The sequence below is a fragment of the Pseudorca crassidens genome, chromosome 4, assembly GCF_039906515.1.
Source record: "Pseudorca crassidens isolate mPseCra1 chromosome 4, mPseCra1.hap1, whole genome shotgun sequence".
Lineage (NCBI taxonomy): Eukaryota > Metazoa > Chordata > Mammalia > Artiodactyla > Delphinidae > Pseudorca > Pseudorca crassidens.
Window position 1 is genome coordinate 97,627,809 of NC_090299.1, and position 72,089 is coordinate 97,699,897.

Below are 72,089 nucleotides of genomic sequence, written 5' to 3' on the forward strand. Positions count from 1 at the left end.
CATTTCCCACCAGGAAGAGGAATTAACCAAAGGCTCAGCGTGCCATGCCGGAACCACACTAGGGCCTGAAGCAATGCTGAGGTGTTGCGGCCAGCTCACAAGAAAACGAGTTGAAGAAAGGAGCTCAGGGGCACTGTCATTCACATACCTGCAGAGTTATAAATGACAGCTATCGTCCAAAAATATATTGAAGTAAGGCTGCCAAGAGGACTTGAAAGCGGGGCAGAATTGCAGGAAACCGATTTCAGGAGGTAGACTGGAATTGCATGTAAAGCATAGGAAAAGAGGCAGAACGTCCACAATGATGCACTTGGCCAAAAAGGGCGTATGCGTTTTTTCCTGAATATATTCAGGAAAAAATGCATACGCCCTTTTTGGCCAACCAAGCAAGCTTGCAAAGGAAATCTGCACTACAATGAAGTCTCACTGCTCCCCGGTCAAAAGGGCCATCTGAAAAAAGTGTAAAATCCAGAAAGGCAGGACAGGCCATGGAGAACTGGGAGCCTTGTTATGCTGATGGGCGGGATGTAAATTGCCAACAGCCACTCTGGAGAAGTGTATGGTGTTTCCTGAAACATCTAAAAAACAAAGCAAGAGAGCCTAGGGCACTTCCACTTATGGTCCTATAGCTTAGGGAAATTAAAATCAAAAAGACTCAGCCACCCCAAAGTTAGGGACATCTCTGTTTACAAGAACCTCATTTATGGTCCAAGTTCAATATCACAGAAAGCGAAAAATGGATAAAGAAGTTGTGGTACTTACGTACAATGCAATATCACTCAGCAATGAAATCTATGTCATCAGGCCCGTAGCAGCATAATGAGTGGATTCAGGTACGATGATTCTAAGTGAAATAAGTCACACAGAAAAACAAACATCATAAGATATCACTACTACAAGGAATGTAAACTTGGCTACACAGGAACTGAATTACAAAACAGAACAGGGTCTCAAATGTAGAAAACCAACTTATGCTTGCTTAAGGGGAAAGGTGAGTTGGGGTGCTGCATAAAACCAGAGATTGAAATTAGAACAGATACCGTTCCATAACCCAAATATTTAATAGACAAGAGCTACTCCTTGCTCAACGAAGTGGACTCTACACCCCATATTAAACGCGTAAGAATATACATGACTAGAAAGAATCTTAAAACCTATGGATTTATATGTCTCCGAAAGAGAATCAAGCGTGTGTACAGTGTCATAAACGCAGCAGTGATAAGATTGGTGAGGTTCGGTGAGCAAATGCAGACCCTTTGAAGTCATATTGCATGGTACCCATTCCATGGGTCTCAACTCTCCAGGTTTAAGGGATTCTTCTTTCAGCTAAAACATGCATGTGGAACCCAGAGTACGATCCACCGTGTGATTGGGAAACGTGTTTAATTGTGTCAGTTTTCATCCCCCGGGACTCGGGTGCAACATTCCAGACGCTTTACTAACACTCTCCCCACTTTGAGAGTCAGTGCCTTTAACCTCTTGTTTGGCCCAGTTTGCAATTTCTGCGGAAAATGAACAGGAATAGGGAGAACCAATGAGAGACTAGCTGGAGGTGTCTGGACGGGCAAGTTTAACTCTCATTTCCCACCAGGAAGAGGAATTAACCAAAGGCTCAGCATGTCATTCCGGAACCACACTAGGGACTGAAGCAATGCTGCGGTGTTGCGGCCAGCTCACAAGAAAGCGAGTTGAAGAAAGGAGCTCAGGGGCACTGTCATTCACAAACCTGCAGAGTTATAAATGACAGCTATCGTCCAAAAATATATTGAAGTAAGGCTGCCAAGAGGACTTGAACGCTGGGCAGAATTGCAGGAAACCGATTTCAGGAGGTAGACTGGAATTGCATGTAAAGCAAAGGAAAAGAGGCAGAACGTCCACAATGATGCACTTGGCCAAAAAGGGCGTATGCGTTTTTTCCTGAATATATTCAGGAAAAAACGCATACGCCCTTTTTGGCCAACCAAGCAAGCTTGCAAAGGAAATCTGCACTACAATGAAGTCTCACTGCCCCCCGGTCAAAAGGGCCATCTGAAAAAAGTGTAAAATCCAGAAAGGCAGGACAGACCATGGAGAACTGGGAGCCTTGTTATGCTGATGGGCGGGATGTAAATTGCCAACAGCCACTCTGGAGAAGTGTATGGTGTTTCCTGAAACATCTAATAAACAAAGCAACAGAGCCTAGGGCACTTCCACTTATGGTCCTATAGCTTAGGGAAATTAAAATCAAAAAGACACAGCCACCCCAAAGTTTGGGAAGGCTCTGTTTAAAAGAACCTCGTTTACAGTACAAGTTCAAAATCACAGAAAGTGAAAAATGGATAAAGAAGTTGTGGTACTTACGTACAATGCAATATCACTCAGCAATGAAATCTATGTCATCAGGCCCATAGCAGCATAATGAGTGGATTCAGGTACGATGATTCTAAGTGAAATAAGTCACACAGAAAAAGAAACATCATAAGATATCTCTACCACATGGAATGTAAACTTGGCTACACAGGAACTGAATTACAAAACAGAACAGGGTCTCAAATGTAGAAAACCGACTTATGCTTGCTTAAGCGGAAAGGTGAGTTGGGGTGCTGCATAAAACCAGAGATTGAAATTAGCACAGATACCGTTCCATAAGCCAAATATGTAATAGACAAGAGCTACTCCTTGCTCAACGAAGTGGACTCTACACACCATATTAAACGCCTAAGAATATACCTGACTAGTAAGAATCTTAAAACCTATGGATTTATATGTCTCAGAAAGAGAATCAAGCGTGTGTACAGTGGCATAAATGCAGCAGTGATAGGATTGGTGAGGTTCGGTGAGCAAATGCAGACCCTTTGAAGTCATATTGCATGGTACCCATTGCAGGGGTCTCAACTCTCCAGGTTTAAGGGATTCTTCCTTCAGCTAAAACATGCATGTGGAACCCAGAGTATGATCCACCATGTGATCGGGAAACGTGTTCAAATGTGTCTCAGTTTTCGTCCCCTGGTACTCGGGTGCAACATTCCAGACGCTTTACTAACACTCTCCCCACTTGGAGAGTCAGTGCCTTTAACCTCCTGTTTGGCCCAGTTTGCAATTTCTGCGGAAAATGAACAGGAATAGGGAGAACCAATGAGAGACTAGCTGGAGGTGTATGGACGGGCAAATTTAACTCTCATTTCCCACCAGGAAGAGGAATTAAACAAAGGCTCAGCGTGCCATGCCGGAACCACACTAGGGCCTGAAGCAATCCTGCGGTGTTGCGGCCAGCTCACAAGAAAGCGAGTTGAAGAAAGGAGCTCAGGGGCACTGTCATTCACATACCTGCAGAGTTATAAATGACAGCTATCGTCCAAAAATATATTGAAGTAAGGCTGCCAAGAGGACTTGAAAGCGGGGCAGAATTGCAGGAAACCGATTTCAGGAGGTAGACTGGAATTGCATGTAAAGCATAGGAAAAGAGGCAGAACGTCCACAATGATGCACTTGGCCAAAAAGGGCATATGCGATTTTTCCTCAAGAAAAAAAGCCTACGCACTTTTTGGCCAACCAAGCAAGCTTGCAAAGGAAATCTGCACTACAATGAAGTCTCACTGCCCCCCGGTCAAAAGGGCCATCTGAAAAAAGTGTAAAATCCAGAAAGGCAGGACGGGCCATGGAGCACTGGGAGCCTTGTTATGCTGATGGGCGGGATGTAAATTGCCAACAGCCACTCTGGAGAAGTGTATGGTGTTTCCTGAAACATCTAAAAAACAAAGCAACAGAGCCTAGGGCTCTTCCACTTATGGTCCTATAGCTTAGGGAAATTAAAATCAAAAAGACACAGCCACCCCAAAGTTTGGGAAGGCTCTGTTTACAAGAACCTCGTTTACAGTACAAGTTCAAAATCACAGAAAGTGAAAAATGGATAAAGAAGTTGTGGTACTTACGTACAATGCAATATCACTCAGCAATGAAATCTATGTCATCAGGCCCATAGCAGCATAATGAGTGGATTCAGGTACGATGATTCTAAGTGAAATAAGTCACACAGAAAAACAAACATCATAAGATATCACTACTACACGGAATGTAAACTTGGCTACACAGGAACTGAATTACAAAACAGAACAGGGTCTCAAATGTAGAAAACCAACTTATGCTTGCTTAAGGGGAAAGGTGAGTTGGGGTGCTGCATAAAACCAGAGATTGAAATAAGCACTGATACCGTTCCATAAGCCAAATATGTAATAGACAAGAGCTACTCCTTGTTCAATGAAGTGGACTCAACACCCCATATTAAACGCCTACGAATATACCTGACTAGTAAGAATCTTAAAACCTATGGATTTATATGTCTCCGAAAGAGAATCAAGAGTGTGTACAGCGGCATAAACGCACCAGTGATAGGATTGGTGAGGTTCGGTGAGCAAATGCAGACCCTTTGAAGTCATATTGCATGGTACCCATTCCATGGGTCTCAACTCTCCAGGTTTAAGGGATTCTTCCTTCAGCTAAAACATGCATGTGAAACCCAGAGTATGATACACCATGTGATTGGGAAACGTGTTCAAAGGTGTCTCAGTTTTCGTCCCCTGGTACTCGGATGCAACATTCCAGACGCTTTAGTAACACTCTCCCCACTTGGAGAGTCTGTGCCTTTAACCTCCTGTTTGGCCCAGTTTGCAATTTCTACGGAAAATGAACAGAAATAGGGAGAACCAAGAGAGACTAGCTGGAGGTGTCTGGACGGTCAAATTTAACTCTCATTACCCACCAGGAAGAGGAATTAACCAAAGGCTCAGCATGCCATGCCGGAACCACACTAGGGCCTGAAGCAATCCTACAGTGTTGCGGCCAGCTCACAAGAACGCGAGTTGAAGAAAGAAGCTCAGGGGCACTGTCATTCACAGACATGCACAGTTATAAATGACAGCTATCATCCAAAAATATATTGAAGTAAGGCTGCCAAGAGGACTTGAAAGCGGGGCAGAATTGCAGGAAACCGATTTCAGGAGGTAGACTGGAATTGCATGTAAAGCATAGGAAAAGAGGCAGAACGTCCACAATGATGCACTTGGCCAAAAAGGGCGTATGCGTTTTTTCCTGAATATATTCAGGAAAAAACGCATACGCCCTTTTTGGCCAACCAAGCAAGCTTGCAAAGGAAATCTGCACTACAATGAAGTCTCACTGCCCCCCGGTCAAAAGGGCCATCTGAAAAAAGTGTAAAATCCAGAAAGGCAGGACAGGCCATGGAGCACTGGGAGCCTTGTTATGCTGATGGGCGGGATGTAAATTGCCAACAGCCACTCTGGAGAAGTGTATGGTGTTTCCTGAAACATCTAAAAAACAAAGCAACAGAGCCTAGGGCACTTCCACTTATGGTCCTATAGCTTAGGGAAATTAAAATGAAAAAGACTCAGCCACCCCAAAGTTTGGGACGGCTCTGTTTACAAGAACCTCATTTACGGTACAAGTTCAATATCACAGAAAGTGAAAAATGGGTAAAGAAGTTGTGGTACTTACGTACAATGCAATATCACTCAGCAATGAAATCTATATCATCAGGCCCGTAGCAGCATAATGAGTGGATTCAGGTACGATGATTCTAAGTGAAATAAGTCACACAGAAAAAGAAACATCATAAGATATCTCTACCACATGGAATGTAAACTTGGCTACACAGGAACTGAATTACAAAACAGAACAGAGTCTCAAATGTAGAAAACCGACTTATGCTTGCTTAAGGGGAAAGGTGAGTTGGGGTGCTGCATAAAACCAGAGATTGAAATTAGCACAGATACCGTTCCATAAGCCAAATATGTAATAGACAAGAGCTACTCCTTGCTCAACGAAGTGGACTCTACACCCCATATTAAACGCCTAAGAATATACCTGACTAGGAAGAATCTTAAAACCTATGGATTTATATGTCTCAGAAAGAGAATCAAGCATGTGTACAGTGGCATAAATGCAGCAGTGATAGGATTGGTGAGGTTCGGTGAGCAAATGCAGACCCTTTGAAGTCATATTGCATGGTACCCATTGCAGGGGTCTCAACTCTCCAGGTTTAAGGGATTCTTCCTTCAGCTAAAACATGCATGTGGAACCCAGAGTATGATCCACCATGTGATCGGGCAACGTGTTCAAATGTGTCTCAGTTTTCGTCCCCTGGTACTCGGGTGCAACATTCCAGACGCTTTACTAACACTCTCCCCACTTGGAGAGTCAGTGCCTTTAACCTCCTGTTTGGCCCAGTTTGCAATTTCTGCGGAAAATGAACAGGAATAGGGAGAACCAATGAGAGACTAGCTGGAGGTGTCTGGACGGGCAAATTTAACTCTCATTTCCCACCAGGAAGAGGAATTAAACAAAGGCTCAGCATGCCATGCCGGAACCACACTAGGGCCTGAAGCAATCCTGCGGTGTTGCGGCCAGCTCACAAGAAAGCGAGTTGAAGAAAGGAGCTCAGGGGCACTGTCATTCACATACCTGCAGAGTTATAAATGATAGCTATCGTCCAAAAATATATTGAAGTAAGGCTGCCAAGAGGACTTGAACGCTGGGCAGAATTGCAGGAAACCGATTTCAGGAGGTAGACTGGAATTGCATGTAAAGCAAAGGAAAAGAGGCAGAACGTCCACAATGATGCACTTGGCCAAAAAGGGCGTATGCGTTTTTTCCTGAATATATTCAGGAAAAAACGCATACACACTTTTTGGCCAACCAAGCAAGCTTGCAAAGGAAATCTGCACTACAATGAAGTCTCACTGCCCCCCGGTCAAAAGGGCCATCTGAAAAATGTGTAAAATCCAGAAAGGCAGGACAGGCCATGGAGAACTGGGAGCCTTGTTATGCTGATGGGCGGGATGTAAATTGCCAACAGCCACTCTGGAGAAGTGTATGGTGTTTCCTGAAACATCTAAAAAACAAAGCAACAGAGCCTAGGGCACTTCCACTTATGGTCCTATAGCTTAGGGAAATTAAAATAAAAAAGACACAACCACCCAAATGTTTGGGACAGCTCTGTTTACAAGAACCTCCTTTACGGTACAAGTTCAATATCACAGAAAGCGCAAAATGGATAAAGAAGTTGTGGTACTTACGTACAATGCAATATCACTCAGCAATGAAATCTATGTCATCAGGCCCGTAGCAGCATAATGAGTGGATTCAGGTATGATGATTCTAAGTGAAATAAGTCACACAGAAAAAGAAACATCATAACATATCTCTACCACATGGAATGTAAACTTGGCTACACAGGAACTGAATTACAAAACAGAAAAGGGTCTCAAATGTAGAAAACCGACTTATGCTTGCTTAAGGGGAAAGGTGAGTTGGGGTTCTGCATAAAACCAGAGATTGAAATTAGCACAGATACCGTTCCATAAGCCAAATATGTAATAGACAAGAGCTACTCCTTGCTCAACGAAGTGGACTCTACACCCCATATTAAACGCCTAAGAATATACCTGACTAGGAAGAATCTTAAAACCTATGGATTTCTATGTCTCCGAAAGAGAATCAAGCGTGTGTACAGTGGCATAAACGCAGCAGTGATAGGATTGGTGAGGTTCGGTGAGCAAATGCAGACCCTTTGAAGTCATATTGCATGGTACCCATTCTATGGGTCTCAACTCTCCAGGTTTAAGGGATTCTTCCTTCAGCTAAAACATGCATGTGGAACCCAGAGTATGATCCACCATGTGATCGGGAAACGTGTTAAATTGTGTCAGTTTTCATCCCCTGGTACTCGGGTGCAACATTCCAGACGCTTTACTAACACTCTCCCCACTTGGAGAGTCAGTGCCTTTAACCTCCTGTTTGGCCCAGTTTGCAATTTCTGCGGAAAATGAACAGGAATAGGGAGAACCAATGAGAGACTAGCTGGAGGTGTCTGGACGGGCAAATTTAACTCTCATTTCCCACCAGGAAGAGGAATTAAACAAATGCTCAGCGTGCCATGCCGGAACCACACTAGGGCCTGAAGCAATGCTGCGGTGTTGCGGCCAGCTCACAAGAAAGCGAGTTGAAGAAAGGAGCTCAGGGGCACTGTCATTCACAAACCTGCAGAGTTATAAATGACAGCTATCGTCCAAAAATATATTGAAGTAAGGCTGCCAAGAGGACTTGAAAGCGGGGCAGAATTGCAGGAAACCGATTTCAGGAGGTAGACTGGAATTGCATGTAAAGCATAGGAAAAGAGGCAGAACGTCCACAATGATGCACTTGGCCAAAAAGGGCGTATGCGTTTTTTCCTGAATATATTCAGGAAAAAACGCATACGCCCTTTTTGGCCAACCAAGCAAGCTTGCAAAGGAAATCTGCACTACAATGAAGTCTCACTGCCCCCCGGTCAAAAGGGCCATCTGAAAAAAGTGTAAAATCCAGAAAGGCAGGACAGGCCATGGAGAACTGGGAGCCTTGTTATGCTGATGGGCGGGATGTAAATTGCCAACAGCCACTCTGGAGAAGTGTATGGTGTTTCCTGAAACATCTAAAAAACAAAGCAACAGAGCCTAGGGCACTTCCACTTATGGTCCTATAGCTTAGGGAAATTAAAATGAAAAAGACACAGCCACCCCAAAGTTTGGGACGGCTCTGTTTACAAGAACCTCATTTACGGTACAAGTTCAATATCACAGAAAGTGAAAAATGGGTAAAGAAGTTGTGGTACTTACGTACAATGCAATATCACTCAGCAATGAAATCTATATCATCAGGCCCGTAGCAGCATAATGAGTGGATTCAGGTACGATGATTCTAAGTGAAATAAGTCACACAGAAAAAGAAACATCATAAGATATCTCTACCACATGGAATGTAAACTTGGCTACACAGGAACTGAATTACAAAACAGAACAGAGTCTCAAATGTAGAAAACCGACTTATGCTTGCTTAAGGGGAAAGGTGAGTTGGGGTGCTGCATAAAACCAGAGATTGAAATTAGCACAGATACCGTTCCATAAGCCAAATATGTAATAGACAAGAGCTACTCCTTGCTCAACGAAGTGGACTCTACACCCCATATTAAACGCCTAAGAATATACCTGACTAGGAAGAATCTTAAAACCTATGGATTTATATGTCTCAGAAAGAGAATCAAGCATGTGTACAGTGGCATAAATGCAGCAGTGATAGGATTGGTGAGGTTCGGTGAGCAAATGCAGACCCTTTGAAGTCATATTGCATGGTACCCATTGCAGGGGTCTCAACTCTCCAGGTTTAAGGGATTCTTCCTTCAGCTAAAACATGCATGTGGAACCCAGAGTATGATCCACCATGTGATCGGGCAACGTGTTCAAATGTGTCTCAGTTTTCGTCCCCTGGTACTCGGGTGCAACATTCCAGACGCTTTACTAACACTCTCCCCACTTGGAGAGTCAGTGCCTTTAACCTCCTGTTTGGCCCAGTTTGCAATTTCTGCGGAAAATGAACAGGAATAGGGAGAACCAATGAGAGACTAGCTGGAGGTGTCTGGACGGGCAAATTTAACTCTCATTTCCCACCAGGAAGAGGAATTAAACAAAGGCTCAGCATGCCATGCCGGAACCACACTAGGGCCTGAAGCAATCCTGCGGTGTTGCGGCCAGCTCACAAGAAAGCGAGTTGAAGAAAGGAGCTCAGGGGCACTGTCATTCACATACCTGCAGAGTTATAAATGATAGCTATCGTCCAAAAATATATTGAAGTAAGGCTGCCAAGAGGACTTGAACGCTGGGCAGAATTGCAGGAAACCGATTTCAGGAGGTAGACTGGAATTGCATGTAAAGCAAAGGAAAAGAGGCAGAACGTCCACAATGATGCACTTGGCCAAAAAGGGCGTATGCGTTTTTTCCTGAATATATTCAGGAAAAAACGCATACACACTTTTTGGCCAACCAAGCAAGCTTGCAAAGGAAATCTGCACTACAATGAAGTCTCACTGCCCCCCGGTCAAAAGGGCCATCTGAAAAATGTGTAAAATCCAGAAAGGCAGGACAGGCCATGGAGAACTGGGAGCCTTGTTATGCTGATGGGCGGGATGTAAATTGCCAACAGCCACTCTGGAGAAGTGTATGGTGTTTCCTGAAACATCTAAAAAACAAAGCAACAGAGCCTAGGGCACTTCCACTTATGGTCCTATAGCTTAGGGAAATTAAAATAAAAAAGACACAACCACCCAAATGTTTGGGACAGCTCTGTTTACAAGAACCTCCTTTACGGTACAAGTTCAATATCACAGAAAGCGCAAAATGGATAAAGAAGTTGTGGTACTTACGTACAATGCAATATCACTCAGCAATGAAATCTATGTCATCAGGCCCGTAGCAGCATAATGAGTGGATTCAGGTATGATGATTCTAAGTGAAATAAGTCACACAGAAAAAGAAACATCATAACATATCTCTACCACATGGAATGTAAACTTGGCTACACAGGAACTGAATTACAAAACAGAAAAGGGTCTCAAATGTAGAAAACCGACTTATGCTTGCTTAAGGGGAAAGGTGAGTTGGGGTTCTGCATAAAACCAGAGATTGAAATTAGCACAGATACCGTTCCATAAGCCAAATATGTAATAGACAAGAGCTACTCCTTGCTCAACGAAGTGGACTCTACACCCCATATTAAACGCCTAAGAATATACCTGACTAGGAAGAATCTTAAAACCTATGGATTTCTATGTCTCCGAAAGAGAATCAAGCGTGTGTACAGTGGCATAAACGCAGCAGTGATAGGATTGGTGAGGTTCGGTGAGCAAATGCAGACCCTTTGAAGTCATATTGCATGGTACCCATTCTATGGGTCTCAACTCTCCAGGTTTAAGGGATTCTTCCTTCAGCTAAAACATGCATGTGGAACCCAGAGTATGATCCACCATGTGATCGGGAAACGTGTTAAATTGTGTCAGTTTTCATCCCCTGGTACTCGGGTGCAACATTCCAGACGCTTTACTAACACTCTCCCCACTTGGAGAGTCAGTGCCTTTAACCTCCTGTTTGGCCCAGTTTGCAATTTCTGCGGAAAATGAACAGGAATAGGGAGAACCAATGAGAGACTAGCTGGAGGTGTCTGGACGGGCAAATTTAACTCTCATTTCCCACCAGGAAGAGGAATTAAACAAATGCTCAGCGTGCCATGCCGGAACCACACTAGGGCCTGAAGCAATGCTGCGGTGTTGCGGCCAGCTCACAAGAAAGCGAGTTGAAGAAAGGAGCTCAGGGGCACTGTCATTCACAAACCTGCAGAGTTATAAATGACAGCTATCGTCCAAAAATATATTGAAGTAAGGCTGCCAAGAGGACTTGAAAGCGGGGCAGAATTGCAGGAAACCGATTTCAGGAGGTAGACTGGAATTGCATGTAAAGCATAGGAAAAGAGGCAGAACGTCCACAATGATGCACTTGGCCAAAAAGGGCGTATGCGTTTTTTCCTGAATATATTCAGGAAAAAACGCATACGCCCTTTTTGGCCAACCAAGCAAGCTTGCAAAGGAAATCTGCACTACAATGAAGTCTCACTGCCCCCCGGTCAAAAGGGCCATCTGAAAAAAGTGTAAAATCCACAAAGGCAGGACAGGCCATGGAGAACTGGGAGCCTTGTTATGCTGATGGGCGGGATGTAAATTGCCAACAGCCACTCTGGAGAAGTGTATGGTGTTTCCTGAAACATCTAAAAAACAAAGCAACAGAGCCTAGGGCACTTCCACTTATGGTCCTATAGCTTAGGGAAATTAAAAACAAAAAGACACAGCCACCCCAAAGTTTGGGACGGCTCTGTTTACAAGAACCTCGTTTACAGTACAAGTTCAAAATCACAGAAAGTGAAAAATGGATAAAGAAGTTGTGGTACTTACGTACAATGCAATATCACTCAGCAATGAAATCTATGTCATCAGGCCCATAGCAGCATAATGAGTGGATTCAGGTACGATGATTCTAAGTGAAATAAGTCACACAGAAAAAGAAACATCATAAGATATCACTACTACACGGAATGTAAACTTGGCTACACAGGAACTGAATTACAAAACAGAACAGGGTCTCAAATGTAGAAAACCAACTTATGCTTGCTTAAGGGGAAATGTGAGTTGGGGTGCTGCATAAAACCAGAGATTGAAATAAGCACAGATACCGTTCCATAAGCCAAATATGTAATATACAAGAGCTACTCCTTGTTCAATGAAGTGGACTCAACACCCCATATTAAACGCCTACGAATATACCTGACTAGTAAGAATCTTAAAACCTATGGATTTATATGTCTCCGAAAGAGAATCAAGAGTGTGTACAGCGGCATAAACGCACCGGTGATAGGATTGGTGAGGTTCGGTGAGCAAATGCAGACCCTTTGAAGTCATATTGCATGGTACCCATTCCATGGGTCTCAACTCTCCAGGTTTAAGGGATTCTTCCTTCAGCTAAAACATGCATGTGAAACCCAGAGTATGATACACCATGTGATTGGGAAACGTGTTCAAAGGTGTCTCAGTTTTCGTCCCCTGGTACTCGGATGCAACATTCCAGACGCTTTAGTAACACTCTCCCCACTTGGAGAGTCTGTGCCTTTAACCTCCTGTTTGGCCCAGTTTGCAATTTCTACGGAAAATGAACAGAAATAGGGAGAACCAAGAGAGACTAGCTGGAGGTGTCTGGACGGTCAAATTTAACTCTCATTACCCACCAGGAAGAGGAATTAACCAAAGGCTCAGCCTGCCATGCCGGAACCACACTAGGGCCTTAAGCAATCCTACGGTGTTGCGGCCAGCTCACAAGAACGCGAGTTGAAGAAAGAAGCTCAGGGGCACTGTCATTCACAGACATGCAGAGTTATAAATGACAGCTATCATCCAAAAATATATTGAAGTAAGGCTGCCAAGAGGACTTGAAAGCGGGGCAGAATTGCAGGAAACCGATTTCAGGAGGTAGACTGGAATTGCATGTAAAGCATAGGAAAAGAGGCAGAACGTCCACAATGATGCACTTGGCCAAAAAGGGCGTATGCGCTTTTTCCTGAATATATTCAGGAAAAAACGCATACGCCCTTTTTGGCCAACCAAGCAAGCTTGCAAAGGAAATCTGCACTACAATGAAGTCTCACTGCCCCCCGGTCAAAAGGGCCATCTGAAAAATGTGTAAAATCCAGAAAGGCAGGACAGGCCATGGAGCACTGGGAGCCTTGTTATGCTGATGGGCGGGATGTAAATTGCCAACAGCCACTCTGGAGAAGTGTATGGTGTTTCCTGAAACATCTAAAAAACAAAGCAACAGAGCCTAGGGCACTTCCACTTATGGTCCTATAGCTTAGGGAAATTAAAATGAAAAAGACACAGCCACCCCAAAGTTTGGGATGGCTCTGTTTACAAGAACCTCGTTTACGGTACAAGTTCAATATCACAGAAAGTGAAAAATGGGTAAAGAACTTGTGGTACTTACGTACAATGCAATATCACTGAGCAATGAAATCTATGTCATCAGGCCCGTAGCAGCATAATGAGTGGATTCAGGTACGATGATTCTAAGTGAAATAAGTCACACAGAAAAACAAACATCATAAGATATCACTACTACACGGAATGTAAACTTGGCTACACAGGAACTGAATTACAAAACAGAACAGGGTCTCAAATGTAGAAAACCAACTTATGCTTGCTTAAGGGGAAAGGTGAGTTGGGGTGCTGCATAAAACCAGAGATTGAAATTAGAACGGATACCGTTCCATAATCCAAATATGTAATAGACAAGAGCTACTCATTGCTCAACGAAGTGGACTCAACACCCCATATTAAACGCATAAGAATATACCTGACTAGTAAGAATCTTAAAACCTATGGATTTATATGTCTCCGAAAGAGAATCAAGCGTGTGTATAGCGGCATAAACGCAGCAGTGTTAGGATTGTTGAGGTTCGGTGAGCAAATGCAGACCCTTTGAAGTCATATTGCATGGTACCCATTCCATGGGTCTCAACTCTCCAGGTTTAAGGGATTCTTCCTTCAGCTAAAACATGCATGTGGAACCCAGAGTATGATACACCATGTGATCGGGAAACGTGTTCAAATGTGACTCAGTTTTCGTCCCCCGGTACTCAGGTGCAACATTCCAGACGATTTACTAACACTCTCCCCACTTGGAGAGTCAGTGCCTTTAACCTCCTGTTTGGCCCAGTTTGCAATTTTTGCGGAAAATGAACAGGAATAGGGAGAACCAATGAGAGACTAGCTGGAGGTGTCTGGACGGGCAAATTTAACTCTCATTACCCACCAGGAAGAGGAATTAACCAAAGGCTCAGCGTGCCATTCTGGAACCACACTAGGGCCTGAAGCAATGCTGCGGTGTTGCGGCCAGCTCACAAGAAAACGAGTTGAAGAAAGGAGCTCAGGGGCACTGTCATTCACAAACCTGCAGAGTTATAAATGACAGCTATCGTCCAAAAATATATTGAAGTAAGGCTGCCAAGAGGACTTGAAAGCGGGGCAGAATTGCAGGAAACCGATTTCAGGAGGTAGACTGGAATTGCATGTAAAGCATAGGAAAAGAGGCAGAACGTCCACAATGATGCACTTGGCCAAAAAGGGCGTATGCGTTTTTTCCTGAATATATTCAGGAAAAAACGCATACGCCCTTTTTGGCCAACCAAGCAAGCTTGCAAAGGAAATCTGCACTACAATGAAGTCTCACTGCCCCCCGGTCAAAAGGGCCATCTGAAAAATGTGTAAAATCCAGAAAGGCAGGACAGGCCATGGAGCACTGGGAGCCTTGTTATGCTGATGGGCTGGATGTAAATTGCCAACAGCCACTCTGGAGAAGTGTATGGTGTTTCCTGAAACATCTAAAAAACAAAGCAACAGAGCCTAGGGCACTTCCACTTATGGTCCTATAGCTTAGGGAAATTAAAATCAAAAAGACACAGCCACCCCAAAGTTTGGGACGGTTCTGTTTACAGGAACCTCGTTTACGGTACAAGTTCAATATCACAGAAAATGAAAAATGGATAAGGAAGTTGTGGTACTTACCTACAATGCAATATCACTCAGCAATGAAATCTATGTCATCAGGCCCATAGCAGCATAATGAGTGGATTCAGGTATGATGATTCTAAGTGAAATAAGTCGCACAGAAAAAGAAACATCATAAGATATCACTACTACACGGAATGTAAACTTGGCTACACAGGAACTGAATTACAAAACAGAACAGGGTCTCAAATGTAGAAAACCGACTTATGCTTGCTTAAGGGGAAAGGTGAGTTGGGGTGCTGCATAAAACCAGAGATTGAAATTAGCACAGATATCGTTCCACAAGCCAAATATGTAATAGAAAAGAGCTACACTTTGCTCAACGAAGTGGACTCAACACCCCATATTAAACGCCTAAGAATATACCTGACTAGTAAGAATCTTAAAACCTATGGATTTATATATCTCCGAAAGAGAATCAAGCGTGTGTATAGCAGCATAAACGGAGCAGTGATAGGATTGTTGAGGTTCGGTGAGCAAATGCAGACCCTTTGAAGTCATATTGCATGGTACCCATTCCATGGGTCTCAACTCTCCAGGTTTAAGGGATTCTTCCTTCAGCTAAAACATGCATGTGGAACCCAGAGTATGATCCACCGTGTGATCGGGAAACGTGTTCAAATGTGTCAGTTTTCGTCCCCTGGTACTCGGGTGCAACATTCCAGACGCTTTACTAACACTCTCCCCACTTGGAGAGTCAGTGCCTTTAACCTCCTCTTTGGCCCAGTTTGCAATTTCTGCGGAAAATGAACAGGAATAGGGAGAACCAATGAGAGACTAGCTGGAGGTGTCTGGACGGGCAAATTTAACTCTCATTTCCCACCAGGAAGAGGAATTAAACAAAGGCTCAGCGTGCCATGCCGGAACCACACTAGGGCCTGAAGCAATCCTGTGGTGTTGCGGCCAGCTCACAAGAAAGCGAGTTGAAGAAAGGAGCTCAGGGGCACTGTCATTCACATACCTGCAGAGTTATAAATGACAGCTATCGTCCAAAAATATATTGAAGTAAGGCTGCCAAGAGGACTTGAAAGCGGGGCAGAATTGCAGGAAACCGATTTCAGGAGGTAGACTGGAATTGCATGTAAAGCATAGGAAAAGAGGCAGAACGTCCACAATGATGCACTTGGCCAAAAAGGGCATATGCGATTTTTCCTCAAGAAAAAAAGCCTACGCCCTTTTTGGCCAACCAAGCAAGCTTGCAAAGGAAATCTGCACTACAATGAAGTCTCACTGCCCCCCGGTCAAAAGGGTCATCTGAAAAAAGTGTAAAATCCAGAAAGGCAGGACAGGCCATGGAGAACTGGGAGCCTTGTTATGCTGATGGGCGGGATGTAAATTGCCAACAGCCACTCTGGAGAAGTGTATGGTGTTTCCTGAAACATCTAAAAAACAAAGCAACAGAGCCTAGGGCACTTCCACTTATGTTCCTATAGCTTAGGGAAATTAAAATCAAAAAGACACAACCACCCCAATGTTTGGGACAGCTCTGTTTACAAGAACCTCGTTTACGGTACAAGTTCAATAACACAGAAAGCGAAAAATGGATCAAGAAGTTGTGGTACTTACGTACAATGCAATATCACTCAGCAATGAAATCTATGTCATCAGGCCCGTAGCAGCATAATGAGTGGATTCAGGTACGATGATTCTAAGTGAAATAAGTCACACAGAAAAAGAAACATCATAAGATATCACTACTACACGGAATGTAAACTTGGCTACACAGGAACTGAATTACAAAACAGAACAGGGTCTCAAATGTAGAAAACCAACTTATGCTTGCTTAAGGCGAAAGGTGAGTTGGGGTGCTGCATAAAACCAGAGATTGAAATTAGAACAGATACCGTTCCATAAGCCAAATATTTAATAGACAAGAGCTACTCCTTGCTCAACGAAGTGGACTCTACACCCCATATTAAACGCGTAAGAATATACATGACTAGAAAGAATCTTAAAACCTATGGATTTATATGTCTCCGAAAGAGAATCAAGCATGTGTACAGTGTCATAAACGCAGCAGTGATAGGATTGGTGAGGTTCGGTGAGCAAATGCAGACTCTTTGAAGTCATATTGCATGGTACCCATTCCATGGGTCTCAACTCTCCAGGTTTAAGGGATTCTTCCTTCAGCTAAAACATGCATGTGGAACCCAGAGTATGATCCACCGTGTGATCGGGAAACGTGTTTAATTGTGTCAGTTTTCATCCCCCGGGACTCGGGTGCAACATTCCAGATGCTTTACTAACACTCTCCCCACTTGGAGAGTCAGTGCCTTTAACCTCTTGTTTGGCCCAGTTTGCAATTTCTGCGGAAAATGAACAGGAATAGGGAGAACCAATGAGAGACTAGCTGGAGGTGTCTGGACGGGCAAATTTAACTCTCATTTCCCACCAGGAAGAGGAATTAACCAAAGGCTCAGTGTGCCATGCCGGAACCACACTAGGGCCTGACGCAATTCTGCGGTGTTGCGGCCAGCTCACAAGAAAGCGAGTTGAAGAAAGGAGCTCAGGGGCACTGTCATTCACATACCTGCAGAGTTATAAATGACAGCTATCGTCCAAAAATATATTGAAGTAAGGCTGCCAAGAGGACTTGAAAGCGGGGCAGAATTGCAGGAAACCGATTTCAGGAGGTAGACTGGAATTGCATGTAAAGCATAGGAAAAGAGGCAGAACGTCCACAATGATGCACTTGGCCAAAAAGGGCGTATGCGTTTTTTCCTGAATATATTCAGGAATAAACGCATACGCACTTTTTGGCCAACCAAGCAAGCTTGCAAAGGAAATCTGCACTACAATGAAGTCTCACTGCCCCCCGGTCAAAAGGGCCATCTGAAAAAAGTGTAAAATCCAGAAAGGCAGGACAGGCCATGGAGAACTGGGAGCCTTGTTATGCTGTTGGGCGGGATGTAAATTGCCAACAGTCACTCTGGAGAAGTGTATGGTGTTTCCTGAAACATCTAAAAAACAAGGCAACAGAGCCTAGGGCACTTCCACTTATGGTCCTATAGCTTAGGGAAATTAAAATCTAAAACACACAACCACCCCAATCTTTGGAACAGCTCTGTTTACAAGAACCTCGTTTACGGTACAAGTTCAATATCACAGAAAGCGCAAAATGGATAAAGAAGTTGTGGTACTTACGTACAATGCAATATCACTCAGCAATGAAATCTATGTCATCAGGCCTGTAGCAGCATAATGAGTGGATTCAGGTACGATGATTGTAAGTGAAATAAGTCACACAGAGAAAGAAACATCATAAGATATCTCTACCACATGGAATGTAAACTTGGCTACACAGGAACTGAATTACAAAACAGAACAGGGTCTCAAATGTAGAAAACCGACTTATGCTTGCTTAAGGGGAAAGCTAAGTTGGGGTGCTGCATAAAACCAGAGATTGAAATTAGCACAGATACCGTTCCATAAGCCAAATATGTAATAGACAAGAGCTACTCCTTGCTCAACGAAGTGGACTCTACACCCCATATTAAACGCCTAAGAATATACCTGACTAGTAAGAATCTTAAAACCTATGGATTTATATGTCTCCGAAAGAGAATCAAGCGTGTGTACAGTGGCATAAATGCAGCAGTGATAGGATTGGTGAGGTTCGGTGAGCAAATGCAGACCCTTTGAAGTCATATTGCATGGTACCCATTGCAGGGGTCTCAACTCTCCAGGTTTAAGGGATTCTTCCTTCAGCTAAAACATGCATGTGGAACCCAGAGTATGATCCACCATGTGATCGGGAAACGTGTTCAAATGTGTCTCAGTTTTCGTCCCCTGGTACTCGGGTGCAACATTCCAGACGCTTTACTAACACTCTCCCCACTTGGAGAGTCAATGCCTTTAACCTCATGTTTGGCCCAGTTTGCAATTTCTGCGGAAAATGAACAGGAATAGGGAGAACCAATGAGAGACTAGCTGGAGGTGTCTGGACGGGCAAATTTAACTCTCATTTCCCACCAGGAAGAGGAATTAAACAAAGGCTCAGCGTGCCATGCCAGAACCACACTAGGGCCTGAAGCAATGCTGCGGTGTTGCGGCCAGCTCACAAGAAAGCGAGTTGAAGAAAGGAGCTCAGGGGCACTGTCATTCACATACCTGCAGAGTTATAAATGATAGCTGTCGTCCAAAAATATATTGAAGTAAGGCTGCCAAGAGGACTTGAAAGCGGGGCAGAATTGCAGGAAACCGATTTCAGGAGGTAGACTGGAATTGCATGTAAAGCATAGGAAAAGAGGCAGAACGTCCACAATGATGCACTTGGCCAAAAAGGGCGTATGCGTTTTTTCCTGAATATATTCAGGAAAAAACGCATACGCCCTTTTTGGCCAACCAAGCAAGCTTGCAAAGTAAATCTACACTACAATGAAGTCTCACTGCTCCCCGGTCAAAAGGGCCATCTGAAAAAAGTGTAAAATCCAGAAAGGCAGGACAGGCCATGGAGAACTGGGAGCCTTGTTATGCTGATGGGCGGGATGTAAATTGCCAACAGCCACTCTGGAGAAGTGTATGGTGTTTCCTGAAACATCTAAAAAACAAAGCAACAGAGCCTAGGGCACTTCCACTTATGGTCCTATAGCTTAGGGAAATTAAAATCAAAAAGACTCAGCCACCCCAAAGTTAGGGACATCTCTGTTTACAAGAACCTCATTTATGGTCCAAGTTCAATATCACAGAAAGCGAAAAATGGATAAAGAAGTTGTGGTACTTACGTACAATGCAATATCACTCAGCAATGAAATCTATGTCATCAGGCCCATAGCAGCATAATGAGTGGATTCAGGTACGATGATTCTAAGTGAAATAAGTCACACAGAAAAACAAACATCATAAGATATCTCTACCACATGGAATGTAAACTTGGCTACACAGGAACTGAATTACAAAACAGAACAGGGTCTCAAATGTAGAAAACCGACTTATGCTTGCTTAAGGGGAAAGGTGAGTTGGGGTGCTGCATAAAACCAGAGATTGAAATTAGCACAGATACCGTTCCATAAGCCAAATATGTAATAGACAAGAGCTACTCCTTGCTCAACGAAGTGGACTCTACACCCCATATTAAACGCCTAAGAATATACCTGACTAGTAAGAATCTTAAAACCTATGGATTTATATGTCTCAGAAAGAGAATCAAGCGTGTGTACAGTGGCATAAACGCAGCAGTGATAGGATTGGTGAGGTTCGGTGAGCAAATGCAGACCCTTTGAAGTCATATTGCATGGTACCCATTGCAGGGGTCTCAACTCTCCAGGTTTAAGGGATTCTTCCTTCAGCTAAAACATGCATGTGGAACCCAGAGTATGATCCACCATGTGATCGGGAAACGTGTTCAAATGTGTCTCAGTTTTCGTCCCCTGGTACTCGGGTGCAACATTCCAGACGCTTTACTAACACTCTCCCCACTTGGAGAGTCAGTGCCTTTAACCTCCTGTTTGGCCCAGTTTGCAATTTCTGCGGAAAATGAACAGGAATAGGGAGAACCAATGAGAGACTAGCTGGAGGTGTCTGGATGGGCAAATTTAACTCTCATTTCCCACCAGGAAGAGGAATTAAACAAAGGTTCAGCGTGCAATGCCGGAACCACACTAGGGCCTGAAGCAATCCTGCGGTGTTGCGGCCAGCTCACAAGAAAGCGAGTTGAAGAAAGGAGCTCAGGGACACTGTCATTCACATACCTGCAGAGTTATAAATGATAGCTATCGTCCAAAAATATATTGAAGTAAGGCTGCCAAGAGGACTTGAAAGCGGGGCAGAATTGCAGGAAACCGATTTCAGGAGGTAGACTGGAATTGCATGTAAAGCATAGGAAAAGAGGCAGAACGTCCACAATGATGCACTTGGCCAAAAAGGGCGTATGCGTTTTTTCCTGAATATATTCCGGAAAAAACGCATACGCCCTTTTTGGCCAACCAAGCAAGCTTGCAAAGGAAATCTGCACTACAATGAAGTCTCACTACCCCCCGGTCAAAAGGGCCATCTGAAAAAAGTGTAAAATCCAGAAAGGCAGGACAGGCCATGGAGAACTGGGAGCCTTGTTATGCTGATGGGTGGGATGTAAATTGCCAACAGCCACTCTGGAGAAGTGTATGGTGTTTCCTGAAACATCTAAAAAACAAAGCAACAGAGCCTAGGGCACTTCCACTTATGGTCCTATAGCTTAGGGAAATTAAAATCTAAAACACACAACCACCCTAATCTTTGGAACAGCTCTGTTTACAAGAACCTCGTTTACGGTACAAGTTCAATATCACAGAAAGCGAAAAATGGATCAAGAAGTTGTGGTACTTACGTACAATGCAATATCACTCAGCAATGAAATCTATGTCATCAGACCCGTAGCAGCATAATGAGTGGATTCAGGTACGATGATTCTAAGTGAAATAAGTCACACGGAGAAAGAAACATCATAAGATATCTCTACCACATGGAATGTAAACTTGGCTACACAGGAACTGAATTACAAAACAGAACAGGGTCTCAAATGTAGAAAACCGACTTATGCTTGCTTAAGGGGAAAGCTAAGTTGGGGTGCTGCATAAAACCAGAGATTGAAATTAGCACAGATACCGTTCCATAAGCCAAATATGTAATAGACAAGAGCTACTCCTTGCTCAACGAAGTGAACTCTACACCCCATATTAAACGCCTAAGAATATACCTGACTAGTAAGAATCTTAAAACCTATGGATTTATATGTCTCAGAAAGAGAATCAAGCGTGTGTACAGTGGCATAAATACAGCAGTGATAGGATTGGTGAGGTTCGGTGAGCAAATGCAGACCCTTTGAAGTCATATTGCATGGTACCCATTGCAGGGGTCTCAACTCTCCAGGTTTAAGGGATTCTTCCTTCAGCTAAAACATGCATGTGGAACCCAGAGTATGATCCACCATGTGATCGGGAAACGTGTTCAAATGTGTCTCAGTTTTCGTCCCCTGGTACTCGGGTGCAACATTCCAGACGCTTTACTAACACTCTCCCCACTTGGAGAGTCAGTGCCTTTAACCTCCTGTTTGGCCCAGTTTGCAATTTCTGCGGAAAATGAACAGGAATAGGGAGAACCAATGAGAGACTAGCTGGAGGTGTCTGGACGGGCAAATTTAACTCTCATTTCCCACCAGGAAGAGGAATTAAACAAAGGCTCAGCGTGCCATGCCGGAACCACACTAGGGCCTGAAGCAATCCTGCGGTGTTGCGGCCAGCTCACAAGAAAGCGAGTTGAAGAAAGGAGCTCAGGGGCACTGTCATTCACATACCTGCAGAGTTATAAATGACAGCTATCGTCCAAAAATATATTGAAGTAAGGCTGCCAAGAGGACTTGAAAGCGGGGCAGAATTGCAGGAAACTGATTTCAGGAGGTAGACTGGAATTGCATGTAAAGCATAGGAAAAGAGGCAGAACGTCCACAATGATGCACTTGGCCAAAAAGGGCGTATTCGTTTTTTCCTTAATATATTCCGGAAAAAACGCATACGCCCTTTTTGGCCAACAAAGCAAGCTTGCAAAGGAAATCTGCACTACAATGAAGTCTCACTGCTCCCCGGTCAAAAGGGCCATCTGAAAAAAGTGTAAAATCCAGAAAGGCAGGACAGGCCATGGAGAACTGGGAGCCTTGTTATGCTGATGGGCGGGATGTAAATTGCCAACAGCCACTCTGGAGAATTGTATGGTGTTTCCTGAAACATCTAAAAAACAAAGCAACAGAGCCTAGGGCACTTCCACTTATGGTCCTATAGCTTAGGGAAATTAAAATCAAAAAGACTCAGCCACCCCAAAGTTAGGGACATCTCTGTTTACAAGAACCTCATTTATGGTCCAAGTTCAATATCACAGAAAGCGAAAAATGGATAAAGAAGTTGTGGTACTTACGTACAATGCAATATCACTCAGCAATGAAATCTATGTCATCAGGCCCGTAGCAGCATAATGAGTGGATTCAGGTACGATGATTCTAAGTGAAATAAGTCACACAGAAAAACAAACATCATAAGATATCACTACTGCAAGGAATGTAATCTTGGCTACACAGGAACTGAATTACAAAACAGAACAGGGTCTCAAATGTAGAAAACCAACTTATGCTTGCTTAAGGCGAAAGGTGAGTTGGGGTGCTGCATAAAACCAGAGATTGAAATTAGAACAGATACCGTTCCATAACCCAAATATTTAATACACAAGAGCTACTCCTTGCTCAACGAAGTGGACTCTACACCCCATATTAAACGCGTAAGAATATACATGACTAGAAAGAATCTTAAAACCTATGGATTTATATGTCTCCGAAAGAGAATCAAGCGTGTGTACAGTGTCATAAACGCAGCAGTGATAGGATTGGTGAGGTTCGGTGAGCAAATGCAGACCCTTTGAAGTCATATTGCATGGTACCCATTGCAGGTGTCTCAACTCTCCAGGTTTAAGGGATTCTTCCTTCAGCTAAAACATGCATGTGGAACCCAGAGTATGATCCACCATGTGATCGGGAAACGTGTTCAAATGTGTCTCAGTTTTCGTCCCCTGGTACTCGGGTGCAACATTCCAGACGCTTTACTAACACTCTCCCCACTTGGAGAGTCAGTGCCTTTAACCTCCTGTTTGGCCCAGTTTGCAATTTCTGCGGAAAATGAACAGGAATAGGGAGAACCAATGAGAGACTAGCTGGAGGTGTCTGGACGGGCAAATTTAACTCTCATTTCCCACCAGGAAGAGGAATTAAACAAAGGCTCAGCGTGCCATGCCGGAACCACACTAGGGCCTGAAGCAATCCTGCGGTGTTGCGGCCAGCTCACAAGAAAGCGAGTTGAAGAAAGGAGCTCAGGGACACTGTCATTCACATACCTGCAGAGTTATAAATGATAGCTATCGTCCAAAAATATATTGAAGTAAGGCTGCCAAGAGGACTTGAAAGCGGGGCAGAATTGCAGGAAACCGATTTCAGGAGGTAGACTGGAATTGCATGTAAAGCATAGGAAAAGAGGCAGAACGTCCACAATGATGCACTTGGCCAAAAAGGGCGTATGCGTTTTTTCCTGAATATATTCAGGAAAAAACGCATACGCACTTTTTGGCCAACCAAGCAAGCTTGCAAAGGAAATCTGCACTACAATGAAGTCTCACTGCTCCCCGGTCAAAAGGGCCATCTGAAAAAAGTGTAAAATCCAGAAAGGCAGGACAGGCCATGGAGAACTGGGAGCCTTGTTATGCTGATGGGCGGGATGTAAATTGCCAACAGCCACTCTGGAGAAGTGTATGGTGTTTCCTGAAACATCTAAAAAACAAAGCAACAGAGCCTAGGGCACTTCCACTTATGGTCCTATAGCTTAGGGAAATTAAAATCAAAAAGACTCAGCCACCCCAAAGTTAGGGACAGCTCTGTTTACAAGAACCTCATTTATGGTCCAAGTTCAATATCACAGAAAGCGAAAAATGGATAAAGAAGTTGTGGTACTTACGTACAATGCAATATCACTCAGCAATGAAATCTATGTCATCAGGCCCGTAGCAGCATAATGAGTGGATTCAGGTACGATGATTCTAAGTGAAATAAGTCACACAGAAAAACAAACATCATAAGATATCACTACTACAAGGAATGTAAACTTGGCTACACAGGAACTGAATTACAAAACAGAACAGGGTCTCAAATGTAGAAAACCAACTTGTGCTTGCTTAAGGCGAAAGGTGAGTTGGGGTGCTGCATAAAACCAGAGATTGAAATTAGCACAGATACCGTTCCATAAGCCAAATATTTAATAGACAAGAGCTACTCCTTGCTCAACGAAGTGGACTCTACACCCCATATTAAACGCGTAAGAATATATCTGACTAGAAAGAATCTTAAAACCTATGGATTTATATGTCTCCGAAAGAGAATCAAGCGTGTGTACAGTGTCATAAACGCAGCAGTGATAGGATTGGTGAGGTTCGGTGAGCAAATGCAGACCCTTTGAAGTCATATTGCATGGTACCCATTCCATGGGTCTCAACTCTCCAGGTTTAAGGGATTCTTCCTTCAGCTAAAACATGCATGTGGAACCCAGAGTATGATCCACTGTGTGATCGGGAAACGTGTTTAATTGTGTCAGTTTTCATCCCCTGGTACTCGGGTGCAACATTCCAGACGCTTTACTAACACTCTCCCCACTTGGAGAGTCATTGCCTTTAACCTCTTGTTTGGCCCAGTTTGCAATTTCTGCGGAAAATGAACAGGAATAGGGAGAACCAATGAGAGACTAGCTGGAGGTGTCTGGACGGGCAAATTTAACTCTCATTTCCCACCAGGAAGAGGAATTAACCAAAGGCTCAGCATGTCATTCCGGAACCACACTAGGGCCTGAAGCAATGCTGCGGTGTTGCGGCCAGCTCACAAGAAAGCGAGTTGAAGAAAGGAGCTCAGGGGCACTGTCATTCACAAACCTGCAGAGTTATAAATGACAGCTATCGTCCAAAAATATATTGAAGTAAGGCTGCCAAGAGGACTTGAACGCTGGGCAGAATTGCAGGAAACCGATTTCAGGAGGTAGACTGGAATTGCATGTAAAGCAAAGGAAAAGAGGCAGAACGTCCACAATGATGCACTTGGCCAAAAAGGGCGTATGCGTTTTTTCCTGAATATATTCAGGAAAAAACGCATACGCCCTTTTTGGCCAACCAAGCAAGCTTGCAAAGGAAATCTGCACTACAATGAAGTCTCACTGCCCCCCGGTCAAAAGGGCCATCTGAAAAAAGTGTAAAATCCAGAAAGGCAGGACAGGCCATGGAGAACTGGGAGCCTTGTTATGCTCATGGGCAGGATGTAAATTGCCAACAGCCACTCTGGAGAAGTGTATGGTGTTTCCTGAAACATCTAAAAAACAAAGCAACAGAGCCTAGGGCACTTCCACTTATGGTCCTATAGCTTAGGGAAATTAAAATCAAAAAGACACAGCCACCCCAAAGTTTGGGAAGGCTCTGTTTAAAAGAACCTCGTTTACAGTACAAGTTCAAAATCACAGAAAGTGAAAAATGGATAAAGAAGTTGTGGTACTTACGTACAATGCAATATCACTCAGCAATGAAATCTATGTCATCAGGCCCATAGCAGCATAATGAGTGGATTCAGGTACGATGATTCTAAGTGAAATAAGTCACACAGAAAAAGAAACATCATAAGATATCTCTACCACATGGAATGTAAACTTGGCTACACAGGAACTGAATTACAAAACAGAACAGGGTCTCAAATGTAGAAAACCGACTTATGCTTGCTTAAGGGGAAAGGTGAGTTGGGGTGCTGCATAAAACCAGAGATTGAAATTAGCACAGATACCGTTCCATAAGCCAAATATTTAATAGACAAGAGCTACTCCTTGCTCAACGAAGTGGACTCTACACCCCATATTAAACGCCTAAGAATATACCTGACTAGTAAGAATCTTAAAACCTATGGATTTATATGTCTCAGAAAGAGAATCAAGCGTGTGTACAGTGGCATAAATGCAGCAGTGATAGGATTGGTGAGGTTCGGTGAGCAAATGCAGACCCTTTGAAGTCATATTGCATGGTACCCATTGCAGGGGTCTCAACTCTCCAGGTTTAAGGGATTCTTCCTTCAGCTAAAACATGCATGTGGAACCCAGAGTATGATCCACCATGTGATCGGGAAACGTGTTCAAATCTGTCTCAGTTTTCGTCCCCTGGTACTCGGGTGCAACATTCCAGACGCTTTACTAACACTCTCCCCACTTGGAGAGTCAGTGCCTTTAACCTCCTGTTTGGCCCAGTTTGCAATTTCTGCGGAAAATGAACAGGAATAGGGAGAACCAATGAGAGACTAGCTGGAGGTGTCTGGACCGGCAAATTTAACTCTCATTTCCCACCAGGAAGAGGAATTAAACAAAGGCTCAGCGTGCCATGCCGGAACCACACTAGGGCCTGAAGCAATGCTGCGGTGTTGCGGCCAGCTCACAAGAAAGCGAGTTGAAGAAAGGAGCTCAGGGACACTGTCATTCACATACCTGCAGAGTTATAAATGATAGCTATCGTCCAAAAATATATTGAAGTAAGACTGCCAAGAGGACTTGAAAGCGGGGCAGAATTGCAGGAAACCGATTTCAGGAGGTAGACTGGAATTGCATGTAAAGCATAGGAAAAGAGGCAGAACGTCCACAATGATGCACTTGGCCAAAAAGGGCGTATGCGTTTTTTCCTGAATATATTCAGGAAAAAACGCATACGCACTTTTTGGCCAACCAAGCAAGCTTGCAAAGGAAATCTGCACTACAATGAAGTCTCACTGCTCCCCGGTCAAAAGGGCCATCTGAAAAAAGTGTAAAATCCAGAAAGGCAGGACAGGCCATGGAGAACTGGGAGCCTTGTTATGCTGATGGGCGGGATGTAAATTGCCAACAGCCACTCTGGAGAAGTGTATGGTGTTTCCTGAAACATCTAAAAAACAAAGCAACAGAGCCTAGGGCACTTCCACTTATGGTCCTATAGCTTAGGGAAATTAAAATCAAAAAGACTCAGCCACCCCAAAGTTAGGGACAGCTCTGTTTACAAGAACCTCATTTATGGTCCAAGTTCAATATCGCAGAAAGCGAAAAATGGATAAAGAAGTTGTGGTACTTACGTACAATGCAATATCACTCAGCAATGAAATCTATGTCATCAGGCCCGTAGCACCATAATGAGTGGATTCAGGTACGATGATTCTAAGTGAAATAAGTCACAGAGAAAAAGAAACATCATAAGATATCACTACTACATGGAATGTAAACTTGGCTACACAGGAACTGAATTACAAAACAGAACAGGGTCTCAAATGTAGAAAACCAACTTATGCTTCCTTAAGGGGAAAGGTGAGTTGGGGTGCTGCATAAAACCAGAGATTGAAATTAGCACAGATACCGTTCCATAAGCCAAATATGTAATAGACAAGAGCTACTCCTTGCTCAACGAAGTGGACTCAACACCCCATATTAAACGCCTAAGAATATACCTGACTAGTAAGAATCTTAAAACCTATGGATTTATATGTCTCCGAAAGAGAATCAAGCGTGTGTACAGCGGCATAAACGCAGCAGTGATAGGATTGGTGAGGATCGGTGAGCAAATGCAGACCCTTTGAAGTCATGTTGCATGGTACCCATTCCATGGGTCTCAACTCTCCAGGTTTAAGGGATTCTTCCTTCAGCTAAAACATGCATGTGGAACCCAGAGTATGATCCACCGTGTGATCGGGAAACGTGTTCAAATGTGACTCAGGTTTCGTCCCCTGGTACTCGGGTGCAACATTCCCGACGCTTTACTAACACTCTCTCCACTTGGAGAGTCAGTGCCTTTAACCTCCTGATTGGCCCAGTTTGCAATTTCTGCGGAAAATGAACAGGAATAGGGAGAACCAATGAGAGACTAGCTGGAGGTGTCTGGACGGGCAAATTTAACTCTCATTTCCCACCAGGAAGAGGAATTAACCAAAGGCTCAGCGTGCCATGCCACAACCACACTAGGGCCTGAAGCAATCCTGCGGTGTTGCAGCCAGCTCACAAGAAAGCGAGTTGAAGAAAGGAGCTCATGGGCACTGTCATTCACAAACCTGCAGAGCTATAAATGACAGCTATCGTCCAAAAATGTATTGAAGTAAGGCTGCCAAGAGGACTTGAAAGCGGGGCAGAATTGCAGGAAACCGATTTCAGGAGGTAGACTGGAATTGCATGTAAAGCATAGGAAAAGAGGCAGAATGTCCACAATGATGCACTTGGCCAAAAAGGGCCTATGCGTTCTTTCCTGAATATATTCAGGAAAAAACACATAGGCCCTTTTTGGCCAAGCAAGCAAGCTTGCAAAGGAAATCTGCACTACAATGAAGTCTCACTGCCCCCCGGTCAAAAGGGACATCTGAAAAAAGTGTAAAATCCAGAAAGGCAGGACAGGCCATGGAGACGTGGGAGCCTTGTTATGCTCATGGGCAGGATGTAAATTGCCAAGAGCCACTCTGGAGAAGTGTATGGTGTTTCCTGAAACATCTAAAAAACAAAGCAACAGAGCCTAGGGCACTTCCACTTATGGTCCTATAGCTTAGGGAAATTAAAATCAAAAAGACACAGCCACCCCAAAGTTTGGGACGGCTCTGTTTACAAGAACCTCGTTTACGGTGTAAGTTCAATATCGCAGAAAGCGAAAAATGGATAAAGAAGTTGTGGTACTTATGTACAATGCAATATCATTCAGCAATGAAATCTATGTCATCAGGCCCGTAGCAGCATAACGAGTGGATTCAGGTACGATGATTCTAAGTGAAATAAGTCACGGAGAAAAAGAAACGTAATAAGATATCACTACTACACGGAATGTAAACTTGGCTACACAGGAACTGAATTACAAAACAGAACAGTGTCTCAAATGTAGAAAACCAACTTATGCTTGCTTAAGGGGAAAGGTGAGTTGGGGTGCTGCATAAAACCAGAGATTGAAATTAGCACAGATACCGTTCCATAAGCCAAATATGTAATAGACAAGAGCTACTCCTTGCTCAACGAAGTGGACTCAACACCCCATATTAAACGCCTAAGAATATACCTGACTAGTAAGAATCTTAAAACCTATGGATTTCTATGTCCCGAAAGAGAATCAAGCGTGTGTACAGCGGCATAAACGCAGCAGTGATAGGATTGTTGAGGATCAGTGAGCAAATGCAGACCCTTTGAAGTCATGTTGCATGGTAACCCTTCCATGGGTCTCAAATCCCTAGGTTTAAGGGATTCTTCCTTCAGCTAAAACATGCATGTGGAACCCAGAGTATGATCCACCGTGTGATCGGGAAACGTGTTCAAATGTGTCTCAGTTTTCGTCCCCCGGTACTCGGGTACAACATTCCAGACGCTTTACTAACACTCTCCCCGCTTGGAGAGTCAGTGCCTTTAACCTCCTGTTTGGCCCAGTTTGCAATTTCTGCGGAAAATGAAGAGGAATAGGGAGAACCAATGAGAGACTAGCTGGAGGTGTCTGGACGGAAAAAATTAACTCTCATTTCCCACCAGGAAGAGGAATTAACCAAAGGCTCAGCGTGCAGTGCCGGAACCACACTAGGGCCTGAAGCAATCCTGCGGTGTTGCGGCCAGCTCACAAGAAAGCAAGTTGAAGAAAGGAGCTCAGGGGCACTGTCATTCACAAACCTGCAGAGTTATAAATGACAGCTATCGTCCAAAAATATATTCAAGTAAGGCTGCCAAGAGGACTTGAAAGTGGGGCAGAATTGCAGGAAACCGATTTCAGGAGGTAGACTGGAATTGCATGTAAAGCATAGGAAAAGAGGCAGAACGTCCACAATGATGCACTTGGCCAAAAAGGGCGTATGCGTTTTTTCCTGAATATATTCAGGAAAAAACGCATACGCCCTTTTTGGCCAAGCAAGCAAGCTTGCAAAGGAAATCTGCACTACAATGAAGTCTCACTGCCCCCTGGTCAAAAGGGCCATCTGAAAAATGTGTAAAATCCAGAAAGGCAGGACAGGCCATGGAGAACTGGGAGCCTTGTTATGCTCATGGGTGGGTTGTAAATTGCAAACAGCCACTCTGGAGAAGTGTATGCTGTTTCCTGAAACATCTACAAAACAAAGCAACAGAGCCTAGGGCACATCCACTTATGGTCCTATAGCTTAGGGAAATTAAAATCAAAAAGACACAGCCACCCCAAAGTTTGGGACGGCTCTGTTTACAAGAACCTCGTTTACGGTACAACTTCAATATCGCAGAAAGCGAAAAATGGATAAAGAAGTTGTGGTACTTATGTACAATGCAATATCACTCAGCAATGAAATCTATGTCATCAGGCCCGTAGCAGCATAATGAGTGGATTCAGGTACGATGATTCTAAGTGAAATAAGTCACAGAGAAAAAGAAACATCATAAGATGTCACTACTACATGGAATGTAAACTTGGCTACACAGGAACTGAATTACAAAACAGAACAGGGTCTCAAATGTAGAAAACCAACTTATGCTTCCTTAAGGGGAAAGGTGAGTTGGGGTGCTGCATAAAACCAGAGATTGAAATTAGCACAGATACCGTTCCATAAGCCAAATATGTAATAGACAAGAGCTACTCCTTGCTCAACGAAGTGGACTCAACACCCCATATTAAACGCCTAAGAATATACCTGACTAGTAAGAATCTTAAAACCTATGGATTTATATGTCTCCGAAAGAGAATCAAGCGTGTGTACAGCAGCATAAACGCAGCAGTGATAGGATTGGTGAGGATCGGTGAGCAAATGCAGACCCTTTGAAGTCATATTGCATGGTACCCATTCCATGGGTCTCAACTCTCCAGGTTTAAGGGATTCTTCCTTCAGCTAAAACATGCATGTGGAACCCAGAGTATGATCCACCGTGTTTTCGGGAAACGTATTCAAATGTGACTCAGTTTTCATCCCCCGGTACTCGGGTGCAACATTCCAGACGCTTTACTAACACTCTCCCCACTTGGAGAGTCAGTGCCTTTAAACTCCTGTTTGGCCCAGTTTGCAATTTCTGCGGAAAATGAACAGGAATAGGGAGAACCAATGAGAGACTAGCTGGAGGTGTCTGGACGGGGAAATTTAACTCTCATTTCCCACCAGGAAGAGGAATTAACCAAAGGCTCAGTGTGCCATGCCGGAACCACACTAGGGCCTGAAGAAATCCTGCGCTGTTGCGGCCAGCTCACAAGACAGCGAGTTGAAGAAAGGAGCTCAGGGGCACTGTCATTCACAAACCTGCAGAGTTATAAATGACAGCTATCGTCCAAAAATGTATTGAAGTAAGGCTGCCAAGAGGACTTGAAAGCGGGGCAGAATTGCAGGAAACCGATTTCAGGAGGTAGACTGGAATTGCATGTAAAGCATAGGAAAAGAGGCAGAATGTCCACAATGATGCACTTGGCCAAAAAGGGCGTATGCGTTCTTTCCTGAATATATTCAGGAAAAAACACATAGGCCCTTTTTGGCCAAGCAAGCAAGCTTGCAAAGGAAATCTGCACTACAATGAAGTCTCACTGCCCCCCGGTCAAAAGGGAAATCTGAAAAAAGTGTAAAATCCAGAAAGGCAGGACAGGCCATGGACACGTGGGAGCCTTGTTATGCTCATGGGCAGGATGTGAATTGCCAAGAGCCACTCTGGAGAAGTGTATGGTGTTTCCTGAAACATCTAAAAAACAAAGCAACAGAGCCTAGGGCACTTCCACTTATGGTCCTATAGCTTAGGGAAATTAAAATCAAAAAGACACAGCTACCCCAAAGTTTGGGACGGCTCTGTTTACAAGAACCTCGTTTACGGTATAAGTTCAATATCGCAGAAAGCGAAAAATGGATAAAGAAGTTGTGGTACTTACGTACAATGCAATATCACTCAGCAATGAAATCTATGTCATCAGGCCCGTAGCAGCATAATGAGTGGATTCAGGTACGATGATTCTAAGTGAAATAAGTCACGGAGAAAAAGAAACGTAATAAGATATCACTACTACACGGAATGTAAACTTGGCTACACAGGAACTGAATTACAAAACAGAACAGTGTCTCAAATGTAGAAAACCAACTTATGCTTGCTTAAGGGGAAAGGTGAGTTGGGGTGCTGCATAAAACCAGAGATTGAAATTAGCACAGATACCGTTCCATAAGCCAAATATGTAATAGACAAGACCTACTCCTTGCTCAACGAAGTGGACTCAACACCCCATATTAAACGCCTAAGAATATACCTGACTAGTAAGAATCTTAAAACCTATGGATTTCTATGTCTCCGAAAGAGAATCAAGCGTGTGTACAGCGGCATAAACGCAGCAGTGATAGGATTGTTGAGGATCGGTGAGCAAATTCAGACCCTTTGAAGTCATGTTGCATGGTAACCCTTCCATGGGTCTCAAATCCCTAGGTTTAAGGGATTCTTCCTTCAGCTAAAACATGCATGTGGAACCCAGAGTATGATCCACCGTGTTTTCGGGAAACGTATTCAAATGTGACTCAGTTTTCATCCCCCGGTACTCGGGTGCAACATTCCAGACGCTTTACTAACACTCTCCCCACTTGGAGAGTCAGTGCCTTTAAACTCCTGTTTGGCCCAGTTTGCAATTTCTGCGGAAAATGAACAGGAATAGGGAGAACCAATGAGAGACTAGCTGGAGGTGTCTGGACGGGGAAATTTAACTCTCATTTCCCACCAGGAAGAGGAATTAACCAAAGGCTCAGTGTGCCATGCCGGAACCACACTAGGGCCTGAAGAAATCCTGCGCTGTTGCGGCCAGCTCACAAGACAGCGAGTTGAAGAAAGGAGCTCAGGGGCACTGTCATTCACAAACCTGCAGAGTTATAAATGACAGCTATCGTCCAAAAATGTATTGAAGTAAGGCTGCCAAGAGGACTTGAAAGCGGGGCAGAATTGCAGGAAACCGATTTCAGGAGGTAGACTGGAATTGCATGTAAAGCATAGGAAAAGAGGCAGAATGTCCACAATGATGCACTTGGCCAAAAAGGGCGTATGCGTTCTTTCCTGAATATATTCAGGAAAAAACACATAGGCCCTTTTTGGCCAAGCAAGCAAGCTTGCAAAGGAAATCTGCACTACAATGAAGTCTCACTGCCCCCCGGTCAAAAGGGACATCTGAAAAAAGTGTAAAATCCAGAAAGGCAGGACAGGCCATGGAGACGTGGGAGCCTTGTTATGCTCATGGGCAGGATGTAAATTGCCAAGAGCCACTCTGGAGAAGTGTATGGTGTTTCCTGAAACATCTAAAAAACAAAGCAACAGAGCCTAGGGCACTTCCACTTATAGACCTATAGCTTAGGGAAATTAAAATCAAAAAGACACAGCCACCCCAAAGTTTGGGACGGCTCTGTTTACAAGAACCTCGTTTACGGTATAAGTTCAATATCACAGAAAGCGAAAAATGGATAAAGAAGTTGTGGTACTTACGTACAATGCAATATCACTCAGCAATGAAATCTATGTCATCAGGCCCGTAGCAGCATAATGAGTGGATTCAGGTACGATGATTCTAAGTGAAATAAGTCACACAGAAAAAGAAACATCATAAGATATCACTACTACACGGAATGTAAACTTGGCTACACAGGAACTGAATTACAAAACAGAACAGGGTCTCAAATGTAGAAAACCAACTTATGCTTACTTAAGGGATAAGGTGAGTTGGGGTGCTGCATAAAACCAGAGATTGAAATTAGCACAGATACCGTTCCATAAGCCAAATATGTAATAGACAAGAACTACTCCTTGCTCAACGAAGTGGACTCAACACCCCATATTAAACGCCTAAGAATATACCTGACTAGTAAGAATCTTAAAACCTATGGATTTATATGTCTCCGAAAGAGAATCAAGCGTGTGTACAGCGGCATAAACACAGCAGTGATAGGATTGGTGAGGATCGGTGAGCAAATGCAGACCCTTTGAAGTCAAATTGCATGGTAACCATTCCATGGGTCTCAACTCTCCAGGTTTAAGGGATTCTTCCTTCAGCTAAAGCAGCATGTGGAACCCAGAGAATGATCCACCGTGTGATCGGGAAACGTGTTCAAATGTGACTCAGTTTTCGTCCCCCGGTACTCGGGTGCAACATTCCAGACGCTTTACAAACACTCTCCCCACTTGGAGAGTCAGTGCCTTTAACCTCCTGTTTGGCCCAGTTTGCAATTTCTGCGGAAAATGAAGAGGAATAGGGAAAACCAATGAGAGACTAGCTGGAGGTGTCTGGACGGGCAAATTTAACTCTCTTTTCCCACCAGGAAGAGGAATTAAGCAAAGGCTCAGCGTGCCGTGCCAGAACCACACTAGGGCCTGAAGCAATCCTGCGGTGTTGCGGCCAGCTCACAAGAAAGCGAGTTGAAGAAAGGAGCTCAGGGGCACTGTCATTCACAAACCTGCAGAGTTATAAATGACAGCTATCGTCCAAAAATATATTGAAGTAAGGCTGCCAAGAGGACTTGAAAGCGGGGCAGAATTGCAGGAAACCGATTTCAGGAGGTAGACTGGGATTGCATGTAAAGCATAGCAAAAGAGGCAGAACGTCCACAATGATGCACTTGGCCAAAAAGTGCGTATGCGTTTTTTCCTGAATATATTCAGGAAAAAACGCATATGCTCTTTTTGGCCAAGCAAGCAAGCTTGCAAAGGAAATCTGCACTACAATGAAGTCTCACTGCCCTCCAGTCAAAAGGACCATCTGAAAAAAGTGTAAAATCCAGAAAGGCAGGACAGGCCATGGAGAACTGGGAGCCTTGTTATGCTGATGGGCGGGATGTAAATTGCCAACAGCCACTCTGGAGAAGTGTATGGTGTTTCCTGAAACATCTAAAAAACAAAGCAACAGAGCCTAGGGCACTTCCACTTATGGTCCTATAGCTTAGGGAAATTAAAATCAAAAAGACACAGCCACCCCAAAGTTTGGGACGGCTCTGTTTACAAGAACCTCGTTTACGGTACAAGTTCAATATCGCAGAAAGTGAAAAATGGATAAAGAAGTTGTGGTACTTACGTACAATGCAATATCACTCAGCAATGAAATCTATGTCATCAGGCCCGTAGCTGAATAATGAGTGGATTCAGGTACGATGATTCGAAGTGAAATAAGTCACACAGAAAAAGAAACATCATAAGATATCACTACTACACGGAATGTAAACTTGGCTACACAGGAACTGAATTACAAAACAGAACAGGGTCTCAAATGTAGGAAACCAACTTATGCTTGCTGAAGGGGAAAGGTGAGTTGGGGTGCTGCATAAAACCAGACATTGAAATTAGCACAGATACCGTTCCATAAGCCAAATATGTAATAGACAAGAGCTACTCCTTGCTCAACGAAGTGGACTCAACACCCCATATTAAACGCCTAAGAATATACCTGACTAGTAAGAATCTTAAAACCTATGGATTTATATGTCTCCGAAAGAGAATCAAGCATGTGTACAGTGGCATAAACGCAGCAGTGATAGGATTGGTGAGGATCGGTGAGCAAATGCAGACCCTTTGAAGTCATATTGCATGGTATCCATTCCATGGGTCTCAACTCTTCAGGTTTAAGGGATTCTTCCTTCAGCTAAAACATGCATGTGGAACCCAGAGTATGATCCACCGTGTGATCGGGAAACGTGTTCAAAGGTGTCTCAGTTTTCTTCCCCTGGTACTCGGGTGCAACATTCCAGACGCTTTACTAACACTCTCCCCACTTGGAGAGTCAGTGCCTTTAACCTCCTGTTTGGCCCAGTTTGCAATTTATACGGAAAATGAACAGGAATAGGGAGAACCAATGAGAGACTAGCTGGAGGTGTCTGGACGGGGAAATTTAACTCTCATTTCCCACCAGGAAGAGGAATTAACCAAAGGCTCAGCGTGCCATGCCGGAACCACATTGGGGCCTGATGCAATGCTGCGGTGTTGCGGCCAGCTCACAAGAAAGCGAGTTGAAGAAAGGAGCTCAGGGGCACTGTCATTCACAAACCTGCAGAGTTATAAATGACAGCTATCGTTCAAAAATATATTGAAGTAAGGCTGCCAAGAGGACTTGAAAGCGGGGCAGAATTGCAGGAAACTGATTTCAGGAGGTAGACTGGAATTGCATGTAAAGCATAGGAAAAGAGGCAGAACGTCCACAATGATGCACTTGGCCAAAAAGGGCGTATGCATTTTTTCCTGAATATATTCAGGAAAAAACGCATACGCCCTTTTTGGCCAAAGAAGCAAGCTTGCAAAGGAAATCTGCACTACAATGAAGTCTCACTGCCCCCCGGTCAAAAGGGCCATCTGAAAAAAGTGTAAAATCCAGAAAGGCAGGACAGGCCATGGAGAACTGGGAGCCTTGTTATGCTGATGGGCGGGATGTAAATTGCCAACAGCCACACTGGAGAAGTGTATGGTGTTTCCTGAAACATCTAAAAAACAAGGCAACAGAGCCTAGTGCACTTCCACTTATGGTCCTATAGCTTAGGGAAATTAAAATCTAAAGACATAGCCACCCCAATGTTTGGGACGGCTCTGTTTACAAGAACCTCGTTTACGTTACAAGTTCAATATCACAGAACGCGAAAAATGGCTAAAGAACTTGTGGTACTTACGTACAATGCAATATCACTCAGCAATGAAATCTATGTCATCAGACCCGTAGAACCATAATGAGTGGATTCAGATACGATGATTCTAAGTGAAATAAGTCACACAGAAAAAGAAACGTCATAAGATATCACTACTACAAGGAATGTAAACTTGGCTACACAGGAACTGAATTACAAAACAAAACAGGGTCTCCAAAGAAGAAAACCAACTTATGCTTGCTTAAGGGGAAAGGTGAGTTGGGGTGCTGCATAAAACTAGAGATTGAAATTAGCACAGATACCGTTCCATAAGCCAAATATGTAATAGACAAGAGCTACTCCTTGCTCAACGAAGTGGACTCAACACCCCATATTAAACGCCTAAGAATATACCTGACAAGTAAGAATCTTAAAACCTATGGATTTATATGCTCCAAAAGAGAATCAAGCGTGTGTACAGCGGCATAAACGCAGCAGTGATAGGATTGGTGAGGTTCGGTGAGCAAATACAGACCCTTTGAAGTCATATAGCATGGTACCCATTCCATGGGTCTCAACTCTCCAGGTTTAAGGGATTCTTCCTTCAGCTAAAACATGCATGTGGAACCCAGAGTATGATCCACCGTGTGATTGGGAAACGTGTTCAAAGGTGTCTCATTTTTCGTCCCCTGGTACTCGGGTGCAACATTCCAGACGCTTTACTAACACTCTCCCCACTTGGAGAGTCAGTGCCTTTAACCTCCTGTTTGGCCCAGTTTGCAATTTATACGGAAAATGAACAGGAATAGGGAGAACCAATGAGAGACTAGCTGGAGGTGTCTGGACGGGCAAATTTAACTCTCATTTCCCACCAGGAAGAGGAATTAACCAAAGGCTCAGCATGCCATGCTGGAACCACAGTAGGGCCTGAAGCAATCCTGCGGTGTTGCGGCCAGCTCACAAGAAAGCGAGTTGAAGAAAGGAGGTCAGGGGCACTGTCATTCACAAACCTGCAGAGTTATAAATGACAGCTATCGTCCAAAAATATATTGAAGTAAAGCTGCCAAGAGGACGTGAAAGTGGGGCAGAATTGCAGGAAAGGGATTGCAGGAGGTAGACAGGAATTGCATGTAAAGCATAGCAAATGAGGCAGAACGTCCACAATGATGCACTTGGCCAAAAAGGGCGTATGCGTTTTTTCCTGAATATATTCAGGAAAAAACGCATACGCCCTTTTTGTTCAACCAAGCAAGCTTGCAAAGGAAATCTGCACTACAATGAAGTCTCACTGCCCCCCGGTCAAAAGGGCCATCTGAAAAAAGTGTAAAACCCAGAAAGGCAGGACAGGCCATGGAGAACTGGGAGCCTTGTTATGCTGATGGGCGGGATGTAAATTGCCAAGAGCCACTCTGGAGAAGTGTATGGTGTTTCCTGAAACATCTAAAAAACAAAGCAACAGAGCCTAGGGCACTTCCACTTATGGTCCTATAGCTTAGGGAAGTTAAAATCAAAAACACACAGCCACCCCAAATTTGGGACGGCTCTGTTTACAAGAACCTCGTTTACGGTACAAGTTCAATATCACAGAAAGCGAAAAATGGATAAAGAAGTTGTGGTACTTACGTACAATGCAATATCACTCAGCAATGAAATCTATGTCATCAGGCCCATAGCAGCATAATGAGTGGATTCAGGTACGATGATTCTAAGTGAAATAAGTCACACAGAAAAAGAAACACCATAAGTTATCACTACTACACGGAATGTAAACTTGGCTACACAGGAACTGAATTACAAAACAGAACAGGGACTCAAATGTAGAAAACCAAATTATGCTTGCTTAAGGGGAAAGGTGAGTTGGGGTGCTGCATAAAACCAGAGATTGAAATTAGCACAGATACCATTCCATAAGCCAAATATGTAATAGACAAGAGCTACTCCTTGCTCAACGAAGTGGACTCAACACCCCATATTAAACGCCTAAGAATATACCTGACTACTAAGAATCTTAAAACCTATGGATTTATATGTCTCCGAAAGAGAATCAAGCGTGTGTACAGTGGCATAAACGCAGCAGTGATAGGATTGGTGAGGTGCGCTGAGCCAATGCAGACCCTTTGAAGTCATATTGCATGGTACCCATTCCATGGGTCTCAACTCTCCAGGTTTAAGGGATTCTTCCTTCAGCTAAAACATGCATGTGGAACCCAGAGTATGATCCACCATGTGATCGGGAAAAGTGTTCAAATGTGTCTCAGTTTTCGTCTCCTGGTACTCCGGTGCAACATTCCAGACGCTTTACTAACACTCTCCCCACTTGGAGAGTCAGTGCCTTTAACCTCCTGTTTGGCCCAGTTTGCAATTTCTGCGGAAAATGAACAGGAATAGGGAGAACCAATGAGAGACTAGCTGGAGGTGTCTGGACGGGCAAATTTAACTCTCATTTCCCACCAGGAAGAGGAATTAACCAAGGCTCAGCGTGCCATGCCAGAACCATACTAGGGCCTGAAGCAAGGCTGCGGTGTTGCGGCCAGCTCACAAGAAAGCGAGTTGAAGAAAGGAGCTCAGTGGCACTGTAATTCACAAACCTGCAGAGTTATAAATGACAGCTATCATCCAAAAATATATTGAAGTAAGGCTGCCAAGAGGACTTGAAAGCGGGGCAGAATTGCAGGAAACCGATTTCAGGAGGTAGACTGGAATTGCATGTAAAGCATAGGAAAAGAGGCAGAACGTCCACAATGATGCACTTGGCCAAAAAGGTCATATGCGTTTTTTCCTGAATATATTCAGGAAAAAACGCATACGCCCTTTTTGGCAAAGCAAGCAAGCTTGCAAAGGAAATCTGCACTACAATGAAGTCTCACTGCCCCCCGGTCAAAAGGGACATCTGAAAAAAGTTTAAAATCAAGAAAAGCAGGACAGGCCATGGAGAACTGGGAGCCTTGTTATGCTGATGGGCGGAATGTAAATTGCCCACAGCCACTCTGGAGAAGTGTATGGTGTTTCCTGAAACATCTAAAAAACAAAGCAACAGAGCCTAGGGCACTTCCACTTATGGTCCTATAGCTTAGGGAAATTAAAATCAAAAAGTCACAGCCACCCCAAAGTTTGGGACAGCTCTGTTTACAAGAACCTTGTTTACGGTACAAGTTCAATATCACAGAAAATGAAAAATGGATAAAGAAGTTGTGGTACTTACGTACAATGCAATATCACTCAGCAATGAAATCTATGTCATCAGGCCCTTAGCAGCATAATGAGTGGATTCAGGTACTATGATTCTAAGTGAAATAAGTCGCACAGAGAAACAAACATCATAAGATATCACTACTACACGGAATGTAAACTTGGCTACACAGGAACTGAATTACAAAACAGAACAGGGACTCAAATGTAGAAAACCAACTTATGCTTGCTTAAGTGGAAAGGTGAGTTGGGGTTCTGCATAAAACCAGCGATTGAAATTAGCACAGATAACGTTCCATATGCCAAATATGTAATAGACCAGAGCCACACCTTGCTCAACGAAGTGGACTTAACGCCCCATATTAAATACCTAAGTTTATACCTGACTAGTAAGAATCTTAAAACCTATGGATTTATATGTCTACGAAAGAGAATCAAGCGTGTGTACAGTGGCATAAACGCAGCAGTGATAGGATTGGTGAGGATCGGTGAGCAAATGCAGACCCTTTGAAGTCATAATGCATGGTACCCATGCATCTCAACTCTCCAGTTTTAAGGGATTCTTCCTTCAGCTAAAACATGCATGTGGAATCCAGAGTATGATCCACCGTGTGATCGGGAAACGTGTTCAAATGTGTCTCAGTTTTCGTCCCCTGGTACTCGGGGGCAACATTTCAGATGCTTTACTAACACTCTCCCCACTTGGAGAGTCAGTGCCTTTAACCTTCTGTTTGGCCCAGTTTGCAATTTCTGCGGAAAATGAACAGGAATAGGGAGAACCAATGAGAGACTAGCTGGAGGTGTCTGGACGGGCAAATTTAACTCTCATTTCCCACCAGGAAGAGGAATTAACCAAAGGCTCAACATGCCATGCCGGAACCACACTAGGGCCTGAAGCAATCTTGCGGTGTTGCGGCCAGCTCACAATAAAGCGAGTTGAAGAAAGGAGCTCAGGGGCACTGTAATTCACAAACCTGCAGAGTTATAAATGACAGCTATCATCCAAAATTATACTGAAGTAAGGCTGCGAAGAGGACTTGAATGCGGGGCACAATTGCTGGAAACTGATTTCAGAAGGTACACGGGAGTCGCTCTTAAAGCATAGGAAAAGAGACAGAACTTGGAAAATAATGCACTTGGCAAAAAAGGGCATATGTGTTTTATCCATAGCTCTCATAACTGAGGGGAGGAGATTCCCAGAAGGCTCCAACTGCCACCTGAGGGCTCACGTTGCCAAGGCAACGTGAGCAAGCCAGGCAGGAGTTACCTCACAGCAGAGGTCCCACCTCACAGAAGGTTGAGAAACCGAGCCAATATCAGACTCTCACCAGAGGGCCCACATCACCAAGACGATGGGAACCAGGCAGGAGTGTCTTCACACCAGTGGGGTCACATCATCGAAAGGTGAGCTACTCAGCACATGTGTCCTCAAACCAGAGGACCCACATCACCAAGGGCCTCGGAGTGAGGCAGGCAGGAGTAGCCTCACAACACTGGGCCCATAGAATAAAAAAGTGAGGAATCCAGCAGTTGGAACCTCCCAGCAGGCGGCCCAGAGCACCGAGGCTATGGGATCCAAGCCACAGTGAACTCACAGAAGAGGGCCCATGTCATGAAACTGAGCAACCCAGCCATTGGGACCTCAGAGCAGGAGGCCCACATCCCCATGGGGATATAAATCTGGTAGGAGTGTCCTCGCACCACTGAGAACGTATCAGAAAATTTTGGGAGACCAGCAGTTAGGGCCTGACGCCAGAGGACCCTCATCACCAAGGGAAGGAGGCTCCCAGCAGGCTCCAACTGCCACCAGAGGGCTGACGTCACCAAGGCGATGTGTGCCAACCAGGCACGAATGACCTCACAGCAGAGGGCCCACCTCAGAGAAGTGTGACGAACCCAGTTAGGATCAGACTCGCACCAGAGGGCCCACATCACCAAATGGATTGGAACCAGACAGGAGTGTCCTCACATGAGTAGGGCCACATCATCTAAAGGTGAGGAACCCAGAACATGTGGCTTCAAACCATAGGACACCCATCACCAAGGGGCTGGGAGTGAGGCAGGCAGGAGGAGCCTCACAACAGAGGGCCCCAAAATAAGAAAGGTGAGGAATCCAGCAGTTGGAACCTCCCAGCAGGCGGCCCAGAGCACAGAGGCTAGGGGATCCAAGCCAGAGTGAACTAACACCAGACAGCCCACATCATGAAACTGTGAGCAACCCAGACATTGGGACCACAGAGCAGAAGGCCCACATCCCCATGGTGATGGGAACATGACAGGAGTGTCCTGGCATCACTGGGCTCACATCAGAAAACGTGGGGTGCTCAGAAGTTAGGGCCTGACGCTAGAGGGCACTCATCACCGAGGGGAGGAGGATCCCAGCAGGCTCCAGCTGCCACCAGAGGGCCAACGTCACCAAGGCGATGTGTGCCAGCCCGGCAGGAGTGACCTCACAGCAGAGGGCCCACCTCACAGAAGGGTGAGGAACACAGCCAGGATCAGACTCTCACCAGAGGGCCCACATCACCAAGGGGATGGGAACCAGGCAGGCGTGTCCCCACACCAGTGGAACAACATCATCGAAAGGTGAGGATCCCAGCACATGTAGCCTCAAACCAGAGGAACCACATCACCAAGGGGTTCGGAATGAGGATGGCAGGACCGGCCTCACAACACAGGGTCCATAGAATATAAAAGTTGAGGAATCCAGCAGTTGGAACCTCCCAGCAAGCGGCCCAGAGCACCGAGGCTATGGGATCTAGGCCGCAGTGAACTCACAGCAGAGGGCCCACATCATGAACCTGTGAGCAGCCCAGCCGTTGGGACCTCAGAACAGAAGGCCCACATCCCCATTGGGATGGGAACCTGGCAGGAGTGGCTTCGCACCACTTAGCACATATCAGAAAATGTTAGGAACCCAGCAGTTAGGGCCTGACGCCAGGGGGCCCTCATAACTGAGGGGAGGAGACTCCCAGCAGGTTCCAACTGCCAACAGAGGGCCCACGTCTACAAGGTGGCATGCGCCAGCCAGGCAGTAGCGACCTCACAGCAGAGGGCCTATCTCACAGAAGGGTGAGGAACCGAGGTAGGATGAGACTAGTGCCAGAGGGCCCACAACACCAAGGGGATGGGAACCAGTCAGGACTGTCCTCCCACCAGTGGGGCCACATCATCGAAAGGTGAGGAACCCAGCACATGCGGCCTCATATCAGAGGACATACATCACAAAGGGGATGGGAGTGAGGCAGGTAGGAGTAGCCTAAAAACAGAGGGCCCAAAGAATAAAAAAGGTGAGGAATACAGCATTTGGAACCTCCCAGCAGGCGGCCGAGAGCACAGAAGCTATGGGATGCAGGCAGGAGTGAACTAACACCAGAGAGCCCACATCATGAAACTGTGAGCAACCCAGGCGTTGGGACCTCAGAGCAGAAAGCCCACATCCCCATGGGGATGGGAACCTGACAGGAGTGTCCTGGCATCACTGGGCTCACATCAGAAAACGTGGGGAGCCCAGCAGTTAGGGCCTGATGCTAGAGGGCCGTCATCACCGAGGGCAGGAGGCTCCCAGCAGGTTCCATGTGCCAACAGAGGGCCCACGTCGCCAAGGTGATGTGTGCAAGTCAGGCAGGATTGACCTCACAGCAGAGGGCCTACCTCACAGAAGAGTGAGGAACCCAGCCAGGATAAGACTGTCACCAGAAGGCCCACATCACCAAGGGGATGGGAACCAGGCAGGAGTGTCCTCACACCAGTGGGGCCACATCATTGAAAGTTGCGGAACCCAGCACATGTGGCCTCAAACCAGAGGACCCACATCACGAAGGGGTTGCGAGTGAGGCAGGCAGGAGGAGCATCACAACACAGGACCCATAGAATACAAAAGTTGAGGAATCGAGCAGTTGGAACCTTCCAGCAGGCGGCCCAGAGCACAGAGGCTATGGCATCCAGGCCAGAGCGAACTAACAGCAGAGAGCCCACATCATGAAACTGTGAACAACCCAGCCTTTGGGACCTCAGAGCAGAAGGCCCACATCCCAATGGGGATGTGAACCTGGATGGAGTGTCTTCAAACCACTGGGCGCACATCACAAAATGTGGGGAGCCCAGCCGTTAGGGCCTGATGCCAGAGGGCCCTCATCACCGAGGGGAGGAGGCTCCCATCAGGCTCCAAGTGCCACCAGAGGGCTCATGTCCACAAGGCGAGGTGAGCAAGCCAGGCAGGAGTGACCTCACAGCAGACGGCCCACCTCACAGAAGGGTGAGGAACCCAGCCAGGATCAGACTCTCAACAGAGGGCCCACATCACCAAGGGGATGTGAACCAGGCAGGAGTCTCCTAAGACCATTGGTCCCACATCATCGAAAGGTGAGGAACCCAGCACATGTGGCCTCAAACCAGAGGACACACATCACGAAGGGGCTGGGAGTGAGGCAGGCAGGAGGATCCTCACAACAGAGGGCCCAAAAAATTAAAAAAGTGAGGAATCCAGCCGTTGGAACCTCCCAGCAGGCGGCCAAGAGCACAGAGGCTATGGGATCCAGGCCACAGTGAACTAACACCAGAGAGCCCACATCATGAAACTGTGATCAACCCAGCCGTTGGAACCTCAGAGCAGAAGGCCCACATCCCCATGGAGATGGGAACCTAAGAGGAGTGCCCGAGCATCACTGGGCTCACTAAGAAAAGTTGGGGAGCCCAGCAGTTAGGGCCTGACGTCAGAGGGCCCTCATCACAGAGGTGAGGAGGCTCCCAGCAGGGTCCAAGTGCCACCAGAGGGCTCATGTCAACAAGGCGAGGTGAGCAAGCCAGGCAAGAGTTACCTGATAGTAGAGGGCCCACCTCACAGATGGGTGAGGAACCCAGCCAGGATCAGACTCTCACCAGAGGGCCCACATCACAAAGGGGATGGGAACCAGTCAGGATTATCCTCACACCTCTGGGGCCTCATCATCTTAAGGTGAGGAAGCCAGCACATGTGTCCTCAAACCAGAGGACCCACATCACCAAGGGCCTTGGAGTGAGGCAGGCAGGAGTAGCCTCACAACACAGGGCACATAATATAAAAAACGTGAGGATTCCAGCATTTAGACCTTCCAGCAGGCGGCTCAGAACACCGAGGCTATGGGATCCAGGCCGCAGTGAACTCACAACAGAGGGCCCACATCATTAAACTGTGAGCAACCCAGGCGTTGGGACCTCAGCGCAGAAGGCCCACATCCCCATGGGAATGGGAACCTGGCTGGAGTGTCCTCGCACCACTGGGCGCACATCAGAAAATGTGGGGAGCCCACCATTTAGGGCCTGACGCCAGAGGGCCGTCATCACCGAGAGGAGGAGGCACCCTGCATGCTCCAACTGCCACCAGAGGGCTCACGTCTCCAAGGTGACGTGTGCCAGCCAGGCAGGAGTGACCTCACAGAAGAGGGCCTACCTCACAGAACGTTGAGGAACCCAGCCAGGATTAGACTCTCGCCAGAGGGCCCACCTCACCAAGGGGATGGGAACCAGGCAGGAGTGTCCTCACACGAGTGGGGCCACATCATCGAAAGGTGAGGAACGCAGCACATGTGGCCTCAAGCCATAGGACAGTCATCACCAAGGGGCTGGCAGTGAGGCAGGCAGGAGGAGCCTCACAACAGAAGGCACATAGAATAAAAAAGTTGAGGAATCCAGCAGTTGGAACCTCCCAGCAGGTGGCTAAGAGCACCGATGATAAGGGATCCTTGCCGGAGTGAACTCACAGCAGAGGGCCCACATCATGGTACTGTGAGCAAGCCAGCCGTTTTGACCTCAGAGCAGAAGGCCCATATCCTCATGGGGATGGGAACCTGGCAAGAGTGTCCTCACTCACTTGGCGCACATCAGAAAATGTGGGGAGCCCAGCAGTTATGGCCTAAGGCAAGAGGGCCCTCATCACCGAGGGGAGGAGGATCCCAGCACACTCCAACTGCCACCAGAGGGCCCACGTCGCCAAGGTGACGTGTGCCAGACAGGCATGATTGACCTCACAGCAGAGGGCCCACCTCACAGAAGGGTGAGGAACCCAGCCAGGATCAGACTCTCACCAGAGGGCCCACATCACCAAGGGGATGGGAACCAGGCAGGCGTGTCCCCACACCAGTGGAACAACATCATCGAAAGGTGAGGATCCCAGCACATGTAGCCTCAAACCAGAGGAACCACATCACCAAGGGGTTCGGAATGAGGATGGCAGGACCGGCCTCACAACACAGGGTCCATAGAATATAAAAGTTGAGGAATCCAGCAGTTGGAACCTCCCAGCAAGCGGCCCAGAGCACCGAGGCTATGGGATCTAGGCCGCAGTGAACTCACAGCAGAGGGCCCACATCATGAACCTGTGAGCAGCCCAGCCGTTGGGACCTCAGAACAGAAGGCCCACATCCCCATTGGGATGGGAACCTGGCAGGAGTGGCTTCGCACCACTTAGCACATATCAGAAAATGTTAGGAACCCAGCAGTTAGGGCCTGACGCCAGGGGGCCCTCATAACTGAGGGGAGGAGACTCCCAGCAGGTTCCAACTGCCAACAGAGGGCCCACGTCTACAAGGTGGCATGCGCCAGCCAGGCAGTAGCGACCTCACAGCAGAGGGCCTATCTCACAGAAGGGTGAGGAACCGAGGTAGGATGAGACTAGTGCCAGAGGGCCCACAACACCAAGGGGATGGGAACCAGTCAGGACTGTCCTCCCACCAGTGGGGCCACATCATCGAAAGGTGAGGAACCCAGCACATGCGGCCTCATATCAGAGGACATACATCACAAAGGGGATGGGAGTGAGGCAGGTAGGAGTAGCCTAAAAACAGAGGGCCCAAAGAATAAAAAAGGTGAGGAATACAGCATTTGGAACCTCCCAGCAGGCGGCCGAGAGCACAGAAGCTATGGGATGCAGGCAGGAGTGAACTAACACCAGAGAGCCCACATCATGAAACTGTGAGCAACCCAGGCGTTGGGACCTCAGAGCAGAAAGCCCACATCCCCATGGGGATGGGAACCTGACAGGAGTGTCCTGGCATCACTGGGCTCACATCAGAAAACGTGGGGAGCCCAGCAGTTAGGGCCTGATGCTAGAGGGCCGTCATCACCGAGGGCAGGAGGCTCCCAGCAGGTTCCATGTGCCAACAGAGGGCCCACGTCGCCAAGGTGATGTGTGCAAGTCAGGCAGGATTGACCTCACAGCAGAGGGCCTACCTCACAGAAGAGTGAGGAACCCAGCCAGGATAAGACTGTCACCAGAAGGCCCACATCACCAAGGGGATGGGAACCAGGCAGGAGTGTCCTCACACCAGTGGGGCCACATCATTGAAAGTTGCGGAACCCAGCACATGTGGCCTCAAACCAGAGGACCCACATCACGAAGGGGTTGCGAGTGAGGCAGGCAGGAGGAGCATCACAACACAGGACCCATAGAATACAAAAGTTGAGGAATCGAGCAGTTGGAACCTTCCAGCAGGCGGCCCAGAGCACAGAGGCTATGGCATCCAGGCCAGAGCGAACTAACAGCAGAGAGCCCACATCATGAAACTGTGAACAACCCAGCCTTTGGGACCTCAGAGCAGAAGGCCCACATCCCAATGGGGATGTGAACCTGGATGGAGTGTCTTCAAACCACTGGGCGCACATCACAAAATGTGGGGAGCCCAGCCGTTAGGGCCTGATGCCAGAGGGCCCTCATCACCGAGGGGAGGAGGCTCCCATCAGGCTCCAAGTGCCACCAGAGGGCTCATGTCCACAAGGCGAGGTGAGCAAGCCAGGCAGGAGTGACCTCACAGCAGACGGCCCACCTCACAGAAGGGTGAGGAACCCAGCCAGGATCAGACTCTCAACAGAGGGCCCACATCACCAAGGGGATGTGAACCAGGCAGGAGTCTCCTAAGACCATTGGTCCCACATCATCGAAAGGTGAGGAACCCAGCACATGTGGCCTCAAACCAGAGGACACACATCACGAAGGGGCTGGGAGTGAGGCAGGCAGGAGGATCCTCACAACAGAGGGCCCAAAAAATTAAAAAAGTGAGGAATCCAGCCGTTGGAACCTCCCAGCAGGCGGCCAAGAGCACAGAGGCTATGGGATCCAGGCCACAGTGAACTAACACCAGAGAGCCCACATCATGAAACTGTGATCAACCCAGCCGTTGGAACCTCAGAGCAGAAGGCCCACATCCCCATGGAGATGGGAACCTAAGAGGAGTGCCCGAGCATCACTGGGCTCACTAAGAAAAGTTGGGGAGCCCAGCAGTTAGGGCCTGACGTCAGAGGGCCCTCATCACAGAGGTGAGGAGGCTCCCAGCAGGGTCCAAGTGCCACCAGAGGGCTCATGTCAACAAGGCGAGGTGAGCAAGCCAGGCAAGAGTTACCTGATAGTAGAGGGCCCACCTCACAGATGGGTGAGGAACCCAGCCAGGATCAGACTCTCACCAGAGGGCCCACATCACAAAGGGGATGGGAACCAGTCAGGATTATCCTCACACCTCTGGGGCCTCATCATCTTAAGGTGAGGAAGCCAGCACATGTGTCCTCAAACCAGAGGACCCACATCACCAAGGGCCTTGGAGTGAGGCAGGCAGGAGTAGCCTCACAACACAGGGCACATAATATAAAAAACGTGAGGATTCCAGCATTTAGACCTTCCAGCAGGCGGCTCAGAACACCGAGGCTATGGGATCCAGGCCGCAGTGAACTCACAACAGAGGGCCCACATCATTAAACTGTGAGCAACCCAGGCGTTGGGACCTCAGCGCAGAAGGCCCACATCCCCATGGGAATGGGAACCTGGCTGGAGTGTCCTCGCACCACTGGGCGCACATCAGAAAATGTGGGGAGCCCACCATTTAGGGCCTGACGCCAGAGGGCCGTCATCACCGAGAGGAGGAGGCACCCTGCATGCTCCAACTGCCACCAGAGGGCTCACGTCTCCAAGGTGACGAGTGCCAGCCAGGCAGGAGTGACCTCACAGAAGAGGGCCTACCTCACAGAACGTTGAGGAACCCAGCCAGGATTAGACTCTCGCCAGAGGGCCCACCTCACCAAGGGGATGGGAACCAGGCAGGAGTGTCCTCACACGAGTGGGGCCACATCATCGAAAGGTGAGGAACGCAGCACATGTGGCCTCAAGCCATAGGACAGTCATCACCAAGGGGCTGGCAGTGAGGCAGGCAGGAGGAGCCTCACAACAGAAGGCACATAGAATAAAAAAGTTGAGGAATCCAGCAGTTGGAACCTCCCAGCAGGTGGCTAAGAGCACCGATGATAAGGGATCCTTGCCGGAGTGAACTCACAGCAGAGGGCCCACATCATGGTACTGTGAGCAAGCCAGCCGTTTTGACCTCAGAGCAGAAGGCCCATATCCTCATGGGGATGGGAACCTGGCAAGAGTGTCCTCACTCACTTGGCGCACATCAGAAAATGTGGGGAGCCCAGCAGTTATGGCCTAAGGCAAGAGGGCCCTCATCACCGAGGGGAGGAGGATCCCAGCACACTCCAACTGCCACCAGAGGGCCCACGTCGCCAAGGTGACGTGTGCCAGACAGGCATGATTGACCTCACAGCAGAGGGCCCACCTCACAGAAGGGTGAGGAACCCAGCCAGGATCAGACTCTCTCCAGAGGGCCCACATCACCAAGGGGATGGGAACCAGGCAGGCGTGTCCCCACACCAGTGGAACAACATCATCGAAAGGTGAGGATCCCAGCACATGTAGCCTCAAACCAGAGGAACCACATCACCAAGGGGTTCGGAATGAGGATGGCAGGACCGGCCTCACAACACAGGGTCCATAGAATATAAAAGTTGAGGAATCCAGCAGTTGGAACCTCCCAGCAAGCGGCCCAGAGCACCGAGGCTATGGGATCTAGGCCGCAGTGAACTCACAGCAGAGGGCCCACATCATGAACCTGTGAGCAGCCCAGCCGTTGGGACCTCAGAACAGAAGGCCCACATCCCCATTGGGATGGGAACCTGGCAGGAGTGGCTTCGCACCACTTAGCACATATCAGAAAATGTTAGGAACCCAGCAGTTAGGGCCTGACGCCAGGGGGCCCTCATAACTGAGGGGAGGAGACTCCCAGCAGGTTCCAACTGCCAACAGAGGGCCCACGTCTACAAGGTGGCATGCGCCAGCCAGGCAGTAGCGACCTCACAGCAGAGGGCCTATCTCACAGAAGGGTGAGGAACCGAGGTAGGATGAGACTAGTGCCAGAGGGCCCACAACACCAAGGGGATGGGAACCAGTCAGGACTGTCCTCCCACCAGTGGGGCCACATCATTGAAAGGTGAGGAACCCAGCACATGCGGCCTCATATCAGAGGACATACATCACAAAGGGGATGGGAGTGAGGCAGGTAGGAGTAGCCTAAAAACAGAGGGCCCAAAGAATAAAAAAGGTGAGGAATACAGCATTTGGAACCTCCCAGCAGGCGGCCGAGAGCACAGAAGCTATGGGATGCAGGCAGGAGTGAACTAACACCAGAGAGCCCACATCATGAAACTGTGAGCAACCCAGGCGTTGGGACCTCAGAGCAGAAAGCCCACATCCCCATGGGGATGGGAACCTGACAGGAGTGTCCTGGCATCACTGGGCTCACATCAGAAAACGTGGGGAGCCCAGCAGTTAGGGCCTGATGCTAGAGGGCCGTCATCACCGAGGGCAGGAGGCTCCCAGCAGGTTCCATGTGCCAACAGAGGGCCCACGTCGCCAAGGTGATGTGTGCAAGTCAGGCAGGATTGACCTCACAGCAGAGGGCCTACCTCACAGAAGAGTGAGGAACCCAGCCAGGATAAGACTGTCACCAGAAGGCCCACATCACCAAGGGGATGGGAACCAGGCAGGAGTGTCCTCACACCAGTGGGGCCACATCATTGAAAGTTGCGGAACCCAGCACATGTGGCCTCAAACCAGAGGACCCACATCACGAAGGGGTTGCGAGTGAGGCAGGCAGGAGGAGCATCACAACACAGGACCCATAGAATACAAAAGTTGAGGAATCGAGCAGTTGGAACCTTCCAGCAGGCGGCCCAGAGCACAGAGGCTATGGCATCCAGGCCAGAGCGAACTAACAGCAGAGAGCCCACATCATGAAACTGTGAACAACCCAGCCTTTGGGACCTCAGAGCAGAAGGCCCACATCCCAATGGGGATGTGAACCTGGATGGAGTGTCTTCAAACCACTGGGCGCACATCACAAAATGTGGGGAGCCCAGCCGTTAGGGCCTGATGCCAGAGGGCCCTCATCACCGAGGGGAGGAGGCTCCCATCAGGCTCCAAGTGCCACCAGAGGGCTCATGTCCACAAGGCGAGGTGAGCAAGCCAGGCAGGAGTGACCTCACAGCAGACGGCCCACCTCACAGAAGGGTGAGGAACCCAGCCAGGATCAGACTCTCAACAGAGGGCCCACATCACCAAGGGGATGTGAACCAGGCAGGAGTCTCCTAAGACCATTGGTCCCACATCATCGAAAGGTGAGGAACCCAGCACATGTGGCCTCAAACCAGAGGACACACATCACGAAGGGGCTGGGAGTGAGGCAGGCAGGAGGATCCTCACAACAGAGGGCCCAAAAAATTAAAAAAGTGAGGAATCCAGCCGTTGGAACCTCCCAGCAGGCGGCCAAGAGCACAGAGGCTATGGGATCCAGGCCACAGTGAACTAACACCAGAGAGCCCACATCATGAAACTGTGATCAACCCAGCCGTTGGAACCTCAGAGCAGAAGGCCCACATCCCCATGGAGATGGGAACCTAAGAGGAGTGCCCGAGCATCACTGGGCTCACTAAGAAAAGTTGGGGAGCCCAGCAGTTAGGGCCTGACGTCAGAGGGCCCTCATCACAGAGGTGAGGAGGCTCCCAGCAGGGTCCAAGTGCCACCAGAGGGCTCATGTCAACAAGGCGAGGTGAGCAAGCCAGGCAAGAGTTACCTGATAGTAGAGGGCCCACCTCACAGATGGGTGAGGAACCCAGCCAGGATCAGACTCTCACCAGAGGGCCCACATCACAAAGGGGATGGGAACCAGTCAGGATTATCCTCACACCTCTGGGGCCTCATCATCTTAAGGTGAGGAAGCCAGCACATGTGTCCTCAAACCAGAGGACCCACATCACCAAGGGCCTTGGAGTGAGGCAGGCAGGAGTAGCCTCACAACACAGGGCACATAATATAAAAAACGTGAGGATTCCAGCATTTAGACCTTCCAGCAGGCGGCTCAGAACACCGAGGCTATGGGATCCAGGCCGCAGTGAACTCACAACAGAGGGCCCACATCATTAAACTGTGAGCAACCCAGGCGTTGGGACCTCAGCGCAGAAGGCCCACATCCCCATGGGAATGGGAACCTGGCTGGAGTGTCCTCGCACCACTGGGCGCACATCAGAAAATGTGGGGAGCCCACCATTTAGGGCCTGACGCCAGAGGGCCGTCATCACCGAGAGGAGGAGGCACCCTGCATGCTCCAACTGCCACCAGAGGGCTCACGTCTCCAAGGTGACGAGTGCCAGCCAGGCAGGAGTGACCTCACAGAAGAGGGCCTACCTCACAGAACGTTGAGGAACCCAGCCAGGATTAGACTCTCGCCAGAGGGCCCACCTCACCAAGGGGATGGGAACCAGGCAGGAGTGTCCTCACACGAGTGGGGCCACATCATCGAAAGGTGAGGAACGCAGCACATGTGGCCTCAAGCCATAGGACAGTCATCACCAAGGGGCTGGCAGTGAGGCAGGCAGGAGGAGCCTCACAACAGAAGGCACATAGAATAAAAAAGTTGAGGAATCCAGCAGTTGGAACCTCCCAGCAGGTGGCTAAGAGCACCGATGATAAGGGATCCTTGCCGGAGTGAACTCACAGCAGAGGGCCCACATCATGGTACTGTGAGCAAGCCAGCCGTTTTGACCTCAGAGCAGAAGGCCCATATCCTCATGGGGATGGGAACCTGGCAAGAGTGTCCTCACTCACTTGGCGCACATCAGAAAATGTGGGGAGCCCAGCAGTTATGGCCTAAGGCAAGAGGGCCCTCATCACCGAGGGGAGGAGGATCCCAGCACACTCCAACTGCCACCAGAGGGCCCACGTCGCCAAGGTGACGTGTGCCAGACAGGCATGATTGACCTCACAGCAGAGGGCCCACCTCACAGAAGGGTGAGGAACCCAGCCAGGATCAGACTCTCTCCAGAGGGCCCACATCACCAAGGGGATGGGAACCAGGCAGGCGTGTCCCCACACCAGTGGAACAACATCATCGAAAGGTGAGGATCCCAGCACATGTAGCCTCAAACCAGAGGAACCACATCACCAAGGGGTTCGGAATGAGGATGGCAGGACCGGCCTCACAACACAGGGTCCATAGAATATAAAAGTTGAGGAATCCAGCAGTTGGAACCTCCCAGCAAGCGGCCCAGAGCACCGAGGCTATGGGATCTAGGCCGCAGTGAACTCACAGCAGAGGGCCCACATCATGAACCTGTGAGCAGCCCAGCCGTTGGGACCTCAGAACAGAAGGCCCACATCCCCATTGGGATGGGAACCTGGCAGGAGTGGCTTCGCACCACTTAGCACATATCAGAAAATGTTAGGAACCCAGCAGTTAGGGCCTGACGCCAGGGGGCCCTCATAACTGAGGGGAGGAGACTCCCAGCAGGTTCCAACTGCCAACAGAGGGCCCACGTCTACAAGGTGGCATGCGCCAGCCAGGCAGTAGCGACCTCACAGCAGAGGGCCTATCTCACAGAAGGGTGAGGAACCGAGGTAGGATGAGACTAGTGCCAGAGGGCCCACAACACCAAGGGGATGGGAACCAGTCAGGACTGTCCTCCCACCAGTGGGGCCACATCATTGAAAGGTGAGGAACCCAGCACATGCGGCCTCATATCAGAGGACATACATCACAAAGGGGATGGGAGTGAGGCAGGTAGGAGTAGCCTAAAAACAGAGGGCCCAAAGAATAAAAAAGGTGAGGAATACAGCATTTGGAACCTCCCAGCAGGCGGCCAAGAGCACAGAAGCTATGGGATGCAGGCAGGAGTGAACTAACACCAGAGAGCCCACATCATGAAACTGTGAGCAACCCAGGCGTTGGGACCTCAGAGCAGAAAGCCCACATCCCCATGGGGATGGGAACCTGACAGGAGTGTCCTGGCATCACTGGGCTCACATCAGAAAACGTGGGGAGCCCAGCAGTTAGGGCCTGATGCTAGAGGGCCGTCATCACCGAGGGCAGGAGGCTCCCAGCAGGTTCCATGTGCCAACAGAGGGCCCACGTCGCCAAGGTGATGTGTGCAAGTCAGGCAGGATTGACCTCACAGCAGAGGGCCTACCTCACAGAAGAGTGAGGAACCCAGCCAGGATAAGACTGTCACCAGAAGGCCCACATCACCAAGGGGATGGGAACCAGGCAGGAGTGTCCTCACACCAGTGGGGCCACATCATTGAAAGTTGCGGAACCCAGCACATGTGGCCTCAAACCAGAGGACCCACATCACGAAGGGGTTGCGAGTGAGGCAGGCAGGAGGAGCATCACAACACAGGACCCATAGAATACAAAAGTTGAGGAATCGAGCAGTTGGAACCTTCCAGCAGGCGGCCCAGAGCACAGAGGCTATGGCATCCAGGCCAGAGCGAACTAACAGCAGAGAGCCCACATCATGAAACTGTGAACAACCCAGCCTTTGGGACCTCAGAGCAGAAGGCCCACATCCCAATGGGGATGTGAACCTGGATGGAGTGTCTTCAAACCACTGGGCGCACATCACAAAATGTGGGGAGCCCAGCCGTTAGGGCCTGATGCCAGAGGGCCCTCATCACCGAGGGGAGGAGGCTCCCATCAGGCTCCAAGTGCCACCAGAGGGCTCATGTCCACAAGGCGAGGTGAGCAAGCCAGGCAGGAGTGACCTCACAGCAGACGGCCCACCTCACAGAAGGGTGAGGAACCCAGCCAGGATCAGACTCTCAACAGAGGGCCCACATCACCAAGGGGATGTGAACCAGGCAGGAGTCTCCTAAGACCATTGGTCCCACATCATCGAAAGGTGAGGAACCCAGCACATGTGGCCTCAAACCAGAGGACACACATCACGAAGGGGCTGGGAGTGAGGCAGGCAGGAGGATCCTCACAACAGAGGGCCCAAAAAATTAAAAAAGTGAGGAATCCAGCCGTTGGAACCTCCCAGCAGGCGGCCAAGAGCACAGAGGCTATGGGATCCAGGCCACAGTGAACTAACACCAGAGAGCCCACATCATGAAACTGTGATCAACCCAGCCGTTGGAACCTCAGAGCAGAAGGCCCACATCCCCATGGAGATGGGAACCTAAGAGGAGTGCCCGAGCATCACTGGGCTCACTAAGAAAAGTTGGGGAGCCCAGCAGTTAGGGCCTGACGTCAGAGGGCCCTCATCACAGAGGTGAGGAGGCTCCCAGCAGGGTCCAAGTGCCACCAGAGGGCTCATGTCAACAAGGCGAGGTGAGCAAGCCAGGCAAGAGTTACCTGATAGTAGAGGGCCCACCTCACAGATGGGTGAGGAACCCAGCCAGGATCAGACTCTCACCAGAGGGCCCACATCACAAAGGGGATGGGAACCAGTCAGGATTATCCTCACACCTCTGGGGCCTCATCATCTTAAGGTGAGGAAGCCAGCACATGTGTCCTCAAACCAGAGGACCCACATCACCAAGGGCCTTGGAGTGAGGCAGGCAGGAGTAGCCTCACAACACAGGGCACATAATATAAAAAACGTGAGGATTCCAGCATTTAGACCTTCCAGCAGGCGGCTCAGAACACCGAGGCTATGGGATCCAGGCCGCAGTGAACTCACAACAGAGGGCCCACATCATTAAACTGTGAGCAACCCAGGCGTTGGGACCTCAGCGCAGAAGGCCCACATCCCCATGGGAATGGGAACCTGGCTGGAGTGTCCTCGCACCACTGGGCGCACATCAGAAAATGTGGGGAGCCCACCATTTAGGGCCTGACGCCAGAGGGCCGTCATCACCGAGAGGAGGAGGCACCCTGCATGCTCCAACTGCCACCAGAGGGCTCACGTCTCCAAGGTGACGAGTGCCAGCCAGGCAGGAGTGACCTCACAGAAGAGGGCCTACCTCACAGAACGTTGAGGAACCCAGCCAGGATTAGACTCTCGCCAGAGGGCCCACCTCACCAAGGGGATGGGAACCAGGCAGGAGTGTCCTCACACGAGTGGGGCCACATCATCGAAAGGTGAGGAACGCAGCACATGTGGCCTCAAGCCATAGGACAGTCATCACCAAGGGGCTGGCAGTGAGGCAGGCAGGAGGAGCCTCACAACAGAAGGCACATAGAATAAAAAAGTTGAGGAATCCAGCAGTTGGAACCTCCCAGCAGGTGGCTAAGAGCACCGATGATAAGGGATCCTTGCCGGAGTGAACTCACAGCAGAGGGCCCACATCATGGTACTGTGAGCAAGCCAGCCGTTTTGACCTCAGAGCAGAAGGCCCATATCCTCATGGGGATGGGAACCTGGCAAGAGTGTCCTCACTCACTTGGCGCACATCAGAAAATGTGGGGAGCCCAGCAGTTATGGCCTAAGGCAAGAGGGCCCTCATCACCGAGGGGAGGAGGATCCCAGCACACTCCAACTGCCACCAGAGGGCCCACGTCGCCAAGGTGACGTGTGCCAGACAGGCATGATTGACCTCACAGCAGAGGGCCCACCTCACAGAAGGGTGAGGAACCCAGCCAGGATCAGACTCTCACCAGAGGGCCCACATCACCAAGGGGATGGGAACCAGGCAGGCGTGTCCCCACACCAGTGGAACAACATCATCGAAAGGTGAGGATCCCAGCACATGTAGCCTCAAACCAGAGGAACCACATCACCAAGGGGTTCGGAATGAGGATGGCAGGACCGGCCTCACAACACAGGGTCCATAGAATATAAAAGTTGAGGAATCCAGCAGTTGGAACCTCCCAGCAAGCGGCCCAGAGCACCGAGGCTATGGGATCTAGGCCGCAGTGAACTCACAGCAGAGGGCCCACATCATGAACCTGTGAGCAGCCCAGCCGTTGGGACCTCAGAACAGAAGGCCCACATCCCCATTGGGATGGGAACCTGGCAGGAGTGGCTTCGCACCACTTAGCACATATCAGAAAATGTTAGGAACCCAGCAGTTAGGGCCTGACGCCAGGGGGCCCTCATAACTGAGGGGAGGAGACTCCCAGCAGGTTCCAACTGCCAACAGAGGGCCCACGTCTACAAGGTGGCATGCGCCAGCCAGGCAGTAGCGACCTCACAGCAGAGGGCCTATCTCACAGAAGGGTGAGGAACCGAGGTAGGATGAGACTAGTGCCAGAGGGCCCACAACACCAAGGGGATGGGAACCAGTCAGGACTGTCCTCCCACCAGTGGGGCCACATCATCGAAAGGTGAGGAACCCAGCACATGCGGCCTCATATCAGAGGACATACATCACAAAGGGGATGGGAGTGAGGCAGGTAGGAGTAGCCTAAAAACAGAGGGCCCAAAGAATAAAAAAGGTGAGGAATACAGCATTTGGAACCTCCCAGCAGGCGGCCGAGAGCACAGAAGCTATGGGATGCAGGCAGGAGTGAACTAACACCAGAGAGCCCACATCATGAAACTGTGAGCAACCCAGGCGTTGGGACCTCAGAGCAGAAAGCCCACATCCCCATGGGGATGGGAACCTGACAGGAGTGTCCTGGCATCACTGGGCTCACATCAGAAAACGTGGGGAGCCCAGCAGTTAGGGCCTGATGCTAGAGGGCCGTCATCACCGAGGGCAGGAGGCTCCCAGCAGGTTCCATGTGCCAACAGAGGGCCCACGTCGCCAAGGTGATGTGTGCAAGTCAGGCAGGATTGACCTCACAGCAGAGGGCCTACCTCACAGAAGAGTGAGGAACCCAGCCAGGATAAGACTGTCACCAGAAGGCCCACATCACCAAGGGGATGGGAACCAGGCAGGAGTGTCCTCACACCAGTGGGGCCACATCATTGAAAGTTGCGGAACCCAGCACATGTGGCCTCAAACCAGAGGACCCACATCACGAAGGGGTTGCGAGTGAGGCAGGCAGGAGGAGCATCACAACACAGGACCCATAGAATACAAAAGTTGAGGAATCGAGCAGTTGGAACCTTCCAGCAGGCGGCCCAGAGCACAGAGGCTATGGCATCCAGGCCAGAGCGAACTAACAGCAGAGAGCCCACATCATGAAACTGTGAACAACCCAGCCTTTGGGACCTCAGAGCAGAAGGCCCACATCCCAATGGGGATGTGAACCTGGATGGAGTGTCTTCAAACCACTGGGCGCACATCACAAAATGTGGGGAGCCCAGCCGTTAGGGCCTGATGCCAGAGGGCCCTCATCACCGAGGGGAGGAGGCTCCCATCAGGCTCCAAGTGCCACCAGAGGGCTCATGTCCACAAGGCGAGGTGAGCAAGCCAGGCAGGAGTGACCTCACAGCAGACGGCCCACCTCACAGAAGGGTGAGGAACCCAGCCAGGATCAGACTCTCAACAGAGGGCCCACATCACCAAGGGGATGTGAACCAGGCAGGAGTCTCCTAAGACCATTGGTCCCACATCATCGAAAGGTGAGGAACACAGCACATGTGGCCTCAAACCAGAGGACACACATCACGAAGGGGCTGGGAGTGAGGCAGGCAGGAGGATCCTCACAACAGAGGGCCCAAAAAATTAAAAAAGTGAGGAATCCAGCCGTTGGAACCTCCCAGCAGGCGGCCAAGAGCACAGAGGCTATGGGATCCAGGCCACAGTGAACTAACACCAGAGAGCCCACATCATGAAACTGTGATCAACCCAGCCGTTGGAACCTCAGAGCAGAAGGCCCACATCCCCATGGAGATGGGAACCTAAGAGGAGTGCCCGAGCATCACTGGGCTCACTAAGAAAAGTTGGGGAGCCCAGCAGTTAGGGCCTGACGTCAGAGGGCCCTCATCACAGAGGTGAGGAGGCTCCCAGCAGGGTCCAAGTGCCACCAGAGGGCTCATGTCAACAAGGCGAGGTGAGCAAGCCAGGCAAGAGTTACCTGATAGTAGAGGGCCCACCTCACAGATGGGTGAGGAACCCAGCCAGGATCAGACTCTCACCAGAGGGCCCACATCACAAAGGGGATGGGAACCAGTCAGGATTATCCTCACACCTCTGGGGCCTCATCATCTTAAGGTGAGGAAGCCAGCACATGTGTCCTCAAACCAGAGGACCCACATCACCAAGGGCCTTGGAGTGAGGCAGGCAGGAGTAGCCTCACAACACAGGGCACATAATATAAAAAACGTGAGGATTCCAGCATTTAGACCTTCCAGCAGGCGGCTCAGAACACCGAGGCTATGGGATCCAGGCCGCAGTGAACTCACAACAGAGGGCCCACATCATTAAACTGTGAGCAACCCAGGCGTTGGGACCTCAGCGCAGAAGGCCCACATCCCCATGGGAATGGGAACCTGGCTGGAGTGTCCTCGCACCACTGGGCGCACATCAGAAAATGTGGGGAGCCCACCATTTAGGGCCTGACGCCAGAGGGCCGTCATCACCGAGAGGAGGAGGCACCCTGCATGCTCCAACTGCCACCAGAGGGCTCACGTCTCCAAGGTGACGTGTGCCAGCCAGGCAGGAGTGACCTCACAGAAGAGGGCCTACCTCACAGAACGTTGAGGAACCCAGCCAGGATTAGACTCTCGCCAGAGGGCCCACCTCACCAAGGGGATGGGAACCAGGCAGGAGTGTCCTCACACGAGTGGGGCCACATCATCGAAAGGTGAGGAACGCAGCACATGTGGCCTCAAGCCATAGGACAGTCATCACCAAGGGGCTGGCAGTGAGGCAGGCAGGAGGAGCCTCACAACAGAACGCACATAGAATAAAAAAGTTGAGGAATCCAGCAGTTGGAACCTCCCAGCAGGTGGCTAAGAGCACCGATGATAAGGGATCCTTGCCGGAGTGAACTCACAGCAGAGGGCCCACATCATGGTACTGTGAGCAAGCCAGCCGTTTTGACCTCAGAGCAGAAGGCCCATATCCTCATGGGGATGGGAACCTGGCAAGAGTGTCCTCACTCACTTGGCGCACATCAGAAAATGTGGGGAGCCCAGCAGTTATGGCCTAAGGCAAGAGGGCCCTCATCACCCAGGGGAGGAGGATCCCAGCACACTCCAACTGCCACCAGAGGGCCCACGTCGCCAAGGTGACGTGTGCCAGACAGGCATGATTGACCTCACAGCAGAGGGCCCACCTCACAGAAGGGTGAGGAACCCAGCCAGGATCAGACTCTCACCTGAGGGCCCACATCAGCAAGGGGATGGGAACCAGTCCGGACTATCTTCCCTCCAGTGGGGCCACATCATCAAAAGGTGCGGAACCCAGCACATGTGGCCTCAAATCAGAGGACACATATCACAAAGGGAATGGGAGTGAGGCAGGCAGGAGTAGCCTAAAAACAGAGGGCCCAAAGAATAAGAAAGGTGAGGAATCCAGCAGTTAGAACCTCCCAGCAGGCGGCCGAGAGCACAGAAGCTATGGGATGCAGGTAGGAGTGAACTAACAGCAGAGAGCCTACATCATGAAACTGTGAGCAACCCAGGCATTGGGACCTCAGAGCAGAAGGCCCACATCCCAATGGGGATGTGAACCTGGCTGGAGTGTCCTCGCACCACTGGGCGCACATCACAAAATGTGGGGAGCCCAGCCGTTAGGGCCTGACGCCAGAGGGCCCTCATCACCAAGGGGAGGAGGCTCCCAGCAGGCTCCAAGTGCCACCAGAGGGCTCATGTCCACAAGGCGAGGTGAGCAAGCCAGGCAGGAGTGACCTCACAGCAGACGGCCCACCTCACAGATGGGTGAGGAACCCAGCCAGGATCAGACTCTCAACAGAGGGCCCACATCACCAAGGGGATGTGAACCAGGCAGGAGTCTCCTAAGACCATTGGTCCCACATCATCGAAAGGTGAGGAACACAGCACATGTGGCCTCAAACCAGAGGACACACATCATGAAGGGGCTGGGAGTGAGGCAGGCAGGAGGATCCTCACAACAGAGGGCCCAAAAAATTAAAAAAGTGAGGAATCCAGCAGTTGGAACCTCCCAGCAGGCGGCCAAGAGCACAGAGGCTATGGGATCCAGGCCTCTGTGAACTAACACCAGAGAGCCCACATCATGAAAATGTGAACAACCCAGCCGTTGGGACCTCAGAGCAGAAGGCCCACATCCCCATGGAGATGGGATCCTAAGAGGAGTGCCCAAGCATCATTGGGCTCACTAAGAAAAGTTGGTGAGCCCAGCAGTTAGGGCCTGACGCAAGAGGGCCCTCATCACCGGGGGGAGGAGATTCCCAGCACGCTCCAACTGCCACCACACAGCTGACTTCACCAAGGCAATGTGTGCCAGCCATGAAGGAGTGACCTATCAGCAGAGGGTCTCCCTCACAGAAGGGTGAGGAACACAGCCAGGAACAGACTCTCACCAGGGGGTCCACATAACCACGTGAATGAGAACCAGGCAGGAGTGTCCTCACACTAGTGGGGCCACGTCATCGAAAGGTGAGGAACCCAGCAAAGGTGGCCACAAACCAGAGGACCCACATCACCAAGGGGTTGAGGGTGAGGTAGGTGTCTGGACGGGCATATTTAACACTCATTTCCCACCAGGAAGAGGAATTAACCAAAGACTCAGCGTGCCCTGCCAGAAGCAGATTAGGGCCTGAAGCAGTCTTGCGGGTTTGCGGCCAGCTCACAAGAAAGCGAGTTGAAGAAAGGAGCTCAGGGGCCCTGTAATTCACAAACCTGCAGAGTTATAAATGACAGATAACGTCCAAAAATATATTGAAGTAAGGCTGCGAAGAGGACTTGAAAGCGGGGCAGAATTTCAGGAAACCGATTTCAGGAGGTAGACTGGATTTGCATTTAAAGCATAGGAAAAGAGGCAGAACATCGACAATGATGCACGTGACATAAAAGGGCGTATGAGTTTGTTCCTGAATATATTCAGGAAAAAACACATACGCCCTTTTTGGCAAACCAAGCAAGCTTGCAATGGAAATCCGAACTACTATGAAGTGTCACTTGCCCCCGGTCTAAAGGGCCATCTGAAAAAAGTGTAAAATCCAGAAAGGCAAGACAGGCCATGGGGAAAAAGGAGCCTTGTTATGCTGATGGGCGGGATGTAAATTACCAACAGCCACTCTGGAGAAGTGTATGGTGTTTCCTGATACATCTGAAAAACAAAGCAACAGAGTCTAGGGCATTTCCACTTATGGTCCTATAGCTTAGGGAAATTAAAATCAAAAAGACACAGCCACCCCAAAATTTGGGATGGCTCTGTTTACAGGAACCTCTTCTACGGTACAAGTTAAATATCCCAGAGAACAAATAATTGATAAAGAAGTTGCGGTACTTACGTACAACAGAATACCACTCAGCAATGAAATCTGTGTCACCAGGACTGTACCAGCATAATGAGTGGATTGAGGCACGATGATTCTAAGTGAAATAAGTCACACAGAAAAAGAAACATCATAAGGTATCACTAATGCACGGAATGTAAACTTGGCTACACAGGAACTGAATTACAAAACAGAACAGGGTCTCAAGTTTAGAAAACCAACTTATGCTTGCTTAAGGGGAAAGGTGAGTTGGGGTTCTGCATAAAACCAGAGATTGAAATTAGCACAGATACCGTTCCATAAGCCAAATATGTAATAGACAAGACCTACCCCTTGCTCAACGAAATGGACTCAACAATGATGTATCACCTCACACCTGTTAGAATGGGCATCATCTGAAATTCTACAAACAACAAATGCTGGAAAGGGTGTGGAGAAAAGGAAGCCTCTTCCACTATTGTTGGGAATATAAATTGATACAGTCACTATGGAGAACAATATGGAGTTTCTTAAGAAACTAATAATAGAATTACCATATGATACAGCAATCCCAGTACTGGACATATACCCAGACAAAACCATAAATCAAAAAGAGACATTCACCGCAATGTTCATTGCATCACTATTTACAATATCGAGGTAATGGAAGCAACCTAAATGCCCACAGACAGACGAATGCATAAAGATGTGGTACATATATAAAATGGAATATTACTAAGCCATGAAAGGAATGAAATTGGGTCATTTGTAGAGACGTCGATGGATCTAGAGACTGTCATACAGAGTGAAGTAAGTCAGAAAGAGAAAAACAAATCTTGTATATTCATGCATATATGTGGAACCTAGAAAAACTGTACAGATTAACCGTTTTGCAAGGCATAAATAGAGCAACAGATGTAGACAACAATCGTATGGACAACAAGGGGGGAAAGCTCTTGGGGGGGGTGGTGGGAGGAGTTGAGAGATTGGGATTGGCATGTAAACATTTATATGTATAAAATAGATAACCAATAAGAACCTGCTGTATAAAAATATAAAATAAAATTCAAAATTAAAAAGAAATAAAATTTAAAAAACAAAACAGAAAAAACAATTATTCCCTTCACATACATGTATTTATATGAATAAATTATTTCCATGCTTATATCTGTAAATACAAAAAAGAGGAATAAATTCTACCTTGAACCAAAAACGAAAAAGAGAAAAAAAAAACAGAACCCACCAGTTACTCAGAGGAAAACCGTATCAGGGCACTTGCTCCAGTTGTAAACAATTCTGAAGTTGGTCAGTGGTGGGGAATCATCTCCCATTCAGCCAGCAGCCCCCACACAACAAGCGTCCTCATTGCAAAGCTGGGGCACCGTGCCGAGGCATCTGTGAGTGAACGTGAGCTGAGCCCCAGGCCAGTTGCTGCTGAACTGTTCCCACCCTTCCCAGGTAAAACACCTGAATATATACAAGGACTTGAAAGCCTAGAGGAAGGGCCATGGAGCCACATGAGTGACAGCATGCCAGCTGACTTGGTGCCTGCAGGCCAGCCAGGATGGCCCTGGCCCTGGGTGCTCTTCTGGAAGATTTCCATTTCCCTGCCTGAGATACCCGTCCTGTCCCTGCCCCCACTGCTTTTTTCCTTCCTCACCTCTGCCCAGGGAGAAATTCCAGCAGCAGGTATGGGTGACACATCCTCTTCTTTAGCAGGTGGCAGCCTGGCAACTGCTGCAGAAAGTCCAGCAGAGCCCCACTCACACTGGGCCACCCACAAAGCCGTGGCCTCTCACTCCCTCCCACCAGCCCAGCCCCGAGACTGCTGACAGGGCAGAGAAAATGGCGTCAGGCACAGCTGCAGGGGCTCTTGCTGCCTGGAGTGGTATTTATATTGATCTCAACCCAGGCACACCTGGGGAGGGCTGGCCGGCACGGTAAGGCTGCCCAGGTCAGCCAATCATCACCCCTCAGGGGCTCACAGTTGCAGAAAATGGAACTTGCTGAACCGGCCAGGTCCAAGGAACAGGTGTGGGCTCCTGAGAGTCAGGATAGACAAGGGGCTGCAGCTTTGGCTTGTTTTCTAATCATTTTATCTGGCCCATGAGTGGGAGACAACTTCAAGAAAAACCTCTCCTAATGAGAGGAACCCAGGAGTCAGGGAGAGGAGGGGTGGGTGGTGGTTGGAGACAGAGGCCTGGTGCCCCGGGTGCAGTGGAAGTCTCTGGAAGACCAGGTGGAGGGAGGCCACACAGAGTGATGCCCAGGGTCACAGACCTGTCGGAGCTGCTGTTTGTTAGTTCAAGTCCTGCTCTGAGGTGCTCTGTGTCAGCTCTGAGTGACAGGTGAGATGGGGGTGCTCTTCAGTGAGAGCTATGTGCACGGTTCCTGTGTGCCCAGCCCTGCCACGGTACCTGCAAGGGTAGCTCTGTATCCTGGGAGAGGCCTGACCACGAGAGCCCCGTGGGCTGGGTTGGGGGTGGGGTACCTGCCCAGGAGAGCTCCATATCCTGGGATTGGCCTGACCACGAGAGCCCCATGGGCTGCTGGGGACCTGGTAAAGGATGTCAGGACAGTCAGTGAAGCCACCGAGGATATACCTCCAGTTGCTCCTAATTCCTACACCCTGCTGGTCATTCTACCAACCACCAGGACATGGTATTCTGTATTAGTCTCAATGATGCCTTCTTTTGTATTCCATTAGTCCCAGAGTCACAAGAAATTTTGGCTTGTGAGTGGCAGGACTCAACATACAACTAAAACAATACTTCCGGGCCGTCTTGCCCCAAGGGTTCAAAAACTCCCACACCATCTTTGGGGAAAGCTTAGCTAAAGACCGAAAAGTTCTACCTCTGGAAAAGGAAACCCTCCTTCAATATGCAGATGACATTCTGATCGCCAGCCCTACTAAGGAGGCCTCTGAACTACCAAGCCAATAAAGGATAGAAGTTGTCCAAGAAAAAGCTCAAATATCACAGACTGCGGTGACCTGCCTGGGCTTCATTCTCACAGAAGGTCGGAGAAGTCCATCCCAGGAAAGGGAAGAAACCATTTGCAGCCTTACCCCTTTCTAAAACTAGAAGACAGCTTAGGGGTTCCTGGGGAGGCCAGGGTTTGCTGCTTCTGGATCCCTAACTACAGTCTACTAGCTGGGCCTCTATATGAAACACTGAAAGGAAAAGATGATGATCCTTTTGAACAGAATCCAGAAGTGGCCTTTCAAGAATGGAAAGAGCAGTCAATTCAGACCCTTGCCCTGGAACTCCCTAATTGAGCTAAACCCTTTGACCTTTCCATTCCCGGTGAAAGGTGAATCGCCATTGGAGAATTAGTGCAAAAACTGGGACCACTTGAAATGGAACAATGCAAGAATGCCATCCAGGTAGGATAAACTACAGTCACCAAGGGGCTTGGCCCACTGCCACATCTGGCCAAGATACTGGCGGTATCTAAAAACCTGGAAATCAGCAGCCCAAAAGGCCACCTCCCTCCTAAGGGAAAAGGACCCCACGTGGTGATCCTAATCACCAACCATGCCCTGAAGTTGCAGGGTTCGCTCCGTGGGCACACCGACCTCGAGTGAGGAGGCCCTCCAACTCCAACATCCAGAGAGATAACCGGGGGCAACAGGGCACCATGACGACTCGTGTGAACATCACTTGACCTGGAGTTTCTCTCATAAAACAACAATAGTGTGTCCCGAAGGAGTAGACTACTGCTTGCAGGACTTACTGCACCCGGAGGGGAGCTAATAATCTTGGCGGGGGAAACGTATATCACACTGTCACCATAGAAAAGCCTACAGACACCGTGATGATGGTGGCCAATAAGACCAGCTGGACTCCTGTTTACTTCAAAAGGCTGTTGACTCAGTGGCCATCATGGTCCTTGATCACCACTGACCCTGGACTGTCTGGGAGTTGAGCGGGCAGGGCTCTGACACCTGGTGCTGTTTTTACGTTAATTCAGGGGCCTAATTGAAGAAAGAGCAGACTACTGGTCAGAGCATCTAGGCTGGCAGAAACGGTCAGCCTAAGGTGGCCGAACAAATGTGGGGCAGGGTGAAACCGGCCCCCACAGCGTCTCTACACATCTCTTTCCTGGACCCTTAAAGGTCATTAGAATCTATAACACTTCCAATGCTGGTGCTCAGGTGGACGAGCAGGGAGGCAGGGGTCCTGGGGCCAATCAACGTCACCTGGAGGCTGCTGGGGAGAAGTTCTGACCCTCGTCCCCTGGTATGAGGGCTCCCAACTCAGCACTCAGCAGTTACAGAAGAAGGGTCTGCACCCTCAGCACTCCAAGAATGAGGAACGGGACAAAAGGTAGAGGAGGGGTTTGTCCCCAGCAAAGCCCATTAAAAATCCCTGGGAGATAAAAATAGAATCTGGGCAATAAAGTCAAGTCTGACCTTTTTTATCCTTTGTGCTTTGTCTAATTTCACGTGCTCCTAGGGTCCCGCATGCAGAGGTTCCACACCCGGCACTTCAGACCAGATTTCCTAGTGCAGAATGGCTGGGTCGACACCTCAGCTCCTGGGGCCCAGTGCAGACTCCGAGATATAGAGCCTGAGCTGCAGCCAACCCGGCCCTCGAGTGCTCCGCCCCCTCCCTCCCACTGACTCTGACAGGATCTCTACACAGCAGCCCAGCCCACAGCCCACGGGGTAGTGCATGCTCTCACCTCTCCATTCTCTGTTTAAAATATAAAGTTTCCTTTGCTTGTGAACCAAACTCAGTCTCGATCTGTTGGCCCCAATGACACTGGGCAGGGGGACACTTGTTGGGGTCCACTCTGGAGGATCAGTAACAGAAATTGAGACTATTGTAACTTCAATGAACAGATGTGTGAGCCAAACTGTAGTTAACATAGAACAGTTTATAAGGCTCGGGTAAAATAAGATGTTTCTAACACTTCCATTTGATATTTCCATCACTTTATTATAAGCAAGTTCAGTGAAAAGGTTTGTCTTATTTGTCAGGTCAATATTAGAGAAATGAAGTGATTTCTTTCCAAGGATGTACACCTAATAATCTTGGTTAAAGTTTCAATCTTGTTTTAAATGCTTTTCCATTGAAAATGATACCTCTCTTTCAGCTCCCCCATTTCTGAGAAGTATAAAATCTTATAATTTATTATTACCAAAGGGGAAAGGTGGGAGGAGGGATAAATTAACCGTTTGGAATTAACACATACACACTGCTATGTATAAAATAGATCATCAACAAGGAACTACTGTATAGCACAGGGAACTACACTCAATATTTTGCAATAACCTATAAGGGGAAATAATCGGAAAAAGAATAGATATTTTTATTGACATCATCTATCAATGACAGTTAAAGTGTAACCTAAGGGAAGCCGGTGGTGAGTGCTTCTGACCCTGAAGACTTCAATCATCTAAAGTTTGGACTCTGCCTACTTCCCAAGGTCTTTAATGAACATATGTGTAGCCGTAGCTTAAAAAATTCCCCAGTTTGGGTTTTGGGGAGACACTGATTTTGAAAAAGCCCTGGTGTTCTCCTTACATGAATGGGACTCTTCCTACTGCTAAAACATGTCTGTCACACCCAGAGGATGGTATACCGTCTGATCGGGAAGAGTTTGGAAAAGTCATCTCATCTCCTCATCTCCTGGTGCTCGGGTTCACCCCTCCAGCGTCTTTACTAACAGTCTCCCCACTTGGAGATGTCAGCACTGTCAACATCCTGTTGCGTACAGTTTGGAATTTGTCCAGAGGATGAAGCGGAAGGATGAGGAACAATGAGAGACAAGTCCTAGGTGTTCAGACAGGCACATGTCACTCTAATTTCCAATCAGGAAGACGAATTGACCAAAGGCTAGGGTTGCCCATGGAAACAGTATAGGGCTTGAGGAAATCCCACTGCTTTGTGGCCAGTTCCCATAAACACAAGTTGAACAATGGAACTCAGGGGCAGTAAAATTCACGAAACTGCAGAGTTGAAAATATCTATCACTGAAAAATGTCTTGAGGAAAGTCAGAGAAAAGGATTGGTAAGCAAGGGAGAATGGCAGGAAAGGGATTTGAGGAGGTAGAAAGGACTCGCCATTAAGCACAAGAAAAGGGGCTGAACATTGCCAACATTGCAGTTGGCCAAAAAGGCTGTATGCGTTTTTTTCTGTATATATTCAAGAAAAGGGCATACACTTTTTTAGCCAACCAAACAGGTGGGCACTGGAAATCAATACTACAAAAGATATCACTTCGCATCAGTCAGAAGAGCCATCCTCATAAAGTGTAAACACCAGAAATGCAGGACAGGGCAAGGAGAAGAGGGAGCCCTGTGAGGCTTATAGTGGAAATGTATATTGCCAACGGCCATTCTGGAGAAGTGTATTGTGTTTACTAAAGCATCTAAAAAATGAGCTACAGAGCATAGGGCACTTGCACTCATGGGCGTATGTCTTGGGAAAAACAAAAATCGAGAGGACACAGGCACCCCAATGTTTACTGCCTCTCTGTTTAAAAGATCCTCGACTAGGATATAACTTAAATGTCTCTGGAGGGAAAAAATGGATAGAGATGTGGTACTTATGTAGAGTGGAATATTACTCAGCCTGGAAATCAATGAAATATGGCCAGTTGTAACAACTCCGGAGGAGTTACGTATGATCATTCTAAGTGACATAATTCAAAAAGAAAAAGACACATATCATAAGATATCACTTAAAGGTGGAATCCAAAATGGCTACACATGAAATAAATTACAAAAGAAAAACATAGTCAAGTATGTAGAAAACACGCGTAAGGCTGCTAAATGGGAAAGGTGGGGAGGGGTGAGGCATCATCCAGGAGGTTGAAATTAGCAAAGATACCATTCCAAATACCAAACTGATAATCAACAAGGCCTACACGGTAGCTAAAAGAACTGCACTCAGCACACTCAAGTCACCGGAAAAGAATATATATGACTGGTAAGAATCTGAAAAAGAATTTATTGATGTCTCTCTGTATGTGAATCAAGTGGATGTACAGCAGCAAGAAACAGAGCTTTGAAAATCAGCTGTAACCAATATAGTAATAAATTGAAAAAAATAAACGACAGAGAGAAAGAGAAAACCTCTTACAACTTTTCCTCAGGGACGGTGATGCAACATGGATTGAACACATCTAGACCCACAGCAGGATGACACATAAGGCTGGAAACTGTTCGTGCTAAGAGAAATGTGAGGTTGGGTGAGGAAATGCACACCCTTTAAAGTAATACTACCTGGTACCCATTCAATGGGTCCCAAATCTGCAGGTTCAAGGGATCTTCCTACAGCTAAAACATGCATGGAAAACCCAGAGGACTGTACACCATGTGATGGGGAGATGTGTCTAAAATGCACCTCATTTATCCTCTCCTGGTGCTCCTGTTCATCATTCCAGCCACGTTACTTAGAATCTCCCCACTTAGAGAATCAGCACATTTAAACTTCTGTTTCACACATTTTGCAAATTGTGAGGAGGATGAACGGGAAGAGGGGGAACCAATGAGAGAATAGTTGTAGGGGTTTGGATGGGCACATGTCACTCTAATTTCCCATTAAGAATAAGAATTAAAAAAAGGCTCAGCCCGCCTCGCCGGAGCCAAAATAGGGCCTGAAGCAATCCTGCGGCTTTGAGGCCAGCTCACAAAAGAGCAACTTAAAAAATGGAGCTCAGGGTCACTGCAATTCACAAACATGCAGAGTTATAAATGAAAACTAACGTCCAAAAATATGTTGAGGTAAGGCAAAGAAGAGGATCTGAATGCAAGACAGAATTGCAAGAAACAGATTTCAAGAGATAGATTGGACTCGTCTTTAAAGCACATGAAAAGCGGCAGAATTTCGACAATGATGCAGTTGGCCCAAAAGGGAGTATGCATTTTTTCCTGAATATATCCAGGAAAAAACGCATACGCACTTTATGGGCAACCAAGCAAGCAAGCAATGCAAATGTGCACAACAAAGAAGTCTCATTTCCCACCGGTCAAAAGGGCCATCCGAAAAAATTGTAAAAACCAGAAATGCAGGACAGGCCATGGAGAACAGGGAGCCTTTATACGCTGATGGACAGTGTGTGAACTGCCGAGAGCCACTCTGGAGAAGTGTATGGTGGTTCCTAAATCATCTAAAAAACAGAGCTACAGAGCATAGGGCACTTCCAATCATGGAAGTATATCTAGGGAAGTCTAAAAATCAACAAGACACAAGCACACCACAGTTTAGGGCTACTCTGTTTACAAGAACCTCAACTTCAGTACACCTTAAATATCCCAGGAAAGAGAAAAATGGATAAAGAAAATGTGGTACTTATGTACAATGGAATATCTCTTCACCATGAAATCAATGTAATAAGGCTAGTAGAAGGATAAAGAGTGGATTTAGGTCCGATAATACTACTTGAAATAAGTCAAACAGAAAAAGAAACATATCATAAGATATCACTTATAGAGGGAGGATAAATATGGCTGCACAAAAAATGAATTACAAAACAGAACAGTGTCTCACATTTAGAAAACACACTTATGTCAGCTTAAGGGGAAAGGAGAGGTGGGGTGATGCATAAAACCAGAGTTTGAAATTAGCACCGACACCGTTCAATAAACCAAATAGGTATTAGACAAGATCTACACCTTGCTCAATGAACTGGCCTCAACACACCCTATACACCGCAGAGAAATATATCTGAGTAATAAGAATCTTAAAACCCATGTATTGATATATCTCCATAAGGGAATCAAGTGTGTGCAGAGCGGCCAAACACAGCAGTGAAAATGAGCTAAACCCCATTATAGAAATAAATTTTAAAACCAAAACGCAGAAACAATGAAAGAGAGAAAAATTCTTATAAAATTCGCTCAGGGGCTGTGATGCAACCTGGAATGACCACATATAAACCCACAGCTGGATAAGACATAAGGCTGGACACTTGGGGCTGAGAGGATTGATGAGCTTTGGTGAGCAACTGCCGAAAGTTTAATGCAATACTTCATGCTACTCATTCCAAGGGTCCCAACACTCCAGGTTGAAGGGAATCTTCCTACAGCTAAACCATGCATGGGAAATCCAGCGGATGGTATACCATATGATCGGGAAAGGTTTCTAAAACGCACCTCATTTTCCTCTCCTGAGGCTCCGGATCAACATTCCAGCCACTTTACTAACAACATCCCCACACGGAGAGTCAATGCCTTTAAGTTCCGGTATCGCACAGTCTGCAGTTAGTGCGGAGGATGAATGGGAATAGGGGGAACCAGTGAGAAAATAGCTGTAGCGGTTTCAATGGGCACATGTCACTCTAATTTCACATCAGGAAGAAGAATTAACCAAAGGCAGAGCAAGGCGCCCCAGAAGAAGAATAGGGCATGAAAAAATCCTGTGGATATGAGGCAAGATCACAAAAATAAGAGCTGAAAAATGGAGCTAAGGGCCACTGCAATTCAAAAACCTGCAGAGTTATAAAGGCCAACTATTTTCCAAAAGTATATTGAGGTAAGGCTATGAAGAGGCACTGACA